Source organism: Mus caroli, unplaced genomic scaffold, assembly GCF_978045245.1.
Source record: "Mus caroli unplaced genomic scaffold, Mus_caroli_1 scaffold_1, whole genome shotgun sequence".
Taxonomy (NCBI): domain Eukaryota; kingdom Metazoa; phylum Chordata; class Mammalia; order Rodentia; family Muridae; genus Mus; species Mus caroli.
Genome location: NW_028227256.1, coordinates 133,271,142 through 133,343,230, shown reverse-complemented (window position 1 = coordinate 133,343,230; position 72,089 = coordinate 133,271,142). Strand labels below are relative to the sequence as shown.

The window sequence follows — 72,089 nt, the reverse complement described above, 5'->3', positions numbered from 1 at the left end:
TACTCCTATAAAACCTAAACTTTAGGACTTAAAGCACCGGAGGTCTGAGCCCCGGTGTTCGAAGGAACTTGCCTGAGATGTGGGAGGGATCCCGGGCTGCCACGCAAGGCTGTGAGGTTGGATTTCGTGGGCTCCCCTTGCGGGGCAGCCCCAGGTAACCAACCTCAGTGAACCCCAACCCTGCATTTAAGAATCTCGTCTGCAAACCCATTTGCACGCTGCTGGGAGGCTTTTATTACCCATCCAAAAGGCAGTCCTGGTAACCAGCACGTTCCTCCTCAGGGCTCCCCACCCCCTCTCTAAAAGAGTCTAAGTTTGGTCCCCTATCTTCTGGAAACCCATCAAGTGAACCCTCCCTGTTTCAAGTGATCTTGCTGAGAGGATCCATGGTCATCCCTAGCACCTAGGGTCTAGCCTGATGCCCTAGATAAGTCAGACCTCACTTCCGTAGCCCGGACAGGAAAAAGTGACACCGCATGTATTTGATGCAATTACCCTGCTCTTTGAGAATCAAGGCTCATGGGTTTTGTTGTTGATCTTAGGGAAGCCACAGCTGGAGCCACAGGTGGGGCATGCAATAGAGAGGCAGCCACCAGTCTTAAAGACACCAGAGGAACAACGGTACAGCCAGCAACACCTCTGAAAATAACGCCCGCAACTTTCACCACATCCTTCCCAGGGCAATCCAGCTGAGCATCTCAACCCTCTCTGCCAAGGCAGCCAGAGTGGTTGCTCCCTGCCTGAGTACCTACAGGGAGGGGTTCCCATCAGATAAAACTGCCTGGCGATGACCTAATTCGTCCATTCAGAAAATAAATTCGTTCTACCCACATACTGTTGTTATGGTTTCCATTCTTAAATTATACATAAAGGGCCCGAGCTGTATCCAGCCTGTTTTAGACATTGCAGAACACGAATCTTAATAAGACTCATATTTCAAGTGGGGCCCAAAATATGTATTCTCAGAGATGCACCTGTATAATTTCACACCTGTTGCTCTGAGCATACTGTTAAAATTCTGTAGAACTCGTTCCCAACAATGTGTTCATTCACTACCTAAAACCTGCCTGCTGCCTTTTTTTTTTGGTCTTAGTTACTTTTGGGTGACATAAAAAAAAATAATAATAAGATAAATGTGGGATGGAGAAACATTACAGGCACTAAGGGCCCTTGCTGCCAAGTTAGGTGAACTTTCATTTCCAAGGAGCCAACACTGGCTGTGTGGTGCTTGTACCTCTGTGTGTGTGTGTGTGTGTGTGTGTGTGTGTGTGTTTGTGTGTGTGTGTGTGTGAAAGTTGGAAGGATTATTTTCAGCGCACACATGAGCACACATGAAAATGTACACACACATTATTTCTCTCAATAACTAAAGAGGTGTAAAATCACACGCACATTCAAAAAAAAATAAATAATAAAGGTATCAAGTATGATGGCAGTCACTCTTGAGAGGCAGCGGCAGGAAGATCAAGGTTCAAGGCCAGCCTCCCTTACATAAGACCATACAGCAATAGAAACATATAAATAAATTCATTTTTTACAATTCCAAAATGATACATCATACCTTAACTCACCTGCAAGCCCCTTTCCAGTTCCCTGTTCCGTTTGTCTTCCTTTGTGGTGGTCATTTTCAGCATAAATGAATTCATATTCATTTCCTGAGTTTTTCCTAAGTCCTACAGGGCATTTGAGAGTCCTCGCACATTCTCCTTCTGGGCTTCAAATGTCATATGCTTTTTGTCAAGAAGCCTTCTGAGGGATGGGCTGGGGCTCAATGGGTGGCATGCCTGCCTGGCACTGAGACCAGGGGGTGGGGGTGGGGATCCCAGGCTCTGCATAAACCCAGAGCAGTGGTTCATGTCTGTAATCCCTGCTTGGGAGATGAAGATGGGAGGGTCAGAAGTTCAAGGCCATCTTCAGCTGCTAGATAAACTCAAGCCCAGCCTGGGCTATATGAGATCCTACATAATTTTTAAAACAATCCACAGGGCTGGTGAGATGGCTCTGCAGTTAAGAGCACTGACTGTTCTTCCTGAGTTCAATTCCCAGCAACCACATGGTGGCTCACAACCATCTTTTTTTTTTTTTCTCTTTGAGACAGGGTTTCTCTATGTAGCCCTGGCTGTCCCGGAACTCACTCTGTAGACCAGGCTGGCCTCGAACTCAGAAATCTGTCTGCCTCTGCCTCTCAAGTGCTGGGGTTAAAGGCGTGCACCACCACTGCTGAACACTCACAACCATCTGTAATGAGATCTGACGTCTTCTTCTAAGGCGTAGTCATATACATAAAATAAATATATAAGTCTTTAAAACAATCCACAATAACAAAATGCAGAATAAATGAAATTTCAAAGAAGTTGATGGACAAGGCTATTCTAGACTTGACTGTGTAGCCCAGGCTATCCTAGACTTGACTGTGTAGCCCAGACTGACCTCAAGCTCAGAAACAATTCATCTGCCTCTGCTAAGATAACAGGCTGGTACCACACCTGAGAAGACACTAACCTTAGTGCTATTTGTGAATTTTATAAATCCCGTGGGTGGCTGAGGTTGGGGGGAGGGTTGCTTTTGTTTCGTTTTTACCTTTTGCCCTAAGTAACAGTACATGGGGCCAACATGTCAGAATCTTGCATAAGAAAAGTTCCGAAAAGGAACCCTTTTCTTTTATGTAGAAATTAAATCAAAGAGTGCTGCACTCCATTTTGGTTGAGTCCGTCGCTCCTTTCCCCAACACCTGGAGCTTTTAAAACAGTCCCCAAGGTATAGACAGATGAAGTGGTCAGGAGAAAAGGCCACCCACCCTGGTCCAGACCCTTCATCAGCCTTCTGGGTCACAGCTAACAGGAAAACACACACACACACACACACACACACCTCGCCCCTGAGAACTAAATAGCAGCTTAGGGAATTTCAAGCTGAAACTCATCTGGTCTGTGATCCAATGAAAACATTTTATAAACGGGAACAACTCCAGGTGTGTCAGGCACTGGGACTAATGGGAGGAGAGAAGTCTGACTGAGAGAGAGAGTTTGTTCCTGAGCCACAATGGCTCACATTGAAACACCTTCTAACTAGGGAAGCCTGGTGGAAGCTGAGACAGGACTTCCAAGTTCAAGGCTAACCTGGAGATTTTAGTGATGTCTCAAATTTTATAAAAGGGGCAGGGGGAAAACTGTGTAGATGTAGTTCAGTGGTAGAGTACTTGCCTAGTACGTCAGAGACCCTAGGTTCAAATCCCAGCACCGATATAATAAATAACCATTAAACAATTGCTGTTGACTCCCGCCACCCGGCTCCCTGCCGCTCACTCTCTACCCAGGCCCCACACAGCAGGACAATAGGAATACAACCGGGGGATTAGGGTTCAGTTTGTCTCCTGTTGCTCACAACATTTAATGGAAGACTAGACAGAAAACACATTTCCATAAATACTAATTGATTGGTGTCGGATTGACCCACAGAGGTCCTTCTAACAGTAATTATTATCTGAAAGAAGCTGAACTCAGATGCAAATTCCTGACTCCAGGGTTCTGCCCGGAGGCTATTTTACATTTCAAGGGAAGCCTCACAGTTTGAACTGGACTGTGAAAAATGAACCCAAGCAGGCAGGCAAACAGTTTCCAAATTCTATTCTCCCCGAGAAACATTTGCATCCCTTCTGTTGATATTTGTCAACTGTCACCAGGCCCTCTCTATCTATCTTCTTCTCCCTTCAGGACAGCTGGCGACACTGAAGGTCCACCTATTTGTTCCAGGCTCCCCAATAACAGAAATTTATGGCAACTTTTCAAGAAAAAGAAGCATTAGGCACAATGGACCTCACCAAGCCCACCAACCCCTGGTCCCACTGACACTTGACCTTGGACTTGTTTCGGACTTCAGTGAAAACTTAATTCCACAGCTAAGAATCACAGGTAGCACGCAGCATATACCAGTAAGCAATTAAGTTAATCCTGAGCAACATCATTGTCATCAGCCACATTAAGACCCAGAAACGGGGGCTGGAGAGAGATGACTTGGCGGTTAAGAGCACTGATTGCTCTTCTGAAGGTCCTGAGTTCAAGTCCCAGCAACCACATGGTGGTTCACAACCATCTGTAATGGGATCTGACACCCTGTCCTGGTGCGCCTGAAGACAGCTATAGTATACTTAGATTATAATAATAAATAAATCTTTAAAAAAAAAAGACCCAGGAATGCTAGACAGTAGGGGTATACGCCTTTAATCCCAGTACTCTGGGAGGCAGAGGCAGACAGATGCTTGAGAGTGGAGATCAGCCTGGTCTACAGAACAAGTTCCAAAACAGCCAGGGCTACACAAAGAAACCCTGGGGGAAGGGGGGACCCAGAATCTTCTGCCTAAAATATTGACAGTTAAACTAACTTAAAGATAAAAAATGCTAATGTACACATTGTTATGAATTCATAGGAGCTGGAGAGATGGCTCAGCAGTTACGAGACTAAAGGCCCAGGGTTTAATTCCCAGCACCCACATAGCAGCTCCCAGTTGTCTATAACTCCAAGATCTGACACCCTGACAGAGACATACATGCAGACAAAACACATAAAATAAAAATAAAAGAATTCATAACAGACATCGGTGGATGTCTCCCTCCAGGGTTCTCGAGAGTTCACAAAAAATAGAAAGTAATACAGAAAGTGATACTTAATAATCAAAATTAAAAATCCTCAGGGGCACAAGTGCAGGACAGCTTCCCCTTTTTTCTGTTCTACACAGTCCTCTGGGGAGCTGAAGACGTGAAAGAGGTCTTTCAGCTGTTGGTTCCAAGAAATGGTTTTGCTTTTGTGAATGAAAAAGTACTTAAAACCATTCATTACAGATGCTGTTTGAAACTGTGATGCTCGGTAGTAAAGCACTCACCGCAGCTCTGGAGAGTCTGTAAGATTTTACAGTCTGTGTGGACCTTTGGTTCAAGCAACTGAGTTTTTTTTTCTCTCACTAACAAAGCATATCAAATACTCTCGCTCCATATTTGTGACTGCTATTTAATCTCACTTTATTCTTCCACAGAGATTTTGAGGGCAGTTTGATAAGATACTTTGTCCACAATCTATGCAAGCCAAAGCTAGGTTGCTAATGGGATCTAAACATTACATTTCACTCCTCAAATTTATTTGAGGTCCTGAAGACAAGGGTATGTATGGGGGCTGGGAGATGACGGTTGATGTCTATGCTGCCACCTGTTGGCCATATGAGGAAATACACAGCAAGGGAAGAAAGGGCTCTATTTGTATTCATAACCTATTTATATTCTGGTCCATAAATGTTCCATAGATGCTGGGGAAGGGAGCTCACAGACCACTTAGGGGATGTTGCAAAGACCTGGCCCTGTCTCCAGAAAAATGAATGAAAATAACACAACATACATATTTTAAATAAAACCTTTTTAAAAAAGACTTATTTAGTTTATGTCTGTGAACGTTTTCCTCACATGCATGTCTGTGTACCGCATGCATGCCTGGTGCTCTCCGAAGTCATGAGAGGGCATTGGATTCCTCAGAACTAGAGTTTTGACCAGTTGTCGGGTGCTATGTGGTTGCAGGGACTGGGTCTTCTGCAAGGACAAGTTCTCTTAACCACTGAGCTGTCTCTCCGATTCCCACAATAGATTTTTGTAGACAAATATGGACAGCCCAAAGTCCATCGGTATACCCAAGCAAAGCAACCTCATTATTTTGTCCTGTAGGGAAAAAATCAGTACAAATAAATCATACATCCTGGGACAATAATTTAAATACAAGATTATTCTTGGAAATTGTTTTCTTTTTTTCTTTCTTTCTTTCTTTCTTCTTTTTTTCTTTAAACACTAAATGTTTTTTGGTTCAAATCTGGTGGTTAACTACTGAAAGAAAAAAAGAAAAACAAAACCAAACCCTTTAGCCTTGTCCCACAGTCAGAGAGAGTTGCATTTCTGGGGTAACTGGGATGGGAATGGCTTGTGGGTGCTCTGGGTTGTGTCTCCATCAGCAACAGGATGCGTCTGACAGGCTCTGGATCCTGGATCACCAGGAGATAGTAACGAGGGTGTGAGGACTCGTGGTTTCATGGTTTGTTTAGCTTGTAGAAATGCCTTCTCTGTTTACACAGAGCCATCATCTTCTCTGACACCGTCTTCTCTAGTGCCAGGGATGAAACCCAAGCTCTTCCTTAAGCACTAGGCAAGCACTGGCCCACAGAGCCAGCTGCTAAGATGGTTTGAATGTTCTCCAGTGATCTCCAAATCTGGAGACTTTCACTCTTGCATCCCCCAAAGAAGCTATTTTTTTTCCCATGTCCTCTCTAGAAGAGAGACTTACTCAGTCCTTGGAGCATCTTAGAACTGCCCAAAATAGCCCTCCTGGTTTCTTCCTTTATGGTGTGAGCAACAGGCTCCATAAGGAGTAGGAACTGGTCCAGTCCATCCTGAACATTTGTCCTGCCCTGAACATGATCCACATGAAATTAAAATGTTTATGCATAGCCATGGAAACCGTTACCAGAGTGAAGAGACTAGCTTCAAAATGGGAGAAAAATGTTACCCCTCCCCCCCCCCCGTCTATTGAGCAAGAGATTGATATCCAGAATCTAGAAAGAAAAAGAGACACATGAAAATTTGCAGTCAGTAGAAGGGCAGATTATATCAAGAGCTCATGGTACAGGTGTGTGATCAACTACTCAGTGGACTGACACAGAACTGCCTCATGGTCAAGGCCTACCTGGGCTATAGAATGGGTTCCATCCATACAGGGATACAGAGCAAGACCCTGTCTAAAAAGAGAAAAGAAAAAAATGTGCCTCTATGTCATGCCATGAAGAATGGCTATCACCCAGAAAGCAATCACAACAAACACTAGCGAGGAAGGAAGGATGCTTACACTATAGTAATGGATGTAACGTGATCAAGCCTCTTTGGAAGCCAGTATGGGCATTCCTTGAAGAATGAAGAGAAAAGCCAGGAGGTGCATATAAACCTATAATCCCAGCACTCTGGAGGCAGAGGCAGGTTGATCTCTGTGAGTTCAAGGTCAACCTGGTCAACAAAGTGAGTTCCAGGACAGCCAGAGAAAGAAAGTCCGTCTTGGAGAAAGAAAAAAAAGGGTAATGGAGGTGGAATATAATCAAAGAACATGACACACATATGAAAATGTCACAATCCAGCTCATTAATTTGTATAGTAAATTCATACTATTTTTGAAAATAGAAATATGAACATCATTCTTTTGTGTAGTGTGTGTGTCCCAACTGGCTACCAGCGCCCTGCAGACTCCTGACAGACAAAGCAGCAAACTCTCACAGCGTCACCGCTGCCTGCTTCTGGGTGGCTTCAGGGGGTTTTCTGTTTTATTAATGTAATAAAATATAGCTTTCAGAGTTATCCACAGTATGTAATTACAAATGCATGTTATTGATATTACCGGCGCGATGCTTGAGTTTGCTTTTCCAGTAATAGAAACTTTGCATTTTATGCATTAATTATACAAAGGATTAATGATGGCTTACACAAGTCTGTCTACATGAAGACAGTGCCGAAGCAATTACACTGATGGTAGAGTGGTCCCCTCTTTAGTAAAAGCGATGTTCCAAACAGTGGTTTTAAGTGCATTTGCTCTTAAACATAAAATGATGAGGGACGAGGAATAAATGAACCCGCGCCTATAAAACCCGGTTTCATGAGAGAATGGTAGGTATTGAGCATGCCCGCTCCTAACTCTTCTTGAATTCAATTCTTATAAAAGTCCAGCTAAAGGAATTTACTTTTTTTTTAACTTTATTTATTTATTTATGCAACATTAAACGCACAATGTCAACTCCAAACTCAGCTTGCCCAGGGCAGACCCACCCTGCTCTTATCCACGGTCCCCATCGATACAGGCGGCACCTTCCTATCCACGGTCCCCATCGATACAGACAGCACCTTCCTATCCACGGTCCCCATCGATACAGACGGCACCTTCCTATCCACGGTCCCCATCGATACAGACGGCACCTTCCTATCCACGGTCCCCATCGATACAGACGGCACCTTTCTTAAGCTCCAAAATCAAAAGCTCGGGGACTATGGAGCAACTGCCCTCTCTTTAATTCACTCATGCTTTTTGTCAATTTTGCTTCCCAATAACCTCTTGAATCTTTCCACACCACCCCTATCCACTGCCATCCTCTGTCTTGAGCTTTTCCATCTATGGTACCTGAGCCCTGCAGTGGCCCCAAATCCCGCTCCTCACATCCACCTTGGGCCCATATCAAACCTATCCTTTGCACTGTAGCAAGAAGAGCAACAAAGAAACAAATGGTAGCCCCTCTCCCTGCTGCCAACTCTTCTGGTCTGTGAGATAAACCTGGAACTCACTTCCACAGCCCACACGAGTCTGCCGGTGTGGCCCCAGGCTCCTCTAGCACAGGGCTGCCACTGACCTGAGTGATCTCCCCAGGCACTGAGTTCCCAGTCCCAGGAACGTGGAAGAACAGGCTCAGCGCCCATTTGGTGCTGGACTTCATCTTTCAGATCCAACTCCACATTTCCTCAAGGGTCTTGCTAGATCAAATTCCTTCTAGCACTTACCTGCTACCTCTGTCTTCCACTGCGATATTAGAATTACATGAGTAAGTAATTACTAAGATATTCATGAATTGAGTATTGAATACTTGCTTCCCTCAGTTATCTGTAAATTACATGAAGGCACTATCATTTTTTTTTTTTTTTTTTGAGACAGGATTTTTCTGCATAGCCCTGGCTGTCCTGGAATTTACTCTGTAGACCAGGCTGGCCTTGAACTCAGAAATCCACCTGCCTCTGCCTCCCAAGTGCTGGGAGTAAAGGCGTGTGCCACCACTGTCCTGCTTTTTTTTTTTTTTAAGATTTATTTATTTATTATATGTAAGTCAGATCTCATTACAGATGGTTGTGAGCCACCATGTGGTTGCTGGGATTTGAACTCAGGACCTTCAGAAGAGCAGTCAGTGCTCTTAACTGCTGAGCCAACACTATCTCTTTCTAACCCCTATTCTAGTTCCCATCTTGCCAGTAGAGACCACATAAATACATTGGTTGGTTGGTTGGTTGGTTGGTTGGTTGGTTGGTTGGTTGGTTAGATGGGTGAGTTGTTGGTTAGTTGGTTTGCTGGCTGTCTGGTTAGTTGGTTGGTTGAAGAATGAATTAAGAAACAGTGCTTTGTGTCAGGTTTTATAAGAATCATGGGGCTCTGAGTACCCTGCTGTCCCAGGGGTACCCATCACCTCTCCTGCCATCCTCATCAAACCTTCAGATCCTGAACCATACAGACAAGAGTCTAACATGGCTGTCCTCTGAGAGGCTCCATCCTGCAGCTGATTCAGACAGATGCAGGCACCCACAAGCCAAACAGTGGATGTTGCTTGGAGACTTTTATGGAAGAATAGGAGGAAGGACTGGGGGTCCCAAAGAGGATAGGAACTCCAACAGGAAGACCAACAGAGTCAACTAACCTGGACCCTTGGGACTCTTAGAGACTGAGCCACCAACCAAAGAACATACACAGGCTAGACCTAGGCCTCCCCACACATATGTAGCAGATGTACAGGTTGACCTTCATGTGGTTCCCTAACAACTGGAGTGGGGGCTATCCCAAAAGCTGTTGCCTGTATGTGGGATATGTTCTTCTAGCTGGGCTGGCCTCAGTGGGAGAGGACATGCCTAGCTCTGCAGAGACTTGAAGTGCCAGGGTAGGGTGATACCCAGGGGGGATCCTACTGGTTCAGAGGAGAAAGGGATGGGGGAGGAAGGGAGGATTAAAGGAGGGGGTAACAAGGAGGGGAGCAGTGAGCGGGACATAGAGTGAATAAATAAAAATTAATTAATTAATTAATTTTTTAAAAGTTTTTTTTTTTAAAGAATCCTGGAGGCCAGACTTGGTGGCCTTTAATCCCAGCACTCCAGGTGCAGAGGCAGGTGAATCTCCTGAGTTTGAGGTCTACAGATCATGTTCCAGGACAGCCAGGGCTACAGTGAAACCCTGACTTGAAACAACAATGACAAAAAAAGAATCATGACTCTGACACCAGAGTTCCTGGATTAGGGTTTTTGATTGGTTGGTTGGTTGGTTGGTTGATTGGTTGGTTGGTTGGTGCATGCTTGTTGCTTATTTATTTATTTGTTTGTTTGTTTGTTTGTTTTACTGGCAGGAGGATGAGAACAGGAGCCCTGGCTGTCTGGAACTTACCATATAGACCAAGCTGACCTCAACGTCACCGAGATCCACCTTCTACTAAAGGCATCTGCCAGCACTCTAGGCTGAGACTTCCTCCTGGTTTGGAATCCTAGCTCTTCCTGAAAGACCACAGACATATTTCATAACCGTCTGTACCTAAGAGTCCTCAGACTATAAGGGTAATCATAATACTACTGGCTACTTATTACATTTAAATGAGTTGATGTATATCAAGACACATTGAACAGTGCCTGGAACATAATAAACAGATATATGTACCACTATGATAGCATCTCATAGGATATTCCAACTATGCTATGCCTTCCTTTTTTTAAATGATTTTATTTATTTTATATATATATGATGAGTAAGTACACTGTCGCTGTCTTCAAACACACCAGAAGAGGGCATCGCATCCCATTACAGATGGTGGTGAGCCACCATGTGGTTGCTGGGAATTGAACTCAGGACCTCTGGAATAGCAGCCAGTGATCTTAACCACTGAGCCATCTCTCCAGCCCTGGTATTGTTTTTCTTATTACCCATCGTCATCAATGCCTTTTGTACAAATACTTGTTTTTACAGAACAATGAGGGGCTACTGAAAAATATTTTTAAATCATATGCTCATTTATTTTTTAAATTATGTGTATGTGTGTGTGTCTTTGAATGTGCACGTGAGTGCAAGTTCCTCTAGAGACCAGAGCGTCCGCTCTCCCAGACCTTAAGTTTCACGTGATGATAAGCTACCCACGTAATGCTGGGAACCTATCTCAGGTCTTTTGCAAGAGCAAGGTGAACGTTAAGTGCCGAGTATGGCAAAACCCTGTTTGATCCCTAATAAATAATAAATAAATCAAGTAAATTGACATTAAGCTCTAGTTCAGAGTTCTTCAAACGTACGACAAACGCCTGAGAATAATAAGAAATTTTGCTTACTGACAATAAGAAACTTGTAGAAATTCCTTTCACAAGGATGGACCAGACCTCCTCAGATTCATCAGATCTGAAGAGAAGTTGACATTCTTGTTCCCGAAGAAAGAGGAGAGAAGAGGAGGTGAGCAAGTTCGGACGGCAGCTGCAGTGTAGCAGCCGCCCTACCAAGCCCCTCCAGTCTCCGCCCACATCGACATCCCATTTTACAGATTAGATTCTGGCCCTGGCAAAAGTCCATCTGCTAAAGGTGCTACAGCTACAGCCAGCAAGCCAGACACTGGAGCCGCTCATAGAGATGAGCATCATGTCTCCCTCTCTCCGCTTCACTACATAGCTCCTCACAGCAAACTGTTTCTCAAATCTCTGTCCCTGTTAGAACCCTCTTTATTTTTCCATCAATATTTCTCCTTGCTGTTATCTTCTAGAATGCTACAACGTATCTCCCTTCTGGGTTTTGTTGCCTCTTTCCGCTCTTACACAGCCACCTCGGTTCCTGGCTTATCTCTGTGCCAAGGACATGTTCATCAGGCAAGCTGTCCCACTCTGACCCTCCCACTACGTATGCTCAGGACCTTTCTGGAGTCTGACATTTGACTAAAGAATGCATGTATATTTGGTCTGGATCACTGACAACTATATAGCGAGAGGCCTGACAGCCTTCTATATTCAGAAGCCAAGTCGCCATCAAGGGTGACAAATGACACCAACCTAATGACCACAGTAATTCACTGTCCTGTTTAAAGACACTATTTAGCAAAGTCAAGGTTAAAACCATGTAATGGAACAAATGAAGGGGCTCTGCTCCAGCACCGCACACTTTAGCATAGACGTCCACTACCAGGAAATAGCTATCCCATGTGACCATCTACATTTTTTTGTTTTGTTTTGTTTTTTTTTCGAGACAGGGTTTCTCTGTATAGTGGTAGCTGTCCTGGAACTCACTTTATAGGTCAGGCTGGCCTCGAACTCAGAAATCCTCCTGCCTCTGCCTCTCCAGTGCTGGGATTAAAGGTGTGCACCACCACGCCTGGCTTTAAAGTGCTTTTTTTGAGTTTTTGTTTTGTTTTGTTTTTTGTCTGTTTTTGTTTTTCAAGACAGGGTTTCTCTGTGTAGCCCTGTCTGTCCTGGAACTCACTCTGTAGACCAGGCTGGCCTTGAACTCAGCAATCCGCCAGCCATCTACATTTTTTAAATGTTCTTCATGGGAACAGCTGTAAAACATCTAGGGAAAGATTGTTTGAGACTTTATAAACACTTACACTAAGGCCAGGCAGGATGTGCAGGACTCCTCACTGAGCGCTCCTTCGGGAGTCCTGTGCCACCCACACCTACAAAACCAGACTGGGCTACAATGAAATAACTTAAACAAAGGAGCTAGAGAGATGGCTGAGCAATTAAGAACACTTGTTGTTCTTACAGAGGACCTAAATTCAATTCCCAGCACTTTTGCTGGGTTGCTCAGAACCCCCTGTCACCCAAGTACCCCAGGATCCAAAGCTTGCTTCTGACCTCTGAGGGTACCTACACTCACATGCATACAGACATGAGAATAAAAAATGATAAAACTAACCTTTTAAAATAAAGAAGGAAGGGATGTAGCTCAGAGAGAGAGCATCCATGAGCTGGACTCAATCATAAATATGATTAAAAAAATACAAACACACAGAATTGCCCTTTTCACGACTAAAAATCTCTCAAGGGCTCTAGCTCGTCTTAGTCATGTGCTAGCATGTGACTCACACTTAGGTGGGCTTAGGAGCAGACCGTCGGCAGAGATGTCCATCTGAGAAGCTGCAATTGAAGGCTCTCGTGCCCAGCCTTGCCTCAAGTGGACAACAATGAGGAAGGCAGGGAGGGGCTACCCCACAGTCTGTGGGAAAGCATGCAAATAGAGTGAGGTGCACACTGCTAAGGCAGCCCTCTAGGAACCTTCTGCATAGGAAAGGAAGAGGAGGAGGGAGGCTCTGTACCTTCAAGGAAGCCACAACCCCGAATCTGGTGGCCCAGGATGTTTGCAGCTGCCTGGGGTGGGGGGATGGGGGGGAGAGTCACCCGCTCCGCCAGCCCTCTCTGCCAACCGTCCATACCACTCTCCCTCAGGAGTTCATTTGATTAATATGTAACCAAAGAAGCGAAAGGCAAGGCGCTTCACAATCTGCATGTCTAGGCAGTTCTGACATTCCTCCAGGTTGGAAGCAATCGCCAGCAAGGCCTTCTCCCCCGTGACATATTTATTCTTCCTCTTCAGATTCAAACCATTCCAGAAGGGTGAGTTTAGAAATACAGCAAACGCAGCCTGCTTGTCTGCAGTATTTACATGCTCTACATACCCTGGACATATGTAGCTTATTAATGACTGATTTCCCAACCTCTTCAATAAGCTTTTTTATTAGCATGACACTCCTTAACTTACAAGTGTCAAGCTGCCATGCCCTGTGCGCGTCTCCTTTATGATATTTAGTATAAAGATAGCGCAGTATTTATGTCCCTCACAATCAGAGAACGGATTGTTTTAAGATCATACGGCCTAGATGCGATAAAGAAAGAAGGAAGCTTACAAAATGATAAATATTTTCATTAAAAACTTTAAAACTAAAAGTTCAAAGATATGTTCTCCTCTCTTATTTCTTGTCAAAACATGACTTAAGACCCAAAACTAATCTACTTTCAATTTTATTCCATATTTCAGCGCTGTCAGAGTACTCAGCGGAGAGTATTGGAATACGATCATTTTTTATTTTGTTGATGTTACCGACAGCTTTATTTCACAAAGCAATCTTATACTATGTCTAGCAGTAGCAGGGCATAGAGGTCAAATAGTCTATCCTTACAGGTAGAGAGCTTATTAAATGGGACGTCTATTAAACCCGATGGACAACATAAAGAGACATTTCAGCAAAATACTTTTAACATAGTTCAATGAAGATACGGCTCGAAAGGGCAGTAAATAATTTAAACAGAGACCAATGGGGAAACTGTTCCATTTTTTTTTAAGAGCATCTTCAATTTATATCTCAAACAAAGCAGGTAAATAGAAAGACAGAAAGGAACAAAAGCTACTGAGAACAGCCCAAGGTTTCCCATCCTTGCAGAATGGATATTTCTCTAGCAAGTATGGAGGCCTGTAGTGCCTGGCCCGGAGCTAAATGCTAACCCATCAACAATTCTCTATTACCGAGTTCATTTATCAGGAGGCATGGTAGGACAGCCTAGGATCCCAGCACTAAGGAGACAGAGCTCAAGGCCAGCCTGAATTACACAATACCCTGTCTCTAAAGAGTAATTAGTGAAGAGCTGACTGCTCTTCCAGAGGACCTAAGTTCAATTCCCAGCACCCACATGGCAGCTCACAACCGTCTGTGGCTCCAGTTCTAGGAGACCTGACACTCTCACGTAGATATGCATGCAGGCAAAATGCCAGTGTCCATATAATAGATATGTAGCCATAAGCATTTCATGATTATAAATGAGAGAACTTTGAGGTGGGGGGGGGGGGGTTATCTCACTGTGTACTCCTGTCCATGTAAGCCAGGCTGGACTTTAACTCATAGATCTTACCCTCCTCTGCAAGATTTACAGGTGTGCCCTTCCACACCTGGAATAACATGTTTCAAAGGCTCTTCCTGGTACCCGCTTTAGAGAATACTTCATCTTTAAATTATGTTGATAGATCATAGTCCTTGGGAGGCAAAGGCAGGAAGGAAGATCTCAAGGCTAGCCTGGCCCTACATAGCAAGCTCTAGGCGCTCTCTCTCTCTCTCATATATATAGATAGAGATATAGTTATAGATAGATATAGATTAGATATAGATATATAGATATAGATCTATAGAATAGATTTGTTATAAGAACCTAAATGTGGAGTTGGGGGATGCAGATCAGACATAAAGTGCTTGTCCAGAATTCTCAAGGCTCTGAGATCCATCCACACTGCTACAGAGGACAATGAAATCTCAGTGCAATTCCAAAGGATTCTAAAAGAGTGCATTGACTCGACTCACTTTTAAGATTCGTTCTTATTATTTTTAATTATATGTAGGTGTGTATCCATGCATGTGGATATGTACACATACCAGTGCAAGTCCCCGTGGAGGCATCTGGTCCCCTGGAGATGGACTTGCAGAGAGTTGTGAGTCACCTGACCTTGGTGCTGGAAACCAAGCTTGAGTCCACCCAGAGGACAGTGAGTGCCACTAAGCCAGATCTCTGGCCCCCAAAAATGTGTTAATTCAGAGCAGAATTTCCTTTTAGATATCCCTGGCAAGTCCTTAACTCTCTCTCTCTGTGTGTGTGTGTGTGTGTGTGTGTGTGTGTGTGTATAATTAAGCTTATCATTACTTTAATCATTCTAGCATTTATTCCTCTGTATGCTAGTGAGAGAGAAAGAGAGAGAGACAGAGATCACAATCTGAGATAGCTATCTCACTTCCCGTTCATGCTTTGAGATCCTACGAAGATAGCGACCAGCACCTCCACTATCAATGAAGGTTAGTATGAGTACCACATCACTTAGTCTTGAAACTGGGTGCCCAGTCTCTCACCAGAAAATCAGGTCCCTGGTCTCTTGCCAAGAATATAAACTACTTGATGTAGGGCTATCAGTAGATTTACCTGGCGGGATAATTAATAAGCTACAGAAACATAAAACCTGAGTTGTTAAAGTTTACAGTCACCTCCCTCGCAGCATCACCTCGGCCACTGTCCTTGCTTCAGCGCACAGTAAATCATCTACCTAAATGTATTTGCACCCAATCATTTTTTAAAGTCACAATCTTTGTAGTGTCAACTTGTCAAGGGTCAAAGGGAAGAACCGGCAAGATTCCCAAATCAATCTGCTTGTAGAAACTGTCTCGTTTCATTTCAAATTACCTGCTGTGGTGGACGCTGGGTATGGACAAACTGCCTTCCTCCATAAACCATGACAGCATGGGTCGAACTTAGGCGATCACTCATAAGGGCCTAGTCACGTCGCTTCTGTCATTAACTACTTTTAAACGGCTCTGCAGGGTAAGTGATCTTGCAGGGCAGCCATGGATATAAATACTGTTTGGACAGTTTAATGTCAAGAGACAACTCCTCTGGGATTAAAACCGTGTAACCCAATAAGATGACTGCCCACACAAGGACCAAGTAAGCTGCTTTGGTATTGTTACTGGAAGTCATCTTTACATATGTTTTGTGCAAGTGAGCCCATGGCAAGCCGGGCATCGTTCATCTACATTATGTAATGACAAGGTATCCTGAAATATTCAAAGAGTAACACTCAGAGCCACGGCCTTTCCAGAACACGTTCTTCCAGTTTACACGTTGTCTTTGGAATAGCGGTAGCTATTCCATCACCATCTTAGCTTACCCAGGCTGGCAAACACAGCAATACCTAAATTAACAACTGATATTTATTCAATAGTTGGTATATGCTGTGTACTGTAAGGAGGGCTTTATATGTATGACCTCGTGGAGACTCACATCCTTTTGAGGAATCCGTTTTAATCTCAGTTTAAAGGCGCTAAGGCTGTACACCAGGGCTGTACACAATGATTTGCCTCAACGGGAACAAATTTTGTGTGCAAATGGAGAAGTCAACTACGATGCTATGCTATCTCTACCACATCTGCCCACCCCCCGGAAGGAATTTTTCTTGCTTGACATATGAAGTATCGCACGGTATAAATACAGAGGCTCTGCTTTCTTTAACATGCACGCTATGTGCAAAATTCCTCCGAATCACTAAAAGGAAAGGGTTGCTTAGTTACGGGAAGGCGCATTGAGTCAAGTCAAGTGGATGTAAGAATCCGTCTATGGGAACATGAAGGCTTTCCAGAGGGTACGTGGGCAGAGAACTTTTAAGGAAATCAATTTCAAAATACTGTGTCCATATGTTTTCTTTCCTAAAATTAAGCATCCTGAGAACATAGGCTAATCCACTCTCTATCCAAATCACAACAGATGCTCCCCAGCCTACTTCAAAAGCACCCACACACACACCCCAACTCTTATCCCACCCAGAGGGTGAGAGCCTCTACCTCCTTACCAGTCCATCCCCAGAAGAGATGTGTGTCAAAGGTCCTCTGTGTTTAAACCTCACCTATCAAATGTAATGGATCTGTGAGGCTCTCATCAGTTTCTGATGCCACCTCCATGCGGAAGGCCACTGCTGACCTTCAGAGCCTCCCTTTAGGATGCTCTCACACACAGCTGTACAGTCGAGAATGAATAAGGACCACCAACAAAGGACAAGCTGCCTTAGGATAAGCATCTACAGGGGGTGTGGGGATGGAAACGGATGCCGGTAAGTGCTAAGTCCCTGTGAAACTCATATACCTCTGCATAAATCCCAACCAGTGTCTCATCTGGAGCACTGTGGACCGTCAGGGCTGTGCTCTGCTGACTAAAGAGGATGCCAGCAGCATCCTTGGTCTCTGCACATATGCAAACACATACACTCACATATGCACGCATGTACATAGCGTGATCTCTAAAAAAAAAGTCTCAACACACGGCCCAGGGTGAGGAAGAAGGGATGCACTTAAAGAAGCAATGTAATGGATTTACTATGTTTTCAAATTTTGATATTAAATGTATTCACATTGACCTTCCAATTGAGATTGTGCAGAACACTGCATAATTAATTTTATTTAAAAAAAAAGCATTATTATTGAGTGTGTACACAGGATGGGGGAGGGCATCTGTGTAGATGTTAGAGGACATTTTTTAAATTTACTTGATTTTTATTTTATCTGTATGTTTTGCCTGATTACATATATGTAAATGGACATATGTAAATATGTACGTATGTAAATGAACATACATGGTTTACACACAGTGCCTATGGAAGCCAGAGGAGGGTGTTAGGTTCTCATGGAACTGGAGGTACAGACAATTGTGAGCTGCCACGTGAGTACAGGGTACTAAAATCAGCTCCTCTGGAAGAGCAGCCAGTGCTCTTTAACCCACGAGCCATCTCTCCAGCCCTGTCAGAGGACAACTTGTGCTCCAGGAATTGGACTCAGGTGACAGATTTTACATGATCTTTACCTGATGAGCCATCTGTGCAAGACTGAATAAAATTTTTGAAAATTATTTTAAGAAGTGTATATATATATATATATATATATATATATATATATATAGGGGCAGGAGAGATGACTCAGAAGTTAAGAGCATTCACTCCCAGAGTGGTGGCTCACAACTCTCTATAAGTCCAGGTCCAGTCATTCCAACACCGGCTTCCGGCTTCCGGGGCACCAGGCATGCAAGTGGTACTCAGATATACATACAGGCAAAATACACATACAAAATTTGTTGCTGTTTTGGTATTTTGAGACAGGGTTTCTTCTCTGTATAACAGCCCTTCCTGTCCTAGAACTCCCTTTGTAGACCAGGCTGGTCTCAAACTTGCTGCCTACCAAGCACCAGGATTAAAAGTCTAATTTTTTTTTTTTTTTTTTTTTTTTTTTTTTTTTTTTTTTGGTTTTTCGAGACAGGGTTTCTCTGTATAGCCCGGGCTGTCCTGGAACTCACTTTGTAGACCAGGCTGGCCTCGAACTCAGAAATCCGCCTGCCTCTGCCTCCCGAGTGCTGGGATTAAAGGTGTGCGCCACCATGCCTGGCCAAAAAAAAAAAATATTTAATTAAAAAAAAAAATTAGAGCCGGGCGTGGTGGCGCACGCCTTTAATCCCAGCACTCGGGAGGCAGAGGCAGGCGGATTTCTGAGTTCGAGGCCAGCCTGGTCTACAAAGTGAGTTCCAGGACAGCCCGGGCTATACAGAGAAACTCTGTCTCAAAAAAAAAACAAAATAAATAAATAAATAAACAAACAAAATAAATACTTTTTTGCGCAAGTATATGCGGGCAAAAATGGTCCCCAGGCCATAGACAGAGAGCAAGAATGATCCAGTTGATGTTTTCCGAAGGAAGCGCCATAGAGGATTGGTTTCCATGGCTCCAGTGATCCAGGCTCCAAACCGAAAGGAAGCTGCAAAACCACTGGGAAGGCCATGTGGTGTGGATGCAGGGACTGGGAGTAATGGCCCCCTTAGAAGCAGAGGCTTAGAGGCACGGTCTGGGCCACAGAGCCTGCGCTGCATACAACATAAGCGTAAGTGTCCTTCCAGAACTTCAGAATTTCTCTCCTGCTATTTTTTGTGGGGGGTGTTTCGCCTGCATGTAGGTCTCTGTACCATGTGGGTGCCTGGAGCCTGTGGAGGCCAGAAGAGGTTGGTGGACACCCCCAACTGGAGTTACTGATGGTGATGAGCCACCGCATGGGCTCTGGGACTCAAATCTAGGTCCTCTGGAAGAGCAGCCAGTGTGCTCTCAACTGGTGGAGCATCTTTCTATCTCACGCCTCAGTAATGTTATAGCTGCATCTTTCTTTCCTTTTCTCTTTGAGTGGGGTCCTACTCCATAGGCTAGACTGCCCTCCAACTCAAGGCAACTCTTGTCTCAGGCCCATGACTTAGTGATTCAATCAAGCTCCCCTTCTCCTCCCCCTGCACAATGGCAACATTAAATAGCACACACAGGCAAGCCTGAGGAACTACTACAAGTCATAATCTCATAATCTAGAGGTAACAAAAGACATAGGGCCTTCTGGGGCTGGAGAGATGGTTAAGAGCACTGAATGCTCTTCCAGAGGTCCTGAGTTCATTTCCCAGGAACCACATGGTGGCTCACAACCATTTATAAGATCTGGAGTCCTCTTCTGGCCTGCAATCACACAAACCAGTAGAACGCTGTCTATATAAAAAATAAAGCCGGGCGTGGTGGCGCACGCCTTTAATCCCAGCACTCGGGAGGCAGAGGCAGGCGGATTTCTGAGTTCGAGGCCAGCCTGGTCTACAAAGTGAGTTCCAGGACAGCCAGGGCTATACAGAGAAACCCTGTCTCGAAAAACCAAAAAAAAATAAAAAAATAAAAATAAATAAATAAATAAATCTAAAAAGAAAAAAAGAAAGGAAGGGAGGGAGGGAGGGAGGGAGGGAGGGAGGGAGGGAGGGAGGAAGGAAGGAAGGAAGGAAGGAAGGAAGGAAGGAAGGAAGGAAGGAAGGAGATAGGACCTTCTTGTACATATTCAGCTGGGTGTGATGGTACACACACGTACTTAGGAGCCAAGAGGCAGGAAGATCAGGAGTACAAGGCCAGCCTGAGCTATGTAGTATGATCCTATCTCAAGGTTTTTTGGGCTTAAAAAAAAATCTCTGGCTAGGCATAATAGCTTTGCCTACCACGCTTGAAGTCCTGGGTTCAATTCCCAGTGTTAAGAAATAATTAACTATAAACTGGAGAGATGAACTGGCTGCTGTCCCAGAAGACCCAAGCTCAGTTCCCAGCACCTGCGTGCAGCTCACAAGCAGGAAATCCAGCGCCGCCTTCTGGCTTCTCTGAGTACTGCATGTACTCGTAAGCATCCATGTAAGCAAAACTCACATAGAATTTTTCATGTTTCATTGTTTTAATTAATAAAACAACATTTAAAAATATACTCAGTTTCTAGATTCAACTCCAATTCTCCAATTTTTTTTCACCAATACATATTTAAAATGCTTTATATTTTTACAGTAATCTACAATAGTAATGCCTTTCAGATCTGGTATCTCATCTGACCTCACTAAGTTTGGGGTCTATGCATCCATCCAGGTTTGAGCGTGAGGCCGTGGGCCCTGGAAACCACATGACTGAAGTTCTAAGTTCAGTGTTCTTCCAGGGACCACACAGCTTCTGAAAGAAAGGCAGCCAAAAGTCCGCAGAGCGTGGCAATGACTGCTTTTGGAAGTACAACCCTGGCAAAGACAGCGGCGTGCATTTGACTCGACTTAGGAAGGGTGGGCTTGCCAAGTTCACATTTGGTATCTGAATCTTTGAAAGTAAGTCAAGAGTCCTCAACCTCAGAGACTCCGAACAATCACACTTCTTAGTTTAGTTTGGGCCATGAGTGAACACAGGGGAAGCTGGCCTTCTGAAAACTGTGTTGGCCAGGGACTGGCAACACACAAAGCCTCCAAGACAAGAGACAGCATAGTAATTGGTGCAGTGCAGTACCCTGGGAGCCGAATCCTCAGATGGCCAACAGACCGCACAAAAGAACGGTCACGGTGGAGATGGGAGGCATCCCTGCAGCCAGCCTGTGTGCATTCAGTAGGCCCCTCAGCAGTAGTGTCTGGGCTCTGGGGACCTAGCATCAGAGTATGGTGGAGAAGCAGCAGAGGCACAAGATGCCCACCACCACTGCAAGCAGATTCCACCTCCAAGCCATACTTTCCCCAAGCACAAGCTGGGGGATATTTTAGTGAAATGAAACAATATATTCACAGCCACATGAAATATTAAAAGGTCCATCGAGTCTTATTCATAAAGGCTGATCCTGGCTGTCTATGGTGCAAGGCCTGGGCCAGTCACCTCCGTGTGTTATCCCATGTGACCCTCAATGTCCACAGCATTGTTAGCACTGTATGAAAGATGAACGTGACACAGTCATACAAGTGTGAAGGGACAGAATCCACACTCCAATCTGCCTGGCTTGTCTCCAGAGCTCATGTCACTGTTGGGTGACCTACACCGCCTTTCTCTTCTTCCCCACGTCTTCAGTTTCACCTCAGCTTCCTGCCATGCCTTTTTTCTGAAAGTTAACTTTCAGCCTCACTTGTACAGCAGTGTCCCTCAACCTGTGGGTCTCGACCCCCTGTCACAGGGGTCATCTAAGACCATCCGAAAGCATACTTACATTATAACTCATAGCAGTAGCAAAACTACAGTTATGAAGTAGCAATGAAGTAATTTTATGGCTGAGGGGGGTCACCACAATATGATCTAGAAGTGTATTAAAGGGGCGTGGCATTAGGAAGGTTGAGAACGGCTGTTATAGAGGAAGGGCGGGAACCTCTGCATCTCTCCCCTGTAGGTCAGCTGCCGGTCTGCAGCTCCAAGCAGAGTCCCTAATTCTAGCTAGCTAGGTTGTGTGTGTGTGTTTGTTTGAGACAGGGTCTTACTACATAGACCTGACAGGCCTGGAACTCAGAGCTCCACCTGCCCTTGCCAGTGGAGAACTGGGATTCAAGGCATGTACTACCACACCAGCTTAGATTTTTGTTTTGGTTTTGCTTGCTTGTTTACATTTAGTTATTTTACTTTATGTGTGTATGTGCACCACATGCATGGCTCTTGGATCCCTTTGGAATGGAGCTATGGACGGCTGTGAGACACAGTATGGGTCCCGGGGATCAAATCAGGGTCCTCTTAATTGCTGAGCCATCTTTCCAGCCCTTGGACTCAAATTCTTTTTATTCATTTATTTGTTTGTTTATTATTTTTTGAGATGGGGCTTCGCTGTAAAACAGCCCTGGCTGACCTGGAACTTGCTTTGTAGACCAGGCTGGACTCAAACTCCTGCCTCTGAGTCTCAAGTGCTGGGTGGGATTAAAGGCATGCAACATCAGTACTTGGACTAGAATTATTGATCCTCCTGGCTCTACCTCCCCAGTGCTGAGTTTATAGCTGTGTGTGCTATAGTGCCCAGCTTCACAATCAGCTCTTAACTAGCTGGTCCTTAGTGAAGCTGAGAGCCCGGCTGATTCAGCGAGCTCACTGGTGCTCCTGCTGCAGCTCTGGAGTGTGCATAGGGCACACAGTAGGAACAGCTCAATGTGCTTACAAGTTTTGGTTGTAAACCTGGGCATGTATTCAATCCAAATTCCTGTGTGTTCTGTCCATGGTCTTTTCTCCTGGCTGTGGTACTAAGGACCGTATCCAGGGCCCATGGCTATCAGCAAGTTCCAACCACTGAGCAGTATTCTCTATGGCTTTTGTAGTCTGCATTTTGAGAAGGGCTCATGAAGCTGCCTGGGCTGGCCTGGAACTCACTCTGTAGCCCAGGCAGACCTTGAATTGGGGATCCTTTTACCTCAAGTTCCCTAGTAGTTTGATGACAGGCCTTTTGCCACAAGAGCTAGCAAACAGATCCACAGTGCACATTTTTCCAGGACAGTGGCCCTAAGGGCTTTAACTTTGAGCTTCGGCTTTAGAGGAAGACAGTTGACTCTAGTGGTGGCCCTCCCTAAGGCTTTCCATGTTAAAACAAAACAAACAAACAACAACAAAACAGCCCACCTTAAACCTTGGCTGACTATTTAATTTGCTGTCCAAACGCCGACAATTTGGATCAGCGGTTCACAACCTTCCTGATGCGGCTACCCTTTAATACACTTCATATTGTGGTGACCACCAACCATAAAATTATTTTCGTTGCTACTTTATGACTGTAATTTTGCTGCTGTTATGAATCATAATATAAATATCTGATATGTGGGATATCTGATATACGACCACAGGTGAAGAACCGCTTCCTTAGACAGTGGAAGGGGAAGCTGGGCATGGTGGATCAGCTGTAATCCTAGCGATGCTGAGGCAGGGGGATCAAGACCAGCCTAGGTTGCACAGTAAGACCCTGTCTCCAGGGTGGGCAGAGAAGGGGGTGCCAACAGCACCCACTCCTTCTTGACACCTGACCTTTTTTTTCAAGTCATAAAAGGAAGAGTGTGCAAATGTGTCATGACACACGTGTAGAGGTCAGACAGAGGTCAGCTTCAGGACGATTTATCCTTCCACTTGTATAAGGGTTCCAGGGCTCGAACTCTGCTTGGCAGCCCTGCGCAGCAAGGGCTTTTACCTGCTAAAGCATCTTGAAGACCCTACTGTCTCCCCCTAGGAGAGACATATTTAGAGGTTATCTGAGAGGAGAAAATAAATCAAAGTACTTTCTTTTTTTTTTTTCTTCTTGTCCAAGGTTGCACATCACAGGGAAAAGTGACATACATTTTTTTTAATTTTTAATATTTTTATTACATATTTTCCTCAGTTACATTTCCAATGCTATCCCAAAAGTCCCCCATAGCGCCCCCCACTTCCCTACCCACCCATTCCCATTCTTTTGGCCCTGGCATTCCCCTATATTGGGGCATATAAAGTTTGCAAGTCCAATGGGCCTCTCTTTCCATTGATGGCCGACTAGGCCATCTTTCCATACATATGCAGCTAGAGACAAGAGCTCCGGGGTTCTGGTTAGTACATCATGTTGTTCCAACAATAGGGTTGCAGATCCCTTTAGCTCCTTGGGTACTTTCTCTAGCTTCTCCATTGGGAGCCCTGTGATACATCCAATAGCTGACTGTGAACATCCACTCCTGTGTTTGCTAGGCCCCTGCATAGTCTCACAAGAGACAGCTATATTTGGGTCCTTTCAGCAAAATCTTGCTAGTGTATGCAATGGTGTCAAAGTACTTTCTCTGCTTAGTCATCAATCATCACAGAAAACATTTGTGAACAGGTGAGTGCAGGTGGGGTGGGGAGGCGGGCAGGATCTATACACCCAGCCACGAGTAGGCCCTGAATCAGACAACAGCTCAGTCCTGGAACTCACTTTGGATATGACACCATTCAACCAGTCATCATGTCAGATCCCACAGGTTGAAGACACTTTGGTCCCAGGCTCCCCACATCCCATGCCAGTCGCTATGGATCGTTTTTTTGAGTTGTGCTTCTAACCAAATAAAACTCAGCTGTGCTAGTCAGTGCTCTATTGCCTGGGAAGAGACACCATGATGACCACAGCAACTTTTTTTTTTTTTTTTGGGGGGGGGGGTCGTCTGTGTAGCCCTGGCTATCCTGGCACTCACTTTGTAGACCAGGCTGGCCTTGAACTCAGAAATCCGCCTGCCTCTGCCTCCTGAGTGCTGGGATTAAAGGCGTGCGCCACCACGCCCAGCTTCCTCAGCAACTCTTATGAAAGAAAAAGTCTGGTTGGGGCTGGCTTACAATTTAGAGGTCGGTTGTCGTCATAGTGGGAAGCACGGCTGCATGCAGGCAGACGTGGTGAAGGAGATGAAGCTCTGAGTTCCACATCCGGATTGGCAGGCAGCAGGAAGAGAGAGCCACACTGAGCCTGTCTTGAGCTTCTGAAACTCAAAGCTCCTCCCCCTACCCCCAGTGACACACCTCCTCAAAAAGGCCACACCTACTCCAAGGCCACACCTCCTCATAGGGCCAGGCCACTCCCTGTGAGCCACTGGAGGTCATTTCCTTTCAAACTACCACACCAGCTGTGCCTCCCTCCTCCTGTTTGGCTAATCTGCTGGTGTTGCAAGTAAGGAAACAGGCTTGCTGGCTTACTGTAGAACTAGGTAACGGATGAAGGGACGCACAGGGCTCAGGGCATAGTCAAGACAGGGGTTTGAGGGAAAGCCAGCTTCCAGGTGCTTGGAACAGCCAGCCATCTCATGGCTCTCCGAACTCAGGTCTTTGTGGAATGTTCACTATGTAGGCATGACTGAGTTCATGATTGAGTTGATCACTGGTAACAAATTTGCAGCCTCTCTCGCTTCCTTCTCTGCGCTTTCCCGGTGCCCAGGCCCCATCCCAAAGCCAGTAATTAGCTCAGTAGCAACCAAAACCAAACAAACAAAAATCTCACATTTATCATACGTTTACTCCTCGACATTACCCGTTTCCTGAGCGCGGTTCAGGCACACTAGGCAGGATGGTGTGGGGGAGCATTTGTTGAACATATGAGGTGCTGGGTATCATCCAAACATTGCCTAGAAAAAAAGTCTAGTCAAAAGAGCACATGTATCCCATCAGCTGCGGTGATTTTCAATACGGAGCAGAGCCTACCGCAGGTGGGCTTGACCCAAATGGCCCTGCCGCAGGAAAACGGCTCCTATTTTGTCGCCCCAAGCACAATCTGACTGTGTTTCTGATATTAGTGCATTTTGAGGACAGAATGTTCGGGGCTTCAGGAAAGTATATGAGCAGAAACTGTCTGCACCTAAAATGGCCACCAGAGCAACAGCCAGACAACATTTAACCGCATTGTAATCTATCTGCCAGCTAAATGGCATACTCTCCAGCACGATGCCTGTTGACAATTGCCATGGTAACCGTGGCAGGGAACTATAAAAGGAACAAAAAGAGACTGCCTTAAGGTTCCCAGAAAAGAAATGAATAAATATCTTCACTACCCATCACCCTTATTAGCTGTCCTTCACCTCATTTTTAAAAAATTTTTTTATTTACCTTTTTTATTTACCTTTATTTTATGTGCATTGGTGTTTTGCCTGCATGTATGTCTGTGTGAGAGTGCCTGATCTTGGAGTTACAGACAGTTGTGAGCTGCCATGTGGGTGCTGGGATTTGAACTGTCTTCTGGAAGAATAGCCAATGCCCTCACCTGCTGAGCCATCTCTCCAGCACTTTCTTCCCCTCATTTTTGATACTGTATCTATAACCTCCCTTTGTTCCCATTTCTCTTGTTCTTGTTGAATAGGAAGAAATCTGTTTCGCTATTTAATCAATGCTCATTGCTTTCTCACTTCAGAAAGGGAAAAGAGATTAGTCTAGAGACAAAAATCTTAGTAACAAATCAGGCTGAGGGAATTCAAGGCCAGCCTGGGCTACATAGAGAAATACAGGTGAAGGCCAGTCCGAGAGACAAAGAAGGCTGTCTAAAATCAACCAATCAACCAACCAACCAACCAACCAACCATCTGATAGCAACTAGAAATCTCTAACCATGTTAGGAGAAACAACCCTGACTCCAGGCTGGGTGTCCCTGCCTGCTCTTGGAATACCAGCCCTAAGGAAGTGGAGGGAGGAGAGAATCAGGAGTCAACATCTTCTATTCGTAGGTTTAGGGCCAACCTAGGCCACATGAGACTCTGTCTCAGAAAGAAAGAACAATGGGGGCATGACACACTGGGAGAATGCTTACCTAGTAGGATATAAAAAGTAATAGGTTCAGCCGGGCGTGGTGAGCCATGCCTTTAATCCCAGCACTCGGGAGGCAGAGGCAGGCGGAGGATTTCCGAGTTCAAGGCCAGCCTGGTCTACAAACTGAGTTCCAGGGCAGCCAGGGCTACACAGAGAAACCCTGTCTCAAAACAAAACAAAACAAAACAAAACCAAAAGTAGTACGTTCAATCCCCAACTCACAAATGGAATGTAGTCGCCCAAGCCTGTAATCCCAGAAATGGGGAGCAGAGCCAGGATTAGAAGTTCAAGGTCATCTTCAGCTACATGGTGACTTACAGGGTAGCCTGAAAAACATGAAAAATTACATATGTATATAATATATATGCGTATAGATATATATACTGTGTATGTTTCTCTTATACGTGAAATCTATAAAACAAAAAAAGGATAGGGCACTATGGGAAGATAAATATGATCAAAGGATACTGTTTATATATATTAAGACATCTTAATAAAACCTGTCATAGCCAGGTGTGGTGGTGCACGCCTTTAATCTCAGCACTTGGGAGACAGAGGCAGGTGGATTTCTGAGTTCGAGGCCATCCTGGTCTACAGAGTGAGTTCCAGGACAGCCAGGGCTACACACAGAAACCCTGTCTCGGGAAAAAAAAAAAAAAAAACTGTCATACCATAGTGATCTGATAGTAAGTTCGAGGCCAACCTGAGCTATGACAGAGAGACCTGTCAATAATAAATAAAGAAGAATATAAAATACTATAAATAAAAATATAAAATACTATAATGAGACCCATTGTTATAAACAGTGAATACTTTTATGATTTCTCTTGTTGCTTTTGTCTTCTGAGACAGGGTCCCTTTGAACTTCCCTGTCTGTCTGCATGAGTGCAGAATGACATTGTTTCTCACAATGGACTCTATCCCAGCCTTTGCAGGTTGGCTTCCCGTCCCAGGACTCTCTTCCCTGCACTATGTGAAAACTCAGCCTGCTCACCCAACACTGACATCACTCAGGCCTCACACCACCTGTAGCCAACTTCTGAGGACAGGGAAGAGTGTGTGGAGACTGGCTTGTCCCGGGGCACAGGGTCCACTTCCCTCGAACAGCCGTGTCAGTGGCAGATAGGCAGGCCGGCTGCCACAACTGTGCCTCCCAGTATTCGCACCCCTTGTGCAATCCTTGCCTTGAGAAGGTACACATCCTGTGGCTAGCTCCTCACCAGTCAATAAAGAGCCTAGGTATGCAGTTATATGACACAAGGCTTGAGAGGCCACTCGCTAATGGAATCCTGCTCTTACTGGCTTGACAAAATAGGGAGCCATGTTATGGTGAGGAATTGAGTGGCCTCCAGGAAGTAGGGCTGGTGATCAGATCACAGCCAAGAAGGGGAGGCAACTTGAGAAGAACTGAGTTCTGCCAATAGCCCTGTTAGTTTGGAAACAAGCCTCAGATCCAGGCAGCAAGCCATAGCAAGCTGTGCCTGCCCTAACCCTTGCCCTCAGAAACCGTGAGGTGTTAACATCATCAACACCACTATGGTCAAGATGGTACTGTACCCAGAGGCCAGTAGCTGATCACCTGCCAAGCCAAGGACAGGTCACTGTTGCCACAGAATGGAGAATATCCAGGTTGGAAGGCAAAAGCAAGTGTCCATCATTGTCCCTACCTGGGGTGACATGTCCCACACTTCTATCCTGAGGCTTCTATGAACAGCATAGAGAACAAATTGTATGCATATAGACTCTGGGAAAACGAGTTCCCTTAACCACACACACACACACACACAGCCACACACACACACACACAGCCACACGTTTAAAAGTAAAATCAAACATATAACCTTTGATTTTGACCTATCCATACCAATTATAGTGACCACCCAATAACTGAAAACTGACTATAAGCAATACTTTATGGTCCGATGGAGTGGATTTTAAAATGCAATCACCATAATGGATTTAAAAGTAATTAAACGCACTATAACATTTTAAAATAGTCTCTACTAGCCTGATGTGGTGGAGCAAACCTTTTTTAATTCCAGCACCCTGGAAGCAGACACAGGTGGATTTCTGTGGGATCAAGACATTCTGGTCTACATAGCCAGTTCTAGGACAGCCAAGGCTATACACTAAGAACCTATTTCAAAAACAAAAAAGTTTATATTAGTCACACGTAGTTGCATGTAGTTGCATGTAGTAGCATGAAATCCCAGGACTGAGAAACTGAGGCAGGAGAAATGAGAGTTTAAGGTTAACCTGGGCTACAAATTAAGACCCTATCTCTAAATAAATAAATGAAAGTGTTTTAAAAATGAATCATACATACAAAAAGTCACAAACTGTAACTACATGTAAATATAAATATATATATATACATATTGAGCACTGGCTGTTCTTCTAAAGGTCCTAGATTCTATTCCCAGCAACCACATAGTCGCTCACATAGTCCCATCTGTAATGGGATCCGATGCTCTCTTCTGGTGAGTCTGAAGACAACTACAATGTACTCATATAAATAAAATAAATATATACTTCTTTTTAAAAAAGAAATATATAAATATGCTTGGGAGGCAGAGCCCCTTCATTTGTTCCATTACATGGTTTTAACCTTGACTTTGCTAAATAGTGTCTTTAAACAGGACAGTGAATTACTGTGGTCATTAGGTTGGTGTCATTTGTCACCCTTGATGGCGACTTGGCTTCTGAATATAGAAGGCTGTCAGGCCTCTCGCTATATAGTTGTCAGTGATCCAGACCAAATATACATGCATGCTTTAGTCAAATGTCAGACTCCAGAAAGGTCCTGAGCAAACGTAGTGGGAAGGTCAGAGTGGGACAGCTTGCCTGATGAACATGTCCTTGGCACAGAGATAAGCCAGGAACCGAGGTGGCTGTGTAAGAGCGGAAAGAGGCAACAAAACCCAGAAGGGAGATACTCAGAAATCCACCTGCCTCTGCCTCCCAAGCGCTGGGATTAAAGGCGTGCGCCACCATGCCCAGCGGCAGGCTAATTTCTAAATTGGAGGCCAGCCTGGTCTACAGAGTGAGTTCCAGGACAGCCAGGCTATACATAGAAACACTGTCTCGAAAAACCAAAAAAAAAAAAAAAATTCTATAGTATGAAGAAGACTAGCCCTAACTTACTGTGTAATCTAGGCATTAAAAGTAAAAATAACTGGGCAACAAGTTGCATATTTATAATCCTGTCACTCAGAGCAGGAGGCAGGATTGCCATGAACTCAAAGCCAGGCAGGGCTACATAGCAGAACCCTTACTTATTAAAAATACTCTTGTAGCCAGCACTCAAATTAAGTTGTAGAACACTCAACAGCAACAGCAGCATCCCAGCTCCCTTGCTCTACTCCCCGCCAGCCTCCCCCATCTCATCCCAGTCACTGTCCCAACCACTGGCTTCACTTGCAAACAAGTATTACAAAGCACCTGGTGTGCTTCTGCCTCCTGTCACTCAGTATCATTTGTGTAATGCTCACCCATGGTCTCATGTGTGGAGAAAATCTAATTTGCTCAGAACTTCAGAGAAGGCTGTCACAAGCAGCCAGCATACTGGAGGTCATAAGGCATATTGGGAGAGTAAATAGAAGGGTGTGGGGTGTGGGCGCCTGAGTAAAAATAGGTCCCTCAAAACAACACACACACACACACCTCATTTGCATGTGGCTGAATAGATCAGAAGGCCAGTGTTCCCAACCAAAGCTCTGTCCTTCTTGCAGCCTAGGAAGTAGCTTAGGCATGGAGGCCCAGGTTGGGTACCAAAATCCAAACCAGAGGTGGTACCAAGCCAAGCAAGGGGCCAAACTAGGACAAGAAAGGAGGAATGATTAGAAAAGAGAGTCTAGGGCTGGAGAGATGGCTCAGTGGGTAAGAGCACCCGACTGCTCTTCCGAAGGTCAAGAGTTCAAATCCCAGCAACCACATGGTGGCTCACAACCATCCGTAACGAGATCTGGCGCCCTCTTCTGGAGTGTCTGAAGACAGCTACAGTGTACTTACATATAATAAATAATAAATAAATCTAAAAAAAAAAGAAAAAAAAGAAAAGAGAGTCTAACATGGGCTAGAATATAACTCAGTTGGTAATTGTTTGCCTTGTATGCAGGAGTCTTGGGTTCGACTCAATCCACATGAAGTTTAAGGTCAATCTCCTATACTTTAGACCCAGTCTCAAAACAGGAAGGCGGGGGCAGGAAAATAGTGGGTCTAGTGTTTGAAGCCTCTCCTGACCCCAAGCCCATCCCTGCAGCCACTTCATTCCATGCTCAACTGAAGAGTAGCAGTTATCTTTACTCAGCTGGAAATGCCTTTAGAATCAATTTTCAGCCGGGCAGTGGTGGCACATGCCTTTAATCCCAGCACTTGGGAGGCACAGGCAGGTGGATTTCTCTGTTGGAGGCCAGCTTGGTCTACAGAGTGAGTTCCAGGACAGCCAGGGCTACACAGAGAAACCCTGTCTCGAAAAAAAAAAAAAAAAAAAAAAAAAATCAAAACAAAAAAAAAAAAAAAAGAAAAAAAAAAGAAGCAATTTTTAAGTATAACTTATAAAAGGTTCATTTTACATCTTTACTGAAGAAGAAATAAGGTCAGCTGGCTAGTGGAGGCCCAGGCCTTCAATCCCAGCAGTCAGAAGGCAGAGGCAGGGGGATGATCTCTGTGAGTACCACAGAGTTCTAGGACAGCCACAGCCACACAGAAAAAATGGGGAGGAAGGAGTGGTAGAGGGGGCAGATATAAAGTCTAAACTCAGCAATCCTAACTTACACTCAAAATTACTCCCTGGGAAATTCCTTTCAAATATTCAAAAGATATGAAGCGCACATAAACCGGGTGTGGTGGCTCACACAGTCCCAGGACTTGGGAAGCTGAGGCAGGATAGTGAGTTCAAAACCAGCCAGGGTCTACAAAACAAAGGGTCTGAGGGTGGATGTGCTTTTAAAAAAGGAGGAAGCAGAGGAGGAGGGGGGAAGGAGGAAGGGGAGGAGGAGGAGGAGGGGGAGGAGGAGGAGAAGTAGTAGTGGTGTTGAAAATGGTCTAGGTAGAAAGACAGAAAGTCGATATGACTCCAGTTACTTAAATTTCATTCTAGACTTTCTGGCAAGTTTTGCAGTCTCAAGATAAGAAAGGAGATGACAAGATAAGATGTGCACCCTGGCAGGAAGCAGATAGATGGCTGGGGAAAGATGGAGACAGGAATGCTTTAAGGCGTTAGTGGAGGTGCACACCTAGAGCAAGCACAGACATTAGATCTGCAAAGTGGTCTTAGGAAAACGCGTGTTTCCTTTTTTTTTTTTTTTTTTTTTTTTTTCGTTTTTCGAGACAGGGTTTTTCTGTATAGCCCTTGCTGTCCTGGAACTCACTTTGTAGACCAGGCTAGCCTCGAACTCAGAAATCCGCCTGCCTCTGCCTCCCGAGTGCTGGGATTAAAGGCGTGCGCCACCACGCCCGGCGCGTGTTTCCTTTTAAAAACCGTCTTGTTACACTTATTTTCTGTGCTAGGGAGCACACGTACGAAGTCAGAGGACAACTTTCATTTCTACTCTGCGGATTCTGAGACCTGAACGCAGGCAGAGCCGGGCCTTCACCCACTCAAGGGCTTAAGCAATATCTCCAGGAAACTGACAGCCTGCTGCTTCTTGAAGACAATTCTCCTTCCACTCCTCAGGTTAAATATCACCATAGATCAGGGCAGCGTGTCCTCCAGGTCTCACACCTCAGAATAAACAGTCCTGTTTCCCAAGCCAGGCCTTAGAGCACTCCTCGGAGCTCTCCTGCAGAGAGGAGCCCTTCCCCTGACCCTTTCTCTCCTGTTTTCTTCCTTCTCTTCCCCAATTCCCTTTGTTGGTAAACTAAAATGTTCTTGAGCCAAGCTTTGGACTTTTGTTTTTTTTCTAGTTGGCCTTCCAGAGCAGAGTTAAACCAGTTTGGCAACCTGCCCCTTCCCTCCCAGAGTTTCTCCTCCCTCCTCCTCGCATCTCACAAAAGTGCTACTGAGGCTCACCATCTTACCGTAGCTCTGCAGAATCAACAGCACACAATCTGCTATAAATAAGTGAGAAAGAGCCAGAAGAAGAGGCCAGGAGAGAGAAGGTGAACCCAGGGTGGTACGTGCCTGTAATCCCAGAATTCCAGAGGCTGAGGCAAGAGGATCTTGGCAACTTTGAGGTCAGCAGGGTCTATGAAGCAAGACCTTGTTTCAAAAAAGTGGAGGCTGGGCCAGGAGAGATCGCCACCTCATCTAGGAACGGAAACGGGACTCCAATTGAGCAACCCGGGAACTTAATCATTCCCTGCATCCGACAGGGGTGTGCCCAGGGCTTAAGGGATGCCTATCAGGACACATTCCTGATTTCTCTATCTTCATGCACAAGTCTGACCCTCACTGCTGGGCTTATCCAACGGGCTTTGCTGAATCCAAGAAATAAGCTAACTACAATTGAGAAAATAAAGTCCAGAGCTGGAGAGATGGCTCAGTGGATAAGAACACTTGCTATTTTATAAAGGATCTGCATTTCCAGCAACTGAATGGGGGTTCACAAGCATCCTAACTCCAGTTTCAGGATGCACAAGATATCCAGACCTACCTGCAAGAAAAACATTCATACATATAAAATAATAAAATAAAATAGGTCTAAAAGAAGAAAGGAAAAAGGCCCAGTTGCACATTTAACCCCAGCACTCAGTAGTCAGAAGAGACAAGGGCATCTCTGTGAGTTCAAGGTCAGCCTGGGTTATACAGCAAGCTGCAGGTGGGGCTACACAGTGAGACCCTGTCTCTAAGAAAAACCAAAAAAGAATAGAAAGAAAACACAGGGCTGGAGAGATGGCTCCGTGGTTAAAAACACTGGCTGCTCCTGCAGAGTACCCGGACTTGAATCCCAGCTCCCACATAGTTTACAACTGCCTGTAACTCCAGTTCCAGGGGATCCTGGACCGCTCACCTCCATGGGCACCAGGAACACACATGCTATGTGCACCGATATATACAGATAAAGCACTTATATACACAAATAATTTTAAATTATTATAAAAATAACATCCTTATATATCAACTGGCAAATGGTCACTACCCTAACACCTCCCAGGACACTGACTCCTTAACATAAGCCCCAGGACCTTAATACTTCAGCCACACTCGTGGATGGTCCAGACCATCGGTGCTAACTGTTGAATGTCTATGTGTGTTGCTCTCTCAGGAAGAAAAATCCCTAAGATAGTTTCCAAAACCTTGGGAAACACTGGGGAGGAAGGCTGCACTTTCTTCCCTTCCCAGCACCTCCCCCCACCCCCACATCCTGCACTCCGCCAAGCCCCCACCCCACCCCACCCCCGCCACCCGCACACCCCAAGCAGGCTTACCTCCCTCCACCTTGCTTTCCTTTTCTTTTCTCTTCTCTTCTCTTTTCTTTTTTTTTAAATTTATGGAACACTTCACAAATTTGCATGCCATCCTTGTGCAGGGGCCATGCTAATCTTCTCTGTATCGTTCCAATTTTAGTATATGTACTGCCAAAGCGAGCACTTTTTTCATTTTTTTAATTAAAATTTTCTTTTTGAGAATTTCATACATAAATAGTTTCCTCCCTAATTGGGAGTCCCAGTGCTATTGTTAGTTTTGGGGTTTTGGGTTGGTTTTTTTTTTTTTTTTAATTTTTTGCTCTTTTTGTACTGGGACACGGAGCTACACATCAGCCTCAGAAGGCGAATTTTTCATATCTAGTGCATCATAGAACTCTCTAGAATCTCCCTCTTTACACTGCAGTGTCACCTACACACACACAGTGAAGCCATACATCTCTACATGCACAGCACCAAGAAACTAGAAACATCTAACATCCTATCTGTGAGAAATGTGGAGAATTCTTACACCACAAATTCAAAAAAGGCAAAGAAAACACAAAACACATATAATTTGGGGTTTCCCATACATTCCTGGATCAAAAACAACATCTAAGGTTGCTATTTTAAAGCCAAATTAAAGTGTTGGTGTATATGTGTGTGTGTGTGTTTATGACAGGAAACTACCCTAACAATAACACTTTATTTCCTGCAAACTACAAATAAATTCCATGCATTCCCATGCTTACTTTGCTCTGGAGCCCAGGGCCACTGACTCAGAGTCGGAGACCTCCTGTGTCATTGAGAAGAAAGTTTCTGTTAGGGCCCTAAGGTCTTTCTCAATGTTTTGAACCACTTAACAAAGAATTTGACAAACTGAGATACGTGAAACCTTAGTCACCAAGGACGGCTTCTAAGACCTCAGCCTACAGGTATTTTTACCGAGCCATCCCTGAGTCACCAGGCTCTCTAAAAAACTCCAGTATGATCTTGTTTCACTAACCTTCACATCTTTTCCTAACGGAGCTTGCCGCCGGTGGTCACGTGATGCTGATCCCCTTCCTTTTGGGGGCGCAAGCAGCAGAGATTCAAGGCAGTCGGGTCACCTGATTCGCACCCACACAAAAGTGTTTGGTAATTGCTAACTAAACAAAGAGGAAATGGCCAGGCCTGAAGCCACATTCCCAAACTGAGTTCCTTGGAACATTCCTCCTTAGAGGTGCTTGCTGACCCAGGGCGGTGGCTAACCTCCTGCTGTGCACAGGAATCCACCAGGCCCACATCTTACAAGCCTCTCACTCAGCGGTCCCCAAACTTACCGGACACTCCCTTTTCTCTAGCATCGTCATTAACATTCCGCCTGTACCTTAGGCCTTGCCTGTTGGGTCAGTTCTGCTGAATTCACAGCCCAGGTATTGTGGTTAATTATCCCTTTCTTACTCCAGGAGTAGTCAGAAGTCAGGATGTTCGTTTGTTTTTGATGGAGGGGATTGGGCCTCAGGCATGCCTGGCTTTCCTCTACCACCGAACTTCCTACCTGTTAGAATTTATGTCCTTTGGTGGGAAACGCTCAATCCAAAATCCATTGGTCTGTCACTACCAGTTTTCCAGGGGAGACAGGGTGAGGTAGCCTTGCTTCCTACTCACCTCTTTCCTGGCATTACAGGATATGCCAATTCCTTGGCCTGGCACTTGACCTACATGGCTGAGAGTTTACAATCAGGAGTTGCAGTCTGGATTCAGAGTCCAGTCTCCTCTGTTTAATAGACTTTGGGCAAATTGTTTCACCTCTCTGAGCTTCAAGGTTTCTATCTGTGAAACAGAATAAAAGGTACCTGGCTTTTGAAAGAAAGTTTTTTCTAGAGCAGATTAAATTGGCTACATAGCCAGGCAGTGGTGGCACATGCCTTTAATCCCAGCACTTGGGAGGCAGAGGCAGAGTTCAAGGCCAGCCTAGTCTACAGAGTTCCAGGACAGCCAGGGCTATACAAACCCTATCTCAAAAAAAAAAAAAAAAAAAAAAAGTGGCTATGTAAAGCCTGAAGTATGCTCGCTCTGGGGCACACCCCTAAGCGCCAAGAGCTGGTTTTCCTGTGCCCTTGGCCCCACCTTTAGTTAATACAGCTTTAACACCTAGGACAGAAGACAGAGGAAATGGAAAGTTTGGCTGGAGGAGAAAGAGGGCGCCTGCGGAAACATTTTACAATGTGAAGTGAGGTCAGAGGCACTGACACAAAGGTGAGGTCAGAGGCACGGACACAAAGATCAAAGCCTCTGCGTGTACAAAGTAAGAGGTGTGTCCCAGTCTGAGGAGCCAGGTCCTACCTCCAAAGCCTCCGCGGCTGCACTAAGCACCCAAGGATGGGACCTCTTCCCTTTCTCCCCACACAGCCACCAAAGGCCATCACAACCAAAGGATGAGAGCTGAGGGCAGGCACCGAATGCACTTCCCTAACCACAGAGACAAACAGAGTTAAACATTGTTTTAAAAGGGGTGTGCTCAGCAAGTATTTGTCGAATAACTAAAAGCTTTGCACGAAGGAGAGTTAAGTATGCCCGTGAATAACTGAGATTAAAGAAGCATGGGGGGGCCGGGCGTGGTGGCGCACGCCTTTAATCCCAGCACTCGGGAGGCAGAGGCAGGCGGATTTCTGAGTTCGAGGCCAGCCTGGTCTACAAAGTGAGTGCCAGGACAGCCAGGGCTACACAGAGAAACCCTGTCTCGAAAAACCAAAAAAAAAAAAAAAAAAGAAGCATGGGGACTGCCATTTCTGTTCACCCACAGAGGGAGAGTTAAGTTTATGGTGCAGGACAACCAGCTCTGTACAATGAAAGCAATCATAGACAGTACATAAATGACTAATGCAGCTATGGCCGGCCAGTAAAACTATATTTGTTTATATATTTATATAGATGTGTATGTTTGGGTATATATATATATATATATATATATATATGCAGAAATGAATATACATGCAGAATCACACAGAGAGATTCAAAGTTTGAATGATCTCATATGTTAAGACTTAGGATTTCTTTTCTTTATTAAATCATTTATTTATTTATTTATTTATTTATACTCCAAAATTTATTCCCCTCCCGGTCCACCCTCTGACTATTCCACATCCCATACCTCCTCCTCACTCCCCTGTCTCCACGAGGATGTCATCCCCCCACTCCCAACTCTACCTCTCCTGCCTTAGGTTTTTCTAACCACTTAAAAACTTAAGAACCAAGCCGGGTGTGATGGCGCACGCCTTTGATCCCAGCACTTAGAAGGCAGAGACAGGAGGACTTCTGAGTTCGAAGCCAGCCTCTTCTACAAAGTGAGCTCCAGGGCAGCCAGGGCTATACAGAGAAACCCTGTCTCGGGGAGGGGGGGGGGGGGACAGCTGGGCCTGGGAGATCACATACTCCTAGAACCTAAGAAGTTGGAGCAGGAGGATTGCTGTACATTCCAGACCACCGTGGGCTATAATATGAGACCCTGCCGCAAACAGACAAAAAATGTAGAATCCATTCTTGGCTCACAAACCTTTATAAGAATAGGTGGTGATCAGATTTGACCCAGAGCCAAATTCTGCTTAGGAAATGACAGGAGATACAACCATAAGGAAATGTCAACTGAGTATGTGCTATGTGCTGGGACCTGCTAAGTACTACTGATTGCCACAGTCCGGAAGAGAACCCTGCTGTCCCTGCCCTTAGGAAGCTTAGCGTTCTAAACAAACAAGATAGCTGGCTCCTTGGGAAGAGAAAAGGAACAGGCAAATTACAGGCTCAGCGAGGCCAGGTCAGAGGCCTGCTCTCTCCTCTGTGGCCCCCAGATCCGATCTAATCCACTAGATCCCAGCGGGGTACCATCTCTACTCACAGCTGGTAGCAGCGGAAGCCAGGGCACAAACCTTGATTTGTCTCCAAGCCTGAGACTTGGTAAGAGTCAGGAGTCCCAGGTTCGAATCTTCCCTCTGCTCGACTCATAACCTCAGTTTCAATGACAGGAAGGACAGACAACAATCAGGGTTGTGGGGAATGGTGGTGCTCACCCAAGCGCCTGGCTCGGTTTGATGAACAGCAAGATGACTTCTCCCTCTTCCTTTCCTTCCTCCTCTCCTTCTTCTGCCTCTTCTTTTTCTTGTATGTTTGAGGCAGGCTCTCACTGTGTAGCCCTGGCTGGCCTCGAACACACGCTCTGTAGACCAGACTGGCCTCAGACTCGCAGTGATCCATCTGCCTCTGCCTCTCAATTAAAGGCATGGGGCAGCATTCCAGGGTCTTCTTCCTCTTCTTCTTCCTCCCCTTCTTCCTATTCTCCTTCTGATGGCATTCACTATGCCGCTCAAGCCACCCTCAAACTCATAGGAATCCTCCTGCCTCAGTCTCCCGAGTGCTGAGGTTACAGACTGGTGCTGTGACACTCAGGTTTGGTGGGTGATTGGAAATGATCCTGCTTGCCTGCCCGACTCGCAATATTAACAAAAGTTACCAGGTTGGGACTGTTTCCCCAATGGTCACCTACCGAGTTCAGATCAATTACTTTTACGGCTAATCTGAACTTTGTAATGTGGGCTTTGCAAACAGTGTGGAGGCTGCTGAAGGGGTTACTGACTTTGCATTAACTCACACCCCAAACAAAGCAGCCAACATTGGGCACTGCCACCATAATAACCACGGCTCTGCCCTTGCCCTCAGCCTTAACCTTGGGATAGCACTGTCTTTGAAAGTGAGAAGCAGAGCAAAGTATCATAGACCCCAATGCCACTATAGTCTTGTACAGCTGTGTATGTGATACAGTGTGGGTGTGGCTGGAGAGACAGTTCAGTCAGTGACTAACAGCATTTGTTCTTGCAGAGGCCCTCACTTCAATTCCCAGCACCCACATTAGGTAGCTCCAACCACCTACAAATCCAGCTTCAGAGATGCCCACGGCTGACTGAATGCACACAGCGTACATTCACACTTACACACACATGCAATAAAAATAAATTTTAAGCTGGGCGTGGTGGCACACGCCTTTAATCCCAGTACTCGGGAGGCAGAGGCAGGCGGATTTCTGAGTTCGAGGCCAGCCTGGTCTACAGAGTGAGTTCCAGGAGAGCCAGGGCTATACAGAGAAACCCTGTCTCAAAAAACCAAAATAATAATAATAATAATAATAATAATAATAATAAAATAAAAATAAAATTTGAGAAGCTAATACAAATAAATTTAGCTTCAAATGTGAAAGCCAGAACTGAGGGGCTAGGAGTATAATAGTTCAGTGGTAGAACATCTGCCTAGTATGTAGAAGGTCCTAGTTTCTACCCATATCCCTACAAACACACAGATAAATGCTGATATTCCATTGTATATTAATAATCAGAATTGTAAGTTCCTAGTTACACAGAGGGGGGAAAAATTCAAGGAAGGGAAGATTCCCAGAGGCCTGCAGAGAGCACAGTATAAATTATAGCAAAAGCGATCACGTGAACTATATAGAACTCTAAAGGAAGAAGCAAATCATATGTATACAAATGCGGCTTGTGGTTTGGTCTTCAGTGATGGGGGACAAATGCAGTGCCCCGTGCACGCTTGGCGAGCATCCTGCCACTTAGTCCCCAGCCCTGGGTCTGAGGAGGGCGCTTAGATGAAGCTATTCTGTTCCATGATTAGGACTGCACTTCACTTGTGAGTAAGGAAGCACAAAACAAGAGACATGTTTGTTAGATTAGAGACACACAACGTGAAGGGGAGCTTCTTAGAAGACAAAACACATGAAATATGATTTTTGTTTTCTTTTTCTTTTCTTTTCTTTTTTCGAGACAGGGTTTCTTTCTCTGTGTAGTCCTGGCTGTCCTGGAACTCACTCTGTAGACCAGACTGGCCTTGAATTCAGAAATTCACCTGCCTCTGCCTCTCAAGTGCTGGGATTAAAGCCATGAGCTACCACTGCCAGGCTTCATCTTTGAAATTTTAAACTACAGCCGAACATTGGTGGTGCACGTCTTTAATCCCAGCACTCCGTCGGCAGAGGCAGGTGGACCTCTAAATTCAAGGCCAGTCTGGTCTATAGAGTTAGTCCTAGCACAGCCAAGACTACACACAGTGAAATCCTATCTGGGAAAACCAAATAAATAAATAAATAAATTTAAACCACAAATCCTTCCTATCAGCTTTACTGATGAATAGTTTTCCAGGCAGATCAGCTGTTAGATTTCACTAAATAAAAGATAAATGTAAACAATCATGAAGCAAGAGTATAACACATACTTAGTAATTTAGTCTGCAAGAGTCTTCCATTCATTTGAGCTGTGACAGACAAGACAGCGACTGTGTGCCCCAGGCCTGAGAGAAACACTGCAGCTCATTCAGCCTCTGGCTGCGGCTGCTATAAACCCTGCTCACCATCTTAGTATGCAGGCTTACAGAGCTTAAGCCGTGGCTTTAAAATTCCTAAATCAGGGAAATGGAAAAGCAAGGAAGTAATGAGCCGATTAGCATAGGCTCTGATAACTCTTCCAACCAAGCTGGGCATGCGGGAGGTAGGCTGGGAGCAAAGGAAGGGCACCCCTGGCTCCTGCCACTAAGCCAAGCCCTGGAAAATAATAACAGGTGGTCCAGAGAAGTGGGTGGGTAAGTAGAGGAGCAGCATTCATTTAACCCCACACTCAAGAGGCAGAGGGAGTGGGGATGTCTATGAGTTCAAGACCAGCCTGGCCTACAAATGGAATTCCAGGCCAGCTAGCTAGGACCACACAAATGAGACCCCAAGCAAAAAGAAATAAGAAAAGAGAAATGGGTGAGATGGAGAGAAGACGAAGGAAGTTCAGGGCCACAGCCTAATAGTCAGTTTAGGGCCCATGGGGAAGAAGCATGCCTGAGTGGAGACAGGGACAAAGGGAAGAGTGACCGCAGTCAGAATACAGAGAAACGAAGTAAGAAAGGAACTGTTATTATATTTTATTTATTTAACGTGTGGATGTGTGTTTATGTGTATGCATACACCCATGTTACAGGACGCATGTGGAGGTCAGAGGACAACTGAAGGAATTAAATTTATCCTTTATGCAAGGGTCAAACTCTGGAGGTCATGCTTGGCCAGTGTCTTTATCTTATCGTGCCATCTTCTTGGCCCCAAGAAACTCAAGAATTTTATTGTGGAAGTTGTTTTGGTTTCATTTCTGTTGCTGTGATAAAATACCCTGTCCGTCCGTCCCCCCCCCAAAAAAAAAAGGCAGTTTACCATTCTGGGTTACAGCCTATCCTTTTGAGGAAATCAAGTCAGGAATTGAAGCAGCCAGCTACACCACATTCAAAACAAAGACCAAAGAAAATGTGCATACCCTCATTGGTCAGTGCTTAGCTGGCTCTCCTCCTCTACATACCATTCAGGGAGCAGCCTGGGGACTGGCTCAGCCCTCCCTCAGGGTGGGTCTTCCTTCCTCAATTAACAACTAGGACAATCAGGGCTGGACAGATGGCTCAGCAGGAAAGAGCATTCCTTAGAGCTCCTACAGAGGACACAGGCTGCGTGAGGCTCCAGCACCTACCTGGAGGCTCACAGCCACCTGTAATTCCAGTTCCAAGGACTTCTTCTGACCTTCCAGGGCGTTGTACACATGGAAGCAAAACATTCAAAGACAAAAAATAAGTCATGTGTATGTGTTATGACATATATGTATGTATGTGTGTATATATACATATTTGTATATTGTACATACATAAACATATATGTTATATGTGTGTATATGCGCACACACACATATATATGATACACCATAGACTCTTCTGATTGAGACACTTCCTCATTAGGACTCTCAGACATTCTATATTATATCAAGTTGACATTTAAAACTCAGAGGGAGGGGCTGGTGAGATGGCTCAGTGGATAAGAGCACCCGACTGCTCTTCCGAAGGTCCGGAGTTCAAATCCCAGCAACCACATGGTGGCTCACAACCATCCGTAATGAGATCTGACTCCCTCTTCTGGAGTGTCTGAAGACAGCTACAGTGTACTTACATATAATAAATAAATAAATAAATCTTTAAAAAATAAATAAATAAAACTCAGAGGGAGAGGGTTGGAGAAATGGCTCAGAGCTCTTCCAGAAGTCTTGAGTTCAATTCCCAGCAACCACATGATGGCTCACAACCATCTGTAATGGGTTCTGATGCCCTCTTCTGGTGTGTATGAAGACAGATACAATGTACTCATATAAATCCCTGTCTTGATAGACTGAGTCCCAAGAGACATTTCCTGAAATTAGAAAGCTAGTAAGGAAGACTAGGTATGTGTGACTGTTAATCCCAGCATTTGGGAACAGAGGCAGATGGATAATTGTGAGTTCAAAGCCAACCTGGTCTACACAGCAAGTTCCAAGTCATTCAGGGCTACAAGGTAAGACCCTGTCTCAAAAAATAAACAATTTAATTTAATAAAGTTAGGTAGGAAAATAAGGAAGAAACTGAAAAGCTGGTTGTCTAGCTAAGTCCCTGGAGGAGCAGGTTTAGGAAAGAGTCAGCTGCTAACAGAAGTGCATGTTGGGTAATGGGAAACTGTACAGCTCAGCGAGTGAGAGGGGGTGAAGACACATTTGGGCCTATGAGCATAGAGTCACTCACCCAAAGCTCTGGTGGCTGTGCCTTCAAAATAGTTCAAAATAGTGGCATCCTCTCTGAGTTTCCACATCTGTAAAATGAAGATGCTCATCGTTATGTGACAAGCTGTGGCCACACACAATATTATAGTTAATAATGTCAAACCCAGTAATGGGCCCATGAACCTTGTGTGTAAGGCAGGGGTTGAGACAGAGTCTTGCTATATGGTTCAAGCTAGCCCTGATCTCCTACGTTAGCCTCTCAAGGGCTTACTATTTTACTTTTAAGAAAAGGCTCCCAAAGAGCCAGAGAGATGGCTCAGCAGTCAAGAGCACTGCTGCTCTTCCAAAGGAGCCAGGTTCAATTCCCAACATCCACACAGTGGCTCACAACTGTCATTAACTCCTGTTATCTGACACTCTTATACAGACATGTGTGTTGGCAAGTTACCAATGTACATAAACAAAAATAAATAATGGAAGGAAGGAAGGAAGGAAGGAAGGAAGGAAGGAAGGAAGGAAGGAAGGAAGGAAGGGAGGGAGGCAGGCTCCAAAGAAGCGTTGACTAGGGGAGCTTTTATATATAAAAAAAGAACCAAGCTAGGGAGAAATCACTGCTGGTGACCAGGTATCTCCACCACCTGCCCCCAGGGACCTGGTGACAGCAGATGTCATCACTAGCTGCCAAGATTTGACACATCCCCAGTGTTACAGAGTCACATATCCTCCCTCTGTGTATGTTTTACACCCCCGCCACTCTCCCTGTTCTCTTCTTCCCTCCACCCTCGCCCAGAGCCAGCCTCTGTATACCCCATCCTCAATAAACCTCCCATGTGAAACCTATCGCATGATGTGACTGTATAGTGTTTGTCTCTTAGAGCATTACAATCACAGAGTTTGTTGGCAGGAAAACAATATACAACACAAAGAATTCAATGGCGTGCCGGGCGTGGTGGTGCATGCCTTTAATCCCAGCACTCGGGAGGCAGAGGTAGGTGGATTTCTGAGTTCGAGGACAGCCTGGTCTACAATGTGAGTTCCAGGACAGCCAAGGCTACACAGAGAAACCCTGCCTCGAAAAACCAAAAAAAAAAAAAAATAATAATTCAATGGCGCAAGCAATTACTGATACCTACCTACTCTGCCTTCTAAATTTATATGCATTGACCCAGTAACTTCACCTCCATGTGAAGAAAATTAACCTTAAAACAAACAAACAAACAAATAAAAATTTAGCATTTAGCTGGGCAGTGGTGGCCCACAAAAACAAAAACAAAATTCGAAATTATTTTAATTTTTTAAACGATGTGCATCTGTGGAGGGAGGGCGTGGATGTAAGTACAGGGACACCAAGGGTTTCCGGTCCTCCTGGAGCTGAAGGTACAGGGAGTTGTGAGCCACTTGATATGGGTCCTGGGAATCGAACGGAGGTCCTCTGCAAGAGCAGTATGCACTCTTAACCACTGAGACATCTCTCCAGCCCCAGAAACCAACTTCTAAAGAGTTCTAATAGAATCAGCAAGCCCTTGTGACTCTTTAAAAGGTGGGGTTGGAGGGTTAGAGCTGGGAGACAGAGAAAAAGTGCTGACCAGCAAAAGGGTTTTGTAGCCTCAGATGGTATCAAGCTGAAGGCTTCTTCTTCTTCTTTTTTTTTTTCTTTTTTAAAAGATTCATTTTACTTTTTTTATGTATCTGAGTACACTGTCGCTCTCTTCATGCACACTAGAAGAGGCCATCGGATCCTATTACAGATGGTTGTGAGCCACCATGTGGTTGCTGGGAATTGAACTCAGGATCTCTGGAAGAGCAGTCAGTGCTCTTACCCTCTGAGCCATCTCTCCAGCTCAAGCTGAAGGCTTCTATCTAAAAAAAAAAAAAAAAAAAAACCGATTAATGGAACTGCAGAATATCTGCCTGGAAGAATTTTCTAGAAGACTACTCACTCATCTCAATAGCACTAGCACCAGACCCTGCCCATCTCTGGGTAAGAGTTCTTTCTGATCATTCCTCTTCTTCGACCCCATGTCCAGAGAAACTGGCCTCAGATGCAATGGCCTGTTCCTGTTTGTTATGCTCCCTGGCCTGGCCTGGTCTAGCTTGCCCTGACTTTTCTCTCTGCCTACAATACTACCACCCATAGATTAATACCCAGCCGACGCCCCAGGTTTATATCCAGGGACACTGGCCAACCTGCCAGACACCAAATCCTCTGACCTGCTTGGATTTAATCTCAATCTCTCTTTCTACCCTGTGGCCACAACAGCTTTGTGTTCTTTCAGGGAATTTTACTGTTTTTGTTCCATGCCAAAAATACTCTGCCTAAATCAATCCTGCAACTCAGCTAGGGTGGGTCCCAAACAGGTTGAACTCTGCAAAAGCCTACGTATCCTTCCTTATAGAAGCAGTGAATAACTCACCAGGACCTCTGAAAGCTTATAAAATCAAGTTTAGTTTGGTCCTTTAGTCCCATGCTCCACAGTAACCTTGGGGTTAAATCACTCAGTGTCTCCTCGCTGGCTAGAAAAGAGGCTTGCAACAAACAGGTATTAATTAGATTCAACTGAATCGTCAACAATATTTCCCCCCAAAGAAGAAATTCCTAAAAAGAAAAAAAAAAAAAAAAAAAAAACCCTGAAAAAAAAAAAAACCCTGAAAACAAAACAAACAAACAAACAAACAAACAAAAAACCCTGCTTTACTTGGGGCTGAATATAGCTCAGTTAATAGAGTTCTTACACACACACAGAGAGAGAGAGAGAGAGAGAGAGAGAGAGAGAGAGAGAGAGAGAGAGAGAGAGAGAAAGATCTGGGATCAGTCCCCAGCATGCAGGCAGAAACTAGGCTGACTGTAAATGTAGCCTTAGGAGGTCAGAGGAAGTTGATCAGCTCAGGATCTCACAGCTGGCTAGAAGTCAGCTTGGCCTACAGGAGGCCCTGTCTCAAAACCAAAACCATGGTGTGTTGACACATGCCTCTAATGCCAGCATTCAGGAGGCAGAAGATCTTTGTGAGTTCAAGTCCAATCCACTTTCTACAGAGAGTTCAAAACTAACCAACCAGGGGTTACATAGTGAGGCTTTGTCTCAAAAAGAAGGCCATAGTGTGTGTGTGTGTGTGTGTGTGTGTGTGTTTGTGTGTGTGTGTGGTGTGTGTGGGGGGGTGTGTGTGTGGGGGGGTAAAAACGATTTCTTTATTTGCCTAAACTGAAGATTGTACCGTAACCAAACAGGAACAAAAGTGAAAGTGAAATTACTACATTTTCCTCTAAAACCGCAAGGCCTGCACACAGCAAATCTGGGGTCATGATCAGGGAGGGAGCCAGGGCTTCTGTGGTACTCAAAAAGCCTCTGACTCACTGCGATCTTGGGTAATAATTCTCCCAGACTCCCTATACCTCATTTCCTATTTTTGCAACATGGAAAATAAGTTTGCCCCTTATCTACCAAGTAAGAAGGGTGTCGGGAAAACAGATGACACACGACTGCATCCGGAACACTTGACCAGGCAGTGTCTTCCCATCAGCCTGTGGTTTCAAAAGCTTGGTTAGACACAGTGGTTATTTTCATGCCCAACCTCCTTTCAGGTCCAAAATATTCTCAAATGTGCTCAGATTTAGCCCTGAGGCTAAGAGCAGGCTGTGCTGGAGATTGCTCCAGCCTCACGCAGATTCCTGCTTCTCAGCAATCTGTCATCACTATGCCCCTTCTGTAATCGTCAAAAACTCCGCCCCTTTTATGAGTTTTATATTTCGAACACCTTTCAAAACATATGACTTTTTTTTTAATAACAAATGCATTTGTTTTGGGGTTTTTGGGGTTGTTTGTTTGTTTGTTTGTTTGTTTTTGAGACAGGGTTTCTCTGTGTAGCCCTGACTGTCCTGGAACTCACTCTGTAGACCAGGCTGGCCTCGAACTCAGAAATCCGCCTGCCTCTGCCTCCCAAGTGCTGGGATTAAAGGTGTGCACCACCATACCCGGCTGCATTTGTTATTTATAACAAATAAGTAGGAGCCTGGGAGGGGGACAGAGTCCATAAGCCATCTGTAGTATAATTTGAAAATGTGTGACTCTTCCCGGGTACAGGGTACAGCTAACATCCCTAAGCTTTGTCGCCATTCCTGAATGAAGTTTATACCACGCTGCAGTCAGAGGGCAGGGAAAACATAGCCTCTTCCCTCCTGAGTCCACAGGGTCCCAAAAATTCAGTCATGGACCAGGGCCCACAGACACCTGGATAAGGGCAGCTGTTTAAAGGGACTGGGCTCATATATCTTTCTGTTCACAGGTACGGTCTTAATACACCACCACAGCTGTTCCTGGGTATCTGTATGGGGCTGGCTCCAGGACTCCCAAAGAAGTCAGACGAATGGAAGCTCAAATCCTTTGTATGAAACCACACAGTATTTAACTTGAACTTGGACCCACCCACCTGTACCCTTTGTCATATCCAGTTAACTTAAAATACCTCATACAATGCAAGAGTCTACACATAGCTATTCCCGTGTTTTAAAAGCAAGGAAGAGAATCTGTGTATGTTAAGTATGTGAGTCTGGCTATATTTTTAAACCTTGTTGGCTAAATCTGTGTATGAAAGATACAGGCTAAGAAAGCCCCAGCGTAGCAACATTAGATATGAACACAGACTCAAATGCAAAGCCTTTCTTTTACGGAGGGCTCACACCAAATCTTGGTGTGATTTTGGAAATGATCTTGGAAAATGGCTCATTGATGGCAGAGGATCTTTAAGCACATGAAGCTGGAACCACATCCCTCCCTGGCTACAGGATAACGTAGTCAGTTCCTCAAAGCATTAGCATAAGAACTTAACCAGAAGTACACACACACACACACACACACACACACACACACACACTGGGGATATCTGGAAGACAGAGCCAGTTCCCCAGCAACCCCGTTGATATGCGCAATGGGATCTCGAAAGGGCAGCGTCTCTAAATATGTAAGACATGTAAAAAGATATCCTTTCACAGTCTTTGGCTTCCCACAGCAGCAGTGACTAATGCAAGATGTTCCAGCCCAACCATGGGTCTCTCTTAATATTTCCAAATACTTCCTTTCTTCTCTTATTATTGCTCCAGGTCTGGTCGATGGAATTTCATAAGATCGTAAAAATAAAGAAATAAATGGGAGCAAGCTGGAGTAACAGTGAAGCATCTGTGGAGAAGGAGAGAGCCTTGCCTGCTGGGCCATTCCTCGAGTCCTCCCAGCGCACACTGGACCATCTGTACCTGAGCCCCGCAGCTGGACACACACCCAAGCCCTCCTCCCTTCTGCAGCAGCTGGAAATGAGGCAACTCCTCCACCTTCCCCTATGGGGGGTCGGGGGGAGGCCTCTTCAGATTTGAGGCGAACCAGTTAGTAACGGCCTGCATCCTCCTCAAGAATGAACACCAGGGAAAATAGTTTACCTTAAAAGTGCTTCTTCAGTCCTACCCAAGAAATTTAGGAGCCACGCTCACACTCCACCAGCCCGTCAGACTCAAAAGAATGTTGAGCAAGTTGTTGGCCCAGCCCCAGCCCCATCCTGTCTGAGGTTTAAACATCTGCAACATTAAAAAAAAAAAAAAAGCTATGTAGAAATAAGCAGTTTTGGAAACTGTGTGTCAGAAAATAGTGGCTCACTGCCTGAATGAGACATTCCTGTAAAATTCCTGCACAACCACTGAGTAAAATTCCCAGCTGGCTGGAACAGAGGGCCACAGTTCTGCAGCAAGGATTCTGAGCCTGACAGCACATTTTGCATGCAGAAATGGGCACCTTTCGCCCCCATTCACCCTCCTGCACCAGTATTTTCACCTTTGACCTGCAAACATGTTCACATGATGGTCGGCATAGCACACCCTTTATACCACTTCCTGGAGTTACCACACTACCTGCCCTTTACATCTATGTTCTACCTTCTTAAGACAATGTATATGTGTGTTTATATTTTATTTATATGTATATTTGAAGTGGATGCCTGGCATGCATAAAACCCCGACTGATTCCCAGCACCTCATAATTGAGTGATGGCGGTGCACACACTGCAATCCTAGTACTAGAAGGTGGAGAAGACTCAGAAGGTCAGGATCACTTGCAGCTACATAGAGAATTCCAGGCCAGGTTGAGCTACAGGAGACTGTCTCAAAAGACAGACAGACAGAGAAACAGGTGATGATAGATAGATAGATAGATAGATAGATAGATAGATAGATAGATAGATACTTACATACATACATACATACATACATACTTAGATGGATGGATGATTTAGCCAGTGCTTATGTGTAAACTCAAGGGCCAGAATTCCATTCCTGGAACCCCATAAAAGTGCCAGATGCCATAGCAGACGCCCATCCTCTCAGCACTCCTAGGCAGATGGCAGACTGAGACACAATTGTCCAGCTAGCCTGGAGTAGGTACTGTAACACCCCAGAAACACGAGACCCTGCCTCTTTATGACGGGAAGGTTGTCCTCTGACTTCTACATGTATGACGCTGCACGTACAGGCTCACGCTCACAAACACACATATCACACATACACACTAATAATCAATTAAAAATTTAATGATACTTTATGGATAATTTTCTCACAAAGCTTTTCTTTGGTTAGGTGTAGTAGTGCGTGCTGTCTAAGCACTGAGGACGTGCTAAGCAGGAGAAAGAATTCTGCAACTATCAGCCTGAGATACATGGCAAGTTTCTAAAACCCAAACCAAAACTATAACGAAACCAAACCCACCAACTATGAACATGAATAAAATTTTAAAATAAAAATCTAGGTGTGGCAGGTAGTGCCAGAAATACAAGCACTCTGGAGGTTGAAGCAGTTCGAGGTCACTCTGAGCTACACTGTGAGTTTCAGGTTGTCCTAATTACAGAGTAAGACCCTATTTCAAAAATACAGGGGGCTTGAGAGATGACTCAGTGGTTAAAAGTACTGGTGGCTCTTACAAATGCATTTGCATATATATATATATTTGTAACCATAATCCTAAATACACAGAAAAATGTTCCATTCATAGTAAACTCCCACTATTAGTAGTACACAATTAATCAATTAATCAAAGCATCAGAAACATATCACAAAGTCTGATAACTGCTGGGAGTGAGACTCACAGGTATCAAGTTTCTCAGCATGAACAAGGTCCTGGGTTTTATCACTGGCATCAAAGTACACACTACACATACATACATACATACATACATACATACATACATGTGTGTGTATGCGTATTAGAAAGAAAGCAGTATGAAAGCTTATTGAGAAAACACTCATTTGTTTGTTTGGAACAGGGTCTCTACGTAGGCCAGGCTGGCTTTGAACTTACAGAGACCCACCTGCCTCCCCCTCCCACATGAGAAATACTCTTTTTTAGTTAAGGCTTTATTGTGTGTTTGTGCATGATGTGTGTGTGTTGGGGGGGGGGGTGCTTGTGCCACACGGCATGCACATGGAGGTCAGAGGAGAGCTAACCTCACCTCAGAGCTTCTTCCTTCTCTATGTGGTCTCTGGGAGTTGAACTCGGGTCACCAGGTTTGCACAACAAGAGCCTTTGCAGACTGAGCCATCCCTCGAGCCTGAGAAACTCATTCTTTCATGGGCTTAAACTGGATTCAGCACATTTCTTATGGTGAGTGCCTGGGTCCCCGGGGAGATTATTAGGAACCATTTAGTATAACTGTGTCAGAAATTTCATTTACAAATGTCATCATTTAGACATTGAGTTCTCTCCTAAAGAATATGGGGAGGAATGGAAGAATCAGAGCGGACTGCTTAACCTCTTTGCAAGTCTCAACCTTCACAAGGCACTGCAACATCACCTCTTCCGATGGGTGCCTGACTTGAAAAGGGACAAGCTGAATGTCCTTCCGGGTAAGAAGTAGGTAAGAGTTAGTTACTGTGCGGTGTGAAGACAAGGTTTCATTTCACACAAAGGAAGTCTCTCTGGACAATGGAGAGCTGAAAGTTGCTTCCTTCACCAGAACTGCCCATTTAATTACTTCAACTACCTGACATAGCCCAAGGCACACAAAGACCTTCAGCAAGCCTCTGGTTAACTCTACTCACCAGCCTGCTCCCAGATCACCATCTTATCCAAGCCTATCCAGGAGGCCAGTATCCCAGCTAAGGCCACAGAACCGCCTTAACCCCAGTAGGCACCATCCCTCCTCTGGGAAAGGATGGGGTCAGGGCCTTTCCAGGAAAACCACATGGGGTCTAAAGAAGTGCCAGCCTCTAAGAGACAGCACAGTCTGGAGTTAAAATGGTAGATGTTAAGTGAGGCCGACTAGGTTAAAGGTAGACTCTTTTTACTTACTTTTTAAAGACAGTATCATACTATGTAGCCCTGGTAGGCCTAAAACTCACTATGTAGACCAGGCTGGCCTCAGACTCACAGACATCCACCTCACAAAGTAACAAAGTAATCTTGAGTTAAATTCTCCACCCTTCTGACCAATACTTTCTTCGCTTGTTGAGGATAATATTGCAGCATTTCTCTCTCCTTGTCTATGTAGATGAATATAGGATGTATTCACATATGCGTGTGCGTGTGTGTGTCAGAGGGTAACTTGGATATCAGCCTTCGTCTTCTACCTTGTTTAAAGCCAGGTCTCTTCGCTGTTTCTGGCAGCACCATGTACACCAGGTTAGCTGGCCATGGAGTTTCTGAACAGTCTTCTGTGTCCAGGAGACATAGGGATTTCAAAGCACAGTGCCTCTTTTTATGTACATTCTCAGATCTTCCTGCTCTTGGGACAAGCCCTACTCACTGAGTCATCTTCCCAGGCCCCTAAATGCCTGTATTTCTTTTTTTTTTTAATATATATTTATTTATTGATTATATGTAAGTACACTGTAGCTGTCTTCAGACACTCCAGAAGAGGGAGTCAGATCTTGTTACGGATGGTTGTGAGCCACCATGTGGTTGCTGGGATTTGAACTCCGGACCTTTGGAAGAGCAGTCGGGTGCTCTTACCTGCTGAGCCATCTCACCAGCCCCGCCTGTATTTCTTAAAACATACTGAGTAAAGACTGAGATAATATGCATAATGTTAGCAGGCGGTAAGCTGAAGACCTCAGTAAGCCTTGTCACATACTTAACTGAACAACGCGCAACTGTGGCAGACACTGCAGAGGAGCTGGGCAGAAAACATTAAAGCAAAGGCGTCAGTAAGTTGTAGCCAGCATCATCCTTACCTTCATCAGGAAATGAACTCCCAGTTTTCAGTTGCCAGGTACAGAAGGCTTTCCCAGCTCTGGATCCTTAAGTTTATCTATCTATGTATCTATGTATCTATGTATCTATCTATGTATCTATCTATCTATGTATCTATCTATGTATGTATGTATGTATCTATCTATCTATCTATCTATCTATCTATCTATCTATCTATCTATCTATCTATGAGCATGCTGTTGCTGACACACCAGAAGAGGGCATCATATCCAATTACAGATGGTTGTGAGCCACCATGTGGTTGCTGGGAATTGAACCTCTGGAAGAGCAGCCAGTGCTCTTAACCACTGAGCCATCTCTCCAGCCCTTAAGTTTATTCTTTTCCTCAGCTAGAATTCTTCCTCCGTCAGCCTGAGGGAAACCTCCAAAATGGCTGTTGAATTCCTCGCCTCAAGAGCACTCGCTGATCCTGCCTCTTCCAGAGCTTTGAGCACTGGTGTTTGAGCCTCGGGGCTCTGCTCTTTGACCTCGCTCTTATCGAGCAGCAAGCACTCCCTTCAGGATCACTGTCTCAGGCTTTAAATATTTATTCACTGGTGGTTTCTAACATGTGTCATGACATCAGCCCTCCCATCTCCTTGCACTGGTCTCCATGGATACGGAGGGGATACAAGTAGGCAAGAGCTCTGGCTGTTCCTGTCAAACCAAATGCTTAAAGCCAGAACTAGAGTCCATTCTCCACGTGTTCTTTCCTCTCAATTCTGCAGGTCCAGAATCTGCCCTAGTTGTCCTGAGCCCAAGTCATCACCCTTTTTTCTGGGTTTCTCCAATATCTCATTTTCTTATTTGCTTTTGGTGGCAGTGTGAGGAGAGAATAGTGGTTTCAGTCTAGATTGTTCTAAGTACGGACTCAGGGTCAAGAGGTGACCCAGCGGTTAAGAACACTGGCTGCTTTTCCAGAGGACCTGGATTCTATTTCTAGCATCCATATGGTAGCTCACAACCATACAACTGTCTGTGACTCTTGTTCCAGGGGATCAGATACCCTCTTCTAACCTCCATAGGAACTAAGTATACACAGACATACATGCAGGAAAATTATCTACAAAGTTAAACAAGACTGGGTGTGTTAGTGGTAACGTACACCTTTGATCCCAGCACTCTGGGCAGAGGCAGATGGATCTCTGAGTTTGAGACCAGCCTGTTCTACAGAGTGAGTTTCAGGGCAGCCAAGGCTACACAGAGAAACCCTGTCTATGGGAAAAAAATAAAATAATAAATGGGGTTTCAGTGGGTAGCCCAGGAGTAGGCCTTGATTTCACAACAATGCCCCTGCCTCTCAGGTTTAGATATTAAAACGGGCATCAGCCACCATGCCCAGGTTCTCACAGTAATCAGAGCAGTCAGACAGAGAGAAAACGCATGTCTGTAGGGTGAGGTACCCAGGCATGTGCCTCCAGAGCCTAGAGGAGGGCGTCAGGTCTCTTGCCCAGGCATGTCACACTTTATTCTTTTCAGAGGTGCTAGTCCAGTGGTTCTCAACCTGTGGGTCACGACCCCTCTTGCAAACCTCTATCTCCCCCCCACCAAAGAATTTTACATTATGATTCACAACAGTATCAAAATTACTGTTATGAAGAAGCAATGAAGATAATTTTTATGGTTGGGGGTCACCACAATACACACACACACATAAATGTTGTTTTTTAAATTTATTTTATGCTATGTATGTAGGTGCTGCTTTGCTTGCATGCATATCTCTGTGCCTAAATGCATGCCTGGTACCCAAGGAGGGCACTGAACTGCCTGGAACTGGAGTTGTGGATTGCCATGAGCCATCATGTGGGTCCTGGTAACTGAACTCAGGCTCTCTATAGGAGCAACAAGAGCTCCTAAGCACTGAGCAGTCTCGCTCCAGCCTCTAATCGATGCTTTTTTTTTTTTTTTCTTTTTTGAATGCAAAGTCCCTAAAACAGTACTAGCAGTGGGGCAGTTATAGTACAGTGTATAGTCTTCACCCAGCACCTGTAAGCCCTGGCTTCTGGCAGGAAACTCTGCCCTAACCAGCTTGACCCCTCACCTCCTGGGCCTCAGTTACTGGGCTCAGCCACAAGACTGCCTGGCCCTTCCTAAGTTTTGCCAGAGGCAATGTCTTTAACTGTTTCCTTGTCTCCTCTTCCAGGGTCTTCCAAAGGCTGCCTCACTTGGCCGATTCATATCTCTGTTCTAGTCTCATCTTTCAAGCTTGTGACCCCAAGCCCCAGAGCACCCCCCCCCCCAGTCCTGTACAATGTGCCCCCCAGTGCTCAGCCTCTGAGCTATTCCTACCTGACCTTCTCAGGAAGTGGAAATTGAAAATTCCCTTTGCAGGTTAGGATCAGAGCTCAGTCGTGCGGGGCCGCCCTGCTGCATTCTGGGTAGTTCTGGGTCCTTGTCCTGCCTCAGGAAGGTCCTTGTTCTCTCCTCCCAGGTCTAGTCACAGGCAGAGTACAGAATAGAAAAAGTTAGTTCAGGGGGCTGGAAGTGTTTTCCTAACATGCATGTTTTCCTAACACAGCATGAAGGGATCTGTTCTCCCCACCGTGTGAGTTCCAAGGACCAAACCCAGGTGTTCCGGCTTGGCAGTGGGCACCTTTACCCACTGAGCCATTTTACTGGCCCTGTCTTTGTTTTTTAGATGCCAAATTATCTTATATCCATCGATATAACTCAGTAAAGACCATGATAGGTGGCTAAGTCATTTCATTTTGTCCTTTTTTTTTTTTTTTTGGTTTTTCGAGACAGGGTTTCTCTGTGTAGCCCTGGATGTCCTGGCACTCACTTTGTAGACCAGGCTGGCCTCGAACTCAGAAATCCACCTGCCTCTGCCTCCGGAGTGCTGGGATTAAAGGCGTGCGCCACCACGCCCGGCTTCATTTTGTCCTTAAAGGAAAGATTTGAAATCTTTCCGGGTCCCTCTGTGCTGAGGGGTGGCGGTGGGGCAGGGATGAAGAATACACTGGCAGCCTTTCTGCCCTCTCTTTCACCACACTCCACTCCCTTCCCCTTCATTGTTCACCAGGGAAAGCAAGAATTTCATTCAGCTGCTGGCATTCTTCCTGTACTTAAGATGACTTGTTGGTGACTGGTCACTTTTATAAGTGTGGAGGCAGCCTCTAGAGTGCTTAGTCACCAGAAGCGCGTCGCCCTCTCTGGTCTCAGCTTCTTAAGCTTCCTCAACTCTGAGCGCTGTAGGAAGGCGCAGCTGCTCCAGGAGACTAAAAAACAACAGTTCCCCCTTTACAGGGCAGGTAAGGATGGAGTGAGACACAAATCACTTGCCAGTAGCAAACGCCAGCACATCGGTTCTAGAATAAATTACCACCCTGTGGAAAGATCAAGCCACTTCCTGTTGGAGGACCCCCAAATGATGGGGGACAGTTTTCTGTTAAAAGAACAGTAAAGCCATTCTATATACAAATTGTTCCGTCTTTTCTTGGTTTTGTTTTTTTCTCGAGTCAGGGTTTCTCTGGGAAACTCCAGCTGTCCTGGAACTCAAGAGATCCACCTGCCTCTGCCTCCAAGTGCTAGAATTAAAGGCATGTGCTACCCAACCTGGCCAGGTTGCTCAATCTTGTGTGTTTATGCTCTCTACATTCCCCCCAAATCCTAAACTGTAGGATTTCTTGTCCTCCCTCCCTCCCCAGCTGTCCACTACCCACTTCCCCTCATTAATACAGCAGTTATATTTCCGGTACACTGGACGACATGTTCAAAATACAAAAGCAGATGTCCTAAAAGTTGAGCTGGTTTAAGATCTAGTTTATTCTTGTATTTTTTTCTTATTAGTTTTTTTTAAACTAAATTGAGAATCAAGCGATTTAAAAATAATAAGTGGAGATCATCTTCCCCTGTAAACACCACTAGACAACACTTTGACATTCATGTCCATTTCACAGGAGCAGTACATGGGTGTGTTCCATGCACATTCGTCTGTGCACACATGCATGCCTAGTGCCAGAAAACTTGCCGCCTGGAGCTACAGTTGTGAGCCCCCGGCGTGTGTGTGTGTGTGTGTGTGTGTGTGTGTGTGTGCGCGCGTGTGTGTGCGCGCGCGCGTGTGTGTGTGTGTGTGTGCGCGCGCGCGCGCGTGTGTGTGTGTGTGCGTGTGTGTGTGTGTGCGTGCGTGTGTGTGTGTGTGTGCGCGTGTGTGTGTGTGTGTGTGTGCGTGTGTGTGTGTGCGCGCGCGCGCGTGTGTGCGTGTGTGTGTGTGTGTGCGTGTGTGTGTGTGCGCGCGCGCGCGTGTGTGTGTGTGTGTGTGCGCGTGTGTGTGTGTGCGTGTGTGCGTGTGCGTGTGCGTGTGCGTGTGTGTGTGTGTGTGTGTGTGTGCGCGCGTGTGTGTGCCTGCTGCGAACTGAACCTTGCTGTTCTGGAAGAGCAACTGACGCTTAACTACTGAGTCATCTCCAGCCATGGGAAGAAAATACTGTCCAACAAAACTACCAACCAGAAAGCTGATTTCTGCTATCAGAAGTCTCTTAAACACCAGCTTATGAGGAAAATTAAGTTAGCACATAAATATGCGCTGTCTCTTCTCCCATCTTGTCATTCAAATAGGGACATCCCAGCTCGGTGCTCCCGCTGTGGTGCTCTGCAGGACGTTTCCTGCGTGAAAGTGTCTGACCCTGAGAGGACGAGGTGACTCAGCACTTTGAAATGACAAAGCTCGGGTTCAGCAGTGAAGGCGAGATCTGCTGAGAAAATAACAAAAGTTTTTTTTTTTTTTTTTGAGTTTGAAAGGTCAAAGAGTTTAACATGTGACTCTCTAACCATAGAGAAAGCTAGAGAGAATTAGGCCCTCATAAACATCATTCTCTCAGATTGCTAATAAAAAAAAAAATGGCAGTGCTTAACTACATATTAGCATTTAAATGGCCACAGTAGGACCTGGGAAAATACTCCAGGATGCAAAGCAGGTGGGAAGGCTGGTGTGGTCGGCTCCTTCCCACTCCTATTGTCTGAGTGGTACCGGTTTATCCCCGGCAGACCGCAGGGAAAGTGCTGAGAGTGCCTTTTATCAAAAATGCTGAGGAGTTCTCAGTGTGGCGCGCCCGACCGACCCTCGGTGCTCAATCCTTGCTGACTATCAAAGCCACAGGGGCAGCTTTTGGAAGGGCGCATTTATCATTCCTGATTCTGATTCAAGAGCTTTGGGGTGGAGACCTGCAATCTAAAACACTCACCAGGTGATTCCGGCACGCTTGGGGCAGGATTTGACTGGCTATGCACCAGCCTTTCCAGGCCTTGCAAGCTAGTATTAGTATCAAGACTATTCCCCATTGCCTTAACTCTTAGAATCCCCAATGATGGTTGGTGGGACAAATCACTGGGGAAAGGTGCTCGCTGCTGGGCCTGAAGAAAGGCAGGGTAGGAGAGGATGACTCCCATGAATTGTCCTCGAACCTTCATATGTGCACACGCCTCCCCTCCCCCGCCCCAGACACACTTACAAAACAGACAGATGTAAAAAATTGTCTTAATTTTTTAAACAGGGTTTCTCTGTATCCTTGGCTGTCCTGGAACTCACTCTGCAGACCAGGCTGGCCTCGAACTCATAGATTCACCTGCCTCCGCCTCACGAGTGCTGGGAGCAAAGGCGTGCACCATGCTTTTTGAATAAGGTGTGTGTGTGTGTGTGTGTGTGTTTGGTTTTGTTTATGAGACATAGTCACTTTTGGCTGGCCTGGAACTCACCATATAGACCAGGTGAGCTCCTAACTCATAGAGATCCACCTTTCTCTGTCCCCTAAGTGCTGTGATTAAAGGTTTGCACCACTGTGCCTAACTCAAAAACATATTTTTTAAAAGGCAGGCTGGAGAGGTCAGACATAGTGCCCTAAGCCTTTAATCCCAGTGCTTTAGAAGCAGAGGAAAGCAGATATTTGAGCTACAGGCCAGCATAGTGCCTTTCAGGCCCACCAGGGCACACAAGTGAGATCCTAACTTAAAAAAAAATATCCAAGCTGAGGGTCCCTGGAGAGATGCGAGTTCAGTTCCCAATACCCCTTTCTGGCTGCTAATAGCATAATATATAATATAATATAATATAATATAATAATGTCAGCCTCCACAGGCATTGCAATCATGTGCACACACCCATAGGCACAAACATATGCATGTAATTAAAAAATATTTAAAAACAAAACAAAAAAAATCCCCAATGACATCCTAACTTTAAGGTTATTGTAGAATATGACCTTGCCTTTCCAGTTCCCTTTTTAGTTATGAGTCACACATATTTCTGTGCCTGTAACAAAGACTCCTCAGGCAAACCTGTGTTTGCTAACAACTTCCTTCATTCAGTTCACTCCTGTAATCTTCTCAGTAGCCAGGCCCCTGCAAGAAGCCACTATTATCCCCATCGGAGATAAGGATCCAGAGGCTGAGAGAAACGGCCAGGAGGGAAAACAGAAAGAGGAAGCCTGGTGCTCACCTGCTGACTCTGGGCGGTCTTTTGAGAAAAGTCATTTGAGGCAGGGGGAGGCAGGACTTAAACTAGCATCCAGGAGGCCCTGGGTTAAATTCTCCGCACTAAATAAACCAGGTGTGTTGGCATATACCTGTAATCCCAGCACTTGGGAGACAGAGACAGAAGGGTCATCATCATGATCATCCCAGCAACAAGTTCAAGTCCAACCTGGGGTACATAAGAACTTGCCTCAATACAATAATAATAATAATAATAATAAATTAAATTAAATAAAAAAAAACCTTACTAACTACAGAAAAGCCTTCACCATCTTCATACAGTCAACATATAACTGTGCACACTGGACAGCATGTCAAATGTAGGCAGAAGACTTTAGAAAGTCTTGCCCTGAGCTTCACAGTGCAGTGGGGGAGGGGCAAGGGGCATCTTCTAGGATTTGCTTGATCCGATAGATATCCCATCATCTATTGGCTAGATCTTCACATCTCCGCTTCAGACTCAGAAACTTTTCACTTGAATTAGAGCTCAGAGGAACCCCAGTGGGAGTGGCAGTCTAGGGCGGGCACTCTTTGAAGGCTGCCACAGAGGATGTGGCTCATAAAGCAGAGCGGTGGAAGGACCAAAAAGATTCCACTAAGCGGAGAGCAGGGCATTGTGGGTCTGTGGTAGTGTGTGAAGAGTCTTCTAACAAAAGACTGCAAGGGCGTATGTGCTGCTGGGGATGTGGACCAGTGGATGGAGGAAGGGACAGGAGGAGACCTAACTGCATACAGCACACTACACAGGGCTTCAAAGGAGCCAAGCAAGGCCGCCCTGCCTTCATGCAGAAGAAGGGCCTCGGGACTGGATGTGGATTTAGAAAGAACGCTACCCCAGGGCGGAGGATGGACAGATCCCAGACTAACACAAAACTGAGGCCTGCTTCTGGGAGCTTTGGAGGCAGGTGGGTTGCTGGGCTGTTGGGCAAGTCCCTAACTCCTTTAAAACTTCACCTTGTTTATTTTATATGGAAGGAATCTGCCCTCTGGGCCACTGTGTAAACAAAGTGAGGCCAGGCTCCTGGGTACAAAATTCTTGAGCAGGATCAGGCAGTCTGACAACATGGTGGTAGGCAGAGACCACAGGCTAGCTCTCAGGTTTCTAAGTGGGTAGGTGAAGACTGGGCGGCGAGGGCCCACTTCACCAGTCCGTCTTGGGGCACAAGAGGAGGAGCTACCATTTTCCCCGCCCCCCCAGAGCTGTGCTTAGGGTGGCCTCTGAAGCCCAGGAGATGGAATTACAGGGAACACCAATCCATGGGGCACAACCAGGGGAAGAAGCAGAGGGGTGATTGCTTTGTCCAGCGTGAATGTTCTAGCTCAAGGTTGCCGGGAGCGGAGAGGCATTCAACAAAGCCAATTGCATGCCAGGCGCAACCTTGGGGCCTGAAACCGGAATAAAAAGACCATCCACGGAGAGTTCACATTGTCGTGGGGGAAAGAACTAGTCAACAAGTCCCACAGACTGAGTGCTGGGACACACCCATGGGAGAAGGAGAGACGCTGAATACCCAGGGGTATCTTACCCCACACCAGCTCTTAGGAGTCAGGCAACATTTGAGCCCGACACCTGAAATTAGGAGACCTTTAACGGAGGGCTCTGTAAGTGCAAGGCTCAGGTGAGCCTTTTAAGTGCGTATCCTGTTTAATCCTCAGCACCCAATGAGGCAGGTGTTATCATTATCCCGACCTTAGAAATACCATAACCAAACTATAGCTGCTGAACTACTTGCTAAACAGTTAGTAAAGCTGGAGAAAGAGCCTTTGGCCCAGGCAGGCCAGGCGCAGACAGAACCTGAGCTCATAGACTGTCTTGTTTATGAAAAATATGTAGAACAAACAAGTCCACCCAGGAATATTGCCTGGACATATTAGCAGTGCTGTATTATTACTTCCAGGGTGGACGCTTCATAGAGACTTAAGCAAAATGGAGTCACAAAATGGAGCCATTCAGTGTCTCGGGACAAAGATGTCATGGATGACACGGTTCTGGTTTTGTTTTGTTTGTTTTGATCTGTAAATACACCACTCAAAGGCTATCCTGGGGAGAAGAAATCACCCCACAGTGCCTCAGCCTCTAGCAAGCAGCAATACCTTCGGGAGCTAGTCTATCTGGAGTAAAGTCTCCATTGTAGATAACATAGCACGGCTTCACAAACCGCGAGGCCTCGGGCCTGGACAGCTCAGGGGTACAGTACTTCCTTGCTAAGAGTGAGACTCTGGGTTTGATAGATGCCAGCATTAAAGGAGCAACCTGAAAACTCCGAGTGAGCAGAACATTGAATATCTCCATAAGACGGGGGTCATGTCAGGTGACAGCCCACAGACTGGGCTGAAAGGGAAAAAGCCCTCGCTGGTCTTACCTGGTTCTAAGTCAGTTTGTCTTACCTGCCACTGGGAGAATTTGCTCAGGGGCTCCACAGAAAACTCGATTCACTGACAATCATTCCCCAGCAGCCCAGGCAGACAGGACAGGCTGCTCCTGGCTTTTACTTTTCTGTCCCTGACCTTCCTCCTCCTAGACAATCGGAGTGTTGTCCCTTGTGAGGCACAATCAAAACAGTAAGATGAAAGCAAGCTGGCTCCTAGAAAGGCCAAGATCCCAAAGTGCTATGCTAAGTGCTTCCGATCGACGCAGGTGCCTCTCCCACGTGACTGCGAAGAGCGCCTGCCTCACAGGACCAACGTGCTGCACAAGGGATAGCAGCAGCAAGCCTGGCCATACGGCTGAGTTCGCCTCTGGTCGCCGCGCCTGCACCTCTCTCCCTGTTGACCACCCAGCCACAAGGGCCGCTCTGTTCTCCAGCACACTGAGGCCATTCCGAAGGAGGCATCTGCACTTGCTCGGGCTCAGAAACACTTGTGGTGTGAATGAGTTTCTCACCGCAGCTCTCTGGACGGATATAATCCCTGCAAGGCCTTCCTTGAGCCCAGGCTTTTTCTGTTCCCACCTGAACTTGTTCTCACCCTTTGCCACTACTAACCTATCCCCTAGCTCACATCGATATAACAGTTTACTTTGTAATACTTAGAACTATGCAAAGCTGTCTTTTTTTTTTTTTTTTTGGATAGGTGTCTTTCCTACCCATCTCCACCTGCGGTAAAATCTGTAAACCCCACAAACAGGGAGATATTGTCTTTCCTGTTTGCCCTTACACTCCCAGCACCTGGCCGGAAGTTCAGGGCTCAATAAATATTTATTGAATCAATAAAGGGATGCAGAAACACAGATCAAGTTGCAGAGGCAAAAAGTTAGAGCTGGGTTTGGGGAAATAGCGGGTTGCTCCTTCTGGTCTGGCTGGCCGTGGAGAGATGAGGTGAAAAGGAAGGCTTGCAAAGGGGCTGGCACAGTGTGGACCAGGGAGAAAGTGAGGCGTGCTGGTCCTGGCTGTGTAGCCAGGACAGCACCGAGCAGTTCCGGACCTAGAAAGTATTGGCCCAGTAACCAAACAGAATCCGAGGGAACAAGACAAAAACAGTCCAAGAGAAATCATTTGCTACTAGGGAACTGGCAAAGCTAAGATGTCTGTCTACCAAAGAGCTGCACTCTTCGGGGAACTGCTTTCAAACACTAGAGAGCAAGGATTGTCAGCCAGGTATGGCAGGGGCTCACCTTCATTCCCAGCGCTCAGAGGTAGACACAGGTTCTCTGGGAGTCTGAGGCCAGCCTGGTGTACAGAGGGAGTTTCAGGACACAGGGAGACCTATACTCAATGGCAAACTAATAAACAAATGATTGAATAACTCTTAAAAGTTAAATCATGCATATTCAGGATGAGAATTCTGCACCTATTTAGCCATGTAAATTACTGTGCAAATCCACACATGTAAAACTGACACAAGCTTTGCTCTCAGTAGTGAAATGCAAGTAATCACATATCTGCTGATGCGTGGACTAATAAATAACATAGATTATACTATGAACCAAATAACAGCAGTGCATGTGCACATACGCACATACACATAGAGACACAGGATAAATCTTAACAATGTTAAAAGGAAAGAGCCAGGTGTGGTAGTGCATGCCTATAATCCAGCCCTTGGGAAGTAGACATGGGAGGTTCAGAATTTCAAGGCCAGCTGGACGACTTGAAGTCCAGTCTCAGGAGAGAGGGGACACACACACACACACACACACATTCAAACTCATTTAACAACCTATTGACTATAAGTGCATATAAGTAACTATAATATCTTTTTGTTGTTGTTGTTTGTTTTTTTTTTGAAACAGGGTTTCTCTGTGTAGCCCTGGCTGTCCTGAAACTCACTCTGTAGACCAAGCTGGCCTCGAACTCTGAGATCCACCTGCCTCTGCCCCCCCAAGTGCTAGGATTAAAGGCATGTGCCACCACTGCCCAGCTATAATATCTTTACAAGGATTTAAAATATCACCCTTCACATTGGCTCTGAGAAGTAGGGACAGCAGAAAACGAAACTAGGGCCAGGTGCACAAGGAGCTTGATTGTTGCTGGTGTTTTGTTTGTTTATTTCATCTTGTTTTGTTTTCTGGGACAGTTCAGGCTGACTTTGAATTCTAAATCTTCCTGCCTCCGCTTCTTATATGGAATTATAGACATGTGACAGCTTGCCAGGCTTCCAATATTTTATTCTGTTAAACTGGAGCAGCCATGACAAAAACAACGTAACTAACACTGGATTACAGGAAGGCAATAGTGTCACTGCGGACTGGAAGAGGGATGCCCTGCTGGGAGTGAGAGAGAGATTAGTGTAAAGAAAAGTCTAGTAGCCAGGTGTGGTTGGTGGTGCATGCCTTTAATCCCAGCACTCAGGAGGCAGAGGCAGGCGGATTTCTGAGTTCGAGGCCAGCCTGGTCTACAAAGTGAGCTCCAGGACAGCCAGGGCTACACAGAGAAACCCTGTCCCAAAGAAACAACAACAAAAAACCAAACAAACCCTGTCTCAAAAAACAAAACAAAACAAAAAAACCAAAAAGAAAGAGAGAGAGAGAGAGAGAGAGAGAGGGAGGGAGAGAGAGAGAGAGAGAGAGAGAGAGAGAGAGAGAGAGAGAGAGAGAGAGAAAAGCCTAAAGATGTTATTGAAACAATGAGAAACTGAGGGAGAAAATTGGTTATTTCAGTTTCCCTCCCTCCTTGCCTCTCTCCCTTTCTTCTCTTTCTGAGACTGGGTCTGCTTTAGTTAGGGTTACTATTGCTGTGATTAAACACCATTACCCAAAACAACCTTGGGAGGAAAGCGTTTATTTCACTCACGGGTCCATATAACAGTAGATCATCAAAAGCAGTGAGGGCAGGGATTCACATAGGGCAGGAACCTAGGGGTAGGAGCAGATACAGAGAGGACATGGAGGGTGCTGCTTTTTGGCTTGTTCTCAAGGCTTGATCAGCCTGCCTTCTTTTCTTTTCTTTTCTTTTCTTTCTTTCTTTCTTTTTTCTTTTTCTTTTTCTTTTTCTTTTTCTTTTTCTTTCTTTCTTTCTTTTTTTGTTTTTTCGAGACAGAGTTTCTCTGTGTAGCCCTGGCTGTCCTGGAACTCACAGTGTAGACCATGTAGACCAGGCTGTCCTTGAACTCAGAAGTGCTGAGATTAAAGGCGTGCACCACCACTGCCCGGCTCAGCCTGCTTTCTTACAGAATATAGGACCCGAAGCCCAGGGATAGCAGCACCCACAATGGGCTGGGCCCTCCCCCATCAATCACTAATTTTTAAAAAATGGTCTACAGGCTCCCCTGCACCCGATCTTATTGAGGCATTTTCTCAACTGAGGCCCCATTCTGTCAAATGATTTTAGTGTGTGTCAAGGTGACATAAAACTATCCAGCACAAGGATTCTCCATGTAGCCTGGCACTCACTATATAGACCCAGCTGGCCTGGCACTCCCAGAGATCCATCTGCCTCTGCCTCCCACGTGGTGGGACTAAAGACACATGTCACTATGTCTGTCTCCATCAATTTACTTACTTATTATTTTAAAAGTTTTTATTATTTTATGAGTATAGGTATTTTGCCTGCAAGTATGTATGTGTGCCATGTATCTGAGGGTCCACTGAGATCAAAAGAAGGCTTTGGGGTTAAAAGACAGTTGTGAGCTGCCATGTGGATGCTAGGAATGGGAATCTGGGGCCTCTGGAGGAGCAGCCAGTGCCCTTCACGGCTGAGCCATGTCTCCAGCTACATCAGTCTAATACTAACTTTCTTCTTGTTGTTGTTTTTTTCTAAACAGGGTTTCTCTGTGTAGCCCTGGCTGTCCTGGAACTCACTCTGTAGACCAGGTTGGCCTCAAACTCAGAAGTGCTGGGATTAAAGGCATGTGCCACCACTACCCGGCTATTACTTTCTTTAGAGACTTTACTTATTCATCTATGCACACATTTGTTTTTGTATTTGTTTTTCATTTTTATGTATACGGGCATTTTGCCTGCATGCGTTTGCATGAATTATATGCATGTCTGGTGTCCAAGGCAGCCAGAAGAGGCTGTTGGATCCCCTGGAACTGGAGTTACATATGGTCATGCGGGTGCTGGGAATTGAACTAGAGTCTTTTGGAAGAGCAGCCAGTGCTCTCAACCACTGAGCTATGTCACCAGCCCCAATTTCACTTAAGACAGGGTTTTACCATGGAACCCAAACTAGTCTTCCACTCAAGCTCCTCCTCCTTCTGTGCCCCAAATCCTCGGGTTACACCGCCATCCCTTACAGTCCTTGAGAGGTCACTGTGTCTCTTGTTTATAACACATAGAGAAACCCAAGCCCAGTGTAGAGGCCCAGCAGGCATTAGTCTCCCTCTTGAAAAGTCAGGTGGTCACTACATATGGGCCACATGCCTGGTGCAAATCTTAATGCCAGAGCACCCCGAGGTCTGATATCAAATGATCAATTAACCACACTCTACTAAGGCTTTCAGCATCTAGCACAAACCAGTAGCCCAAACCCAAATTTACATTGTTCAAAGTAAACTTTCCTCCACCCTGAGACCAACGCTCTCATTCCTACATAAGGCTGATCAACTTCCCATTATCAAAAGAATGTAGTTTATTAGTAGTACAATGCGCCTCTCTAATAGTTCCCGGGATTTACGTGTTTGTACAGCACTTTCCTATCCTTTTATAATGTGTTCTGCAACCCCCAAAAAGTCAACAGTCTCAGTGCTTCTCTAGACAGAAACATGAGAGCCCAGGTGCCTGGGTCAGGATGACTCAGGCAGAGTCAACATTGGAGCTCTGAACCTTGGGCCCTGGGACTCCAGCTCCTAAGGCCTCTGCCTCTGGCTAATCCCAGCAGCCCCTCTCTTGTAAAGGACTGTGATTTTTGGAGGCCCCCCTGGGGAGCACATGTCAGTTTGCAAAGCTTTTCCCTTCAAAACACCAGTCAGAGATAAACAGCCTGCAAGTTGGCAGTAGAGAGTTAAATCTGACTTTTAAAAGTCTCATTCTCCGTCTGTCCGTCCCTTTTGCAAACGCATAGCTGAATTGTGTAGGTGCAACCTAACAGTTTCTATAAATAATATAACTTGGATAATGACTTTTTTTTTTTTTTTTTTTGGCCCTCAGCTCAGACTTGTGAAATTCAAATCAAAGAGGAGAGTTTAAAGCATTTGCTTTTTGTGTGTTTGTTCAAGTTAATGTTATCTTGGTCACCTGAGCCCCTGACAGCCGCAGGCTGCTCTGCCTCTACTGACCTTATAGAGCCAACAGTTAGGACTGTGTATATAAGGATTTGAGAGATTATTCCACCAGAATAAAGTTACTGTGTAGGCACTGGCATGAATGGCATGTCTTGCCATTAACAAATTGAAGAGCTGATTAGCACCTAAAATTAAATGGAGGCTTACAAAACAATAAATAAATAAGCAGGTTAAAACAGTTAGGTCGCTGATAGAACTGAGTAACTTCCATTTTAAAACCTGCTGTGGTTTCTGAGCACGTCTTTAATGCAGCCTTTAAAACACTCTTATAGCTGGGATGTGACAAACATCTCTGTGAATTCAAGGTCAGCTTGGTCTATATACTGAGTTCTAGGACAGTCAGTTACATACAGAGGCACAGTCTCATCAACAACAACAACAGAACAAGCAACAGCAACAACGACAGCCCACATTCATTTTTTTCATTATCCGACATTTCTAATTATTATTATTATTATTATAACTAAAACTAGAGATGGAGGTTAGTTGGTGGCCCATACCTGTAATCTCAGTGTTTAGGAAGAAGACACAGGAGGATCAAGAGTTCAAGTCTACCCTTAGCTGTATAGCGAGTTTCAGGCCAGCCCACGCTACATGAGATCTTGCTTCAAAATAAATCAACAAATAAAAAGAAAATAATAAATGTGAAAAAGAGCTAAACAACTTATACAGGGCCATGAAGATGGTTGAAAGCAAAACAAAGTAGACCTGATAAAAACCCGGTACAGTATTCTTCTCCGAGGTCGCCTTCAGGCCTTATTTTATTCCCCTATAAAACCAAACTTGTTGCTAGTTGGGTAGCCATGGTGACACACACCAGAAAGGCTGGAGGATCACTGGGAGTTAAAGGCTAGCCTGGGCTACATATCTAGGTCTAACCTCAAAGCAAGCAGTGTGGCGGTGGTGTACTCCTAAGGAGGCAGAGACAGGTGGATCTCTGTGAGTTTGAGGCCAGCCTACTCTACAGATCAAGTTCCAGGGCATCAGGCTACGCAGAAAAACTCTGTCTCTTGGGAGGAAAAAAGAAAAAAGAAAAATAGTTTACACACCAACTAATGTGGTCCCATGGAAATATAACAAAAGCCATCATTGGTTATTACTGGGCCCTTTAGATTTTTTTTTTTTTAATTACCTTTTTTCTTCTGAGTCTTTCTACATAGCTCTGGCTATCCTGGAGCTCACTGTGCAGCCAAGGCTGACCTGAACTTCTGATCTACCATTCTGCTCCCACTTCCAGGGGCCTGTGATTCCAGGCCTGTGTCCCGGTGCCCGGGTGCCTGTTTGTTATATGCAGTTGAACCTAGGACTTCATGCTTACCAACTCAGCTCCAGCTCTATTTCTTGTAGGTACTTTCTTATCTGTCTATTAACTTTAGACAGCATCTCATATATCCCAAACTGACCTCAAACTGGTTATATTGCCAGGGATGACCTCAAACTTCTGATGCCCCTGCCTCTGCTTCTGAGGACTGGAAACACAAGGGCCATCACCCCAGAATGTGAGGCACTATGGACCAAACCCAGGGCTTCAGGCTCACTAAACAAGCACTCTTACTAGTTGAGCGATAGCTCCGAAAAGCCTTTTTAAAGAAGGTAGTGCTGGTGGGGGAAGAGGAGGAAGAGGGGGAGGAGGAGGAGGAGAAAAAGAGGAGAAGGAAGGGGAGGAGAAAGAGGAGGAAGAGGAGGGGGAGAAGGGGAGGAGAAACAAGAAGAGGAAGGAGAGGAAGAAAGAAGAAGGAGGAGGAGAAGAGGAGAAGGAAGAGGAAGAAAACAGAGTTTGGCCCAAAGGCAAGCTATAAAAGTGTTTTATTTTATACATTTATTTACAGGTTTTAACCTTCAATGCCCTCATTCATTCAAATCTTATAAATCTTCTTTTCTTATACTACTGATATGTGTAAATTGACAGAGCTACAACACACACAGCCACAACACACAGAAGCCCATCTCCATCCCATCCATGACTCGTGCCAAGGTCGGTATCACGTAATTCTTGGAAATTTTCGCTAGTAGAATGAATAGCTGTTTTGTAAGGATTATCTATTCAGGCAGAAAAGATGGGGGGAGGGGATGGACACAAGGAACAATTCGCTATTCAGCAGGCACTGAGTAAGCTCCAAGGATGAGATTTCTTTGTTTTTATTTTGCTTTTGTTTTTCTTTCCTACCTTAGCCCTGGAATCCAAGCAAAGAAATCCATCTTGTGAGATTTCTGTAGGCTCTGTATGGCTGGTGGAAACAGTGATGTCAGCCCTGGCTTCACTCTGCAGCCTGGCTGACTGAAACCCAGAGCTGTCTGTTTGCATTTCAACACCAGTTTTTGTTTTCCATCCCTTAAGAGGCTCAACCAGTTCAAACATCAGGTAGGGCAGCTGGATCACTCTAAAGACCCTAGAACAGTCGGGGAGAAACTCGCAAGCAGGGTGGCTGTTTTCCTTCAAACACAATCAGCCACTCACTTCATCTGTCAAGCCGCACCAAGCTCACTCATCTTGTTAAAAATTTACTTGAGGTTGTTCTCTCTGTGCCCCAAAGAGGGGAGAGTGATGGGAGGTGAGCGCAGGTCTCACTCCTGGAATCTCTCTTGGATAAATACCCCAAGAGTGCTGAGAGATGCTCTGAGGGATTCACAGGTCCCCAGCATCTGCTGTTGAGAGGAGCAACCTCCATCATTTCTGCTGACTAGGCTCTCACTTAAGCAGCTCAGGAATCAAGAGACCACCAGTGTGTGGCAGAGTGGAGAGACCTGGGAAGGTTGGGTAAGGGGCCAGTCATCCAGCCAAGGCGGTGCTGGGGTGTCAGTCCTGTCTCACCCATTCATTCAGACAACTGTGTGGTCAGACTTCCAGGCCGTGCCCCACAGGGTGGCTTTCAGAGACACTGATATTCCATGAGCCATCTGCAGTTAAAAGTCTGCCTGGCTGCACATTTTTTTTCCATAGAAAATTCCTCCAGTTCGTGTGAAGGAAGGTCAGCATTTGAGAGAACAGTCTGCGACGACGATGAGGCCACAGAGACGGACCAGGCACTAGAAGGTTTGTTTTCTCAAGTTTTCAGGTACAGACTGGCACTGTGGCAGGCCTGGAAATTTAGGTAGCCCTCAGGACTCCCAGTCGTACCTTCTTGGGCTCTTGGTCACTAGACTTGCTAACAGGTTCTGTGGTGAGAATATATCACAGGGAATTCTGAGGCTTGGTTTCTATTGCTTTGATGAAACACCATGACCAAAAGAAATCTGGGGAGAGAAGGGCTTATTTGGCTTAAACTTCCACATTGTAGTCCTTCATTGAAGGAAGTGAGGACAGGAACTCAAACAGAGCAGGGACCTACGAAGGCAGGAGCTGATGCAGAGGCCATGGAGGGATGCTGCTTACTGGCTTACTCCCTGTGGCGTGCTAAACTGCATTGTAATAGAACCAAGGACCACCAGCCCAGGGGTGGAACAATTCACAATGGGTGAGCCCTCTACACCAATCATAAATTAAGAAAATACTTCACAGGCTTGCCTACAGGCCAGTCTTATGAAGGCATTCTCTCTATGGGGTTCCCTCCTCATGGATGGGAGGTGTCTAGCCTGTGTCAGGTTGGCACAGCATTACCGGCACACTTAGCGAGCCAGCATACACTGAAAATGAACTCAGAGTCTAAGAGCACCCCGGTCATCAGCAGTGCTCTGTCTGCTTGAGGCGTCTCTCCTTCCAACTTGTGCAAGGGACAACGACTTGGAATGTTCTGGACGTGTTGGAGTCACCAGTCTGTAGATTGCTTTTTTTCCCAATTGGATTCCTGCTTCCTCTCACTTTGCTACCTTTAGACTCCATGGTGGTCTGTTACTGTGAAACCTCTGCCAATTCCTTAAGCAGCTTCCCCCAACACCCCCCCATTTGTTTGTTTGTTTGTTTGTTTGTTTTACAACTCCATCTATACAGTAACTCTGCCCCTGGAGCAGTTCTGCCACCACTTCTTCCCTTCCTTTCTCCCCATCAATCAGTGATGACTGACATGGTGGGAAAGATCATGGTCACCTACTCTGGTGGGCCCTGACACCAATAAGGGTATAGCATTGTGTTTCTCTTTAACTCTCTGCAGTGGGTGTTTCAAAGTTTCTCCCCCACTGTCAAAGGTCTAACACACCGGTCTTTCCTGGTGCTCAGGGCTTTAGACCTCCTCTAGCTACCTTCCCTCCTGACTCAAAGCAAGCAGCCTCTCCCCTGAGATCAGCTTTCTGTCTGGGCTCTGCCTCCTCTCCTTGACAGCACCCACACAACACATCGCTTCTCTCACGCAGCACCTCAATTCCAGGAGAAATTTTCCTGGTTCTGCCTTCAAAATATCCCCTGAGCGCAGCTACTTCCCCTTAAGCATGAGAGAGGTCAGTAGAGGCAGAGGTCACCTCTAGACCTTGATCTCTGCTCTGGACAGTGCTTCCTCCAGGCTAGCCTTGTTAGTGACCTTCTGGGTGTCACATCTCAGAGCAGGCTTCTCCTCTGTTCAAGACTCTAACGTGGCTTTCCTCTTATTCAGAGGAAAAGCCTCCCTCTAGGTCCATCAGACCCTACCGACATTGTCTGATATGAACTTTCCATCAGGGTGGAAAACAGCGTGTGTTTTTCCTCCGATCCAGCGGCTGAGTGTGGCCAAGGAAAGGAATCTTTTTTCCCTTTTTGTTTAGACAGTCTTGTGAAGCCCAGGCAAGCCTCAAATTCTCTTATGTAGCCAAAGATGACCCTAAACTTCTTTTGCTTTTCTTTTGGAAACAAGTTCTCACCATGCATCTCTGACGGGCTTCCAGCTCAGCCCCTATGACCTTGAGCTTCTCACCCTCCGCAGAACTAGGACAGGCACGTGCCATCACACTCGGTTCTAGGCAGTGTGGATCAAACCCAGGGTTTTCGTATGCTCTAAAAGTACACTCCCTACTGAGCCACATACCCAGCCCTAATCCTTTACTTTTCAGTTGACTGACATTTAACCACCTGGTTCCGGGGTTTAGCATCCAACAAAGCACAGCCCATTCGATCTACACACATCTGCCCTACACTGCTCTGGCAAATCCACGGTACTCTCTATCGCATGCTTTCCTCTACAGCTTCCCATCCTCTCAAAGATCAGGGCTGGGGATGTGGTAGAGCGCCTAGCATTCATGTGGCCCTTTGTCCATTCTGAACAGTGCTGGGTGAATTAATGAATGAGTGGCAAAGACATTTTTCATCCTTCTCTCCAAGGATGTGACCTGAAGACACCACCCATCTCTGACTTCAGTCCCTACCCCACAGTCTTTCATGTTTGCTCTCCTTTGGCCACAACACTGCTCTACTTACTGGAGTAGTTATTTGGGCTGTTACCTTGGGCCTTTGCCCATGTGGTTCTCTGTCCTTGGAACGCTCTTTGCCCAATACTGATATGGTCTAAGCAGTACTCCCTTACTTCCTCCGGGCTGACCCAACCCTACCCCAACTGAAATGTGTCAGAAAGCAGCCTTCTACCCACTCATTCTTTACGGTGCTTAGCACCCTCTGATGTACTTACTGGATCTTTGGGAATGGCTGTCTCCGGGGCAAGCATAGAGTTCACCAAATACTAACCCCCCAAATAGCCTCCAGCACAGAACAGGCACTTAATAACAATAAGGATGCTAAAATTAATGAATGCAGGGTGGCTTCGTGGTGTGGTGATTTCCCACACTCTCCACTTGAGCCTGGGAGGAAGCTTGTTTCTATAGCTGCTTCTTGGGGAGAGGGTGAGAGTGGATTCCCTTAGAACAGCATCTTCTCTTACACTAGTGCAACCCTACCTCAGCTCTATTTCCAGTCAGCACAACAGCCCTTCTCAGCAGCACAGATGAGATCAACTACTCAGGCTCAATTGGGGTGACTTTCACCTGCCTCTCATTGGTCTTCACAGCCAATAGGAACATTTGCCGAGGGCAGCTA

General features: G+C 45.5%; 2 long non-coding RNA genes and 1 other non-coding gene across 6 annotated transcripts; all 3 read right to left on the bottom strand.

Moving 5' to 3' along the window:
- Positions 1-25,581: 25,581 nt before the first annotated feature.
- On the bottom strand, positions 25,582-33,096 carry LOC110305181 (uncharacterized). 2 transcript variants are annotated; one of them, XR_003837221.2, is made up of 3 exons: positions 32,902-33,096; positions 27,103-27,206; positions 25,582-25,709 (listed from the first exon to the last, which is right to left on the bottom strand). It is a non-coding gene; the product is annotated as an uncharacterized LOC110305181 (long non-coding RNA). The 2 variants fall into 2 exon arrangements; XR_015045249.1 differs by lacking the exon at positions 32,902-33,096 and adding an exon at positions 28,908-29,057.
- Positions 33,097-34,307: 1,211 nt separating this feature from the next.
- LOC115032570 (U6 spliceosomal RNA) lies at positions 34,308-34,414 on the bottom strand. Its single transcript, XR_003838215.1, has one exon. It is a non-coding gene; the product is annotated as a U6 spliceosomal RNA (small nuclear RNA).
- A 9,642-nt stretch (positions 34,415-44,056) lies between these two features.
- Positions 44,057-68,411, bottom strand: LOC147006126 (uncharacterized). Of its 3 annotated transcripts, none has more exons than XR_015047844.1 (3): positions 68,325-68,411; positions 54,322-54,460; positions 44,057-44,669 (listed from the first exon to the last, which is right to left on the bottom strand). It is a non-coding gene; the product is annotated as an uncharacterized LOC147006126 (long non-coding RNA). The 3 variants fall into 3 exon arrangements; XR_015047843.1 differs by lacking the exon at positions 68,325-68,411 and adding an exon at positions 60,884-61,392; XR_015047842.1 differs by lacking the exons at positions 54,322-54,460; positions 68,325-68,411 and adding exons at positions 45,224-45,335; positions 48,235-48,345.
- Positions 68,412-72,089: the final 3,678 nt, after the last annotated feature.